Source organism: Seriola aureovittata, chromosome 13 (genome assembly GCF_021018895.1).
Source record: "Seriola aureovittata isolate HTS-2021-v1 ecotype China chromosome 13, ASM2101889v1, whole genome shotgun sequence".
Classification (NCBI taxonomy): domain Eukaryota; kingdom Metazoa; phylum Chordata; class Actinopteri; order Carangiformes; family Carangidae; genus Seriola; species Seriola aureovittata.
In genome coordinates, this window is record NC_079376.1 from 18,753,198 (window position 1) to 18,825,286 (window position 72,089).

Below are 72,089 nucleotides of genomic sequence, written 5' to 3' on the forward strand. Positions count from 1 at the left end.
CTTACTATACTATGTCGTTTTTTTAAACATTTTTGTGCCTTACTATACTGTGATATTTTCATGCCTTACTTTACTGTGATATTTTCATGCCTTACTTTACTATGTTGTTTTTTGACATTTTTATGCCATACTATACTATGTCGTTTTTTTAGCATTTTTATGCCTTACTATACTATGTTGTTTTTTGACATTTTTATGCCATACTATACTATGTAGTTTTTTGACATTTTCAAGCCTTACTGTACCGTGATATTTTTATGCCTTACTATACTATGTTGCTTTTTGACATCTTTCTGCCTTACTATACTGTGATATTTTCATGCCATACTATACTATGTTGCTTTTTGACATTTTTATGCCATACTATACTATGTTGCTTTTTGACATTTTTATGCCTTACTATACTATGGCAATTTTAGACATGTTATGCCTCACTATACTATGTCGTTTTTTGACATTTTCAAGCCTTACTACACTGTGATATTTTTATGCCATACTATACTATGTTGTTTTTTGACATTTTTATGCCTTATTATACTATGTCCTTTTTTGACATTTTCAAGCCTTACTATACCGTGATATTTATATGCCTTACTATAATATGTTGCTTTTTGACATTTTCATGCCTTACTATACTATGTCGTTTTTTTAAACATTTTCGTGCCTTACTATACTGTGATATTTTCATGCCTTACTTTACTGTGATATTTTCATGCCTTACTATACTATGTTGTTTTTTGACATTTTTATGCCATACTATACTATGTCGTTTTTTAGCATTTTTATGCCTTACTATACTATGTTGTTTTTTGACATTTTTTTGCCTACTATACTGTGATATTTTTATGCCTTACTATACTATGTTGCTTTTTGACATTTTCATGCCTTACTATACTGTGATATTTTCATGCCTTACTATACTATATTGTTTTTTGACATTTTCAAGCCTTACTATACCGTAATATTTTTATGCCATACTATACTATGTCGTTTTTTTAAACATTTTTATGCCTTACTATACTATGTCATCTTTTAGCATTTTTATGCCTTACTATACTATGTTGTTTTTTGACATTTTTATGCCATACTATACTATGTCGTTTTTTAGCATTTTTATGCCCTACTACACTATGTTGTTTTTTGACATTTTTATGCCATACTATACTATGTCGTTTTGTAGCATTTTTATGCCTGACTATACTATGTTGTTTTTTGACATTTTTATGCCTTATTATACTATGTCGTTTTTTGACATTTTCAAGCCTTACTATACCGTGATATTTATATGCCTTACTATAATATGTTGCTTTTTGACATTTTCATGCCTTACTATACTATGTCGTTTTTTTAAACATTTTTGTGCCTTACCTTACTGTGATATTTTCATGCCTTACTTTACTGTGATATTTTCATGCCTTACTATACTATATTGTTTTTTGACATTTTCAAGCCTTACTATACTGTGATATTTTTATGCCATACTATACTATGTTGGTTTTTGACATTTTTATGCCTTACTTTACTGTGATATTTTCATGCCTTACTATAATATGTTGTTTTTTGACATTTTCAAGCCTTACTATACTGTGATATTTTTATGCCTTACTATACTATGTTGTTTTTGATATTTTTTTGCCTACTATACTGTGATATTTTCAAGCCTTACTATACTATGTTGCTTTTTGACATTTTCATGCCTTACTATACTGTGATATTTTCATGCCTTACTATACTATATTGTTTTTTGACATTTTCAAGCCTTACTCTACCGTAATATTTTTATGCCATACTATACTATGTCGTTTTTTTAAACATTTTTATGCCTTACTATACTATGTCATCTTTTAGCATTTTTATGCCTTACTATACTATGTTGTTTTTTGACATTTTTATGCCATACTATACTATGTCGTTTTTTAGCATTTTTATGCCTTACTATACTATGTCGTTTTTTGACATTTTCAAGCCTTACTGTACAGTGATATTTTTATGCCTTACTATACTATGTTGCTTTTTGACATTTTTTTGCCTTACTATACTGTGATATTTTCATGCCATACTATACTATGTTGCTTTTTGACATTTTTATGCCATACTATACTATGTTGCTTTTTGACATTTTTATGCCTTACTATACTATGGCAATTTTAGACATGTTATGCCTCACTATACTATGTCGTTTTTTAACATTTTCAAGCCTTACTATACTGTGATATTTTTATGCCATGCTATACCATGTCGTTTTTTGACATTTTCAAGCCTTACTATACTGTGATATTTTTATGCCTTATTATACTATGTCGTTTTTTGACATTTTCAAGCCTTACTATACCGTGATATTTATATGCCTTACTACAATATGTTGCTTTTTGACATTTTCATGCCTTACTATACTATGTCGTTTTTTTAAACATTTTTGTGCCTTACTATACTGTGATATTTTCATGCCTTACTTTACTGTGATATTTTCATGCCTTACTTTACTGTGATATTTTCATGCCTTACTTTACTATGTTGTTTTTTGACATTTTTATGCCATACTATACTATGTTGTTTTTTGACATTTTTATGCCATACTATACTATGTCGTTTTTTGACATTTTCAAGCCTTACTGTACCGTGATATTTTTATGCCTTACTATACTATGTTGCTTTTTGACATTTTTTTGCCTTACTATACTATGTCGTTTTTTGACATTTTCAAGCCTTACTTTAAAGTAAGGCATTACACTTATGCCTTACTTTACTGTGATATTTTCATGCCTTACTATACTATGTTGTTTTTTAACATTTTCAAGCCTTACTATACTGTGATATTTTTATGCCTTACTATACTATGTTGTTTTTGATATTTTTTTGCCTTACTATACTGTGATATTTTCAAGCCATACTATACTATGTCGTTTTTTGACATTTTTATGCCAAACTATACTATGTCGTTTTTTTAAACATTTTTATGCCTTACTATACTATGTCATCTTTTAGCATTTTTATGCCTTACTATACTATGTCGTTTTTTGACATTTTCAAGCCTTACTACACCGTGATATTTATATGCCTTACTATAATATGTTGCTTTTTGACATTTTCATGCCTTACTATACTATGTCGTTTTTTTAAACATTTTTATGCTTTACTATTCTGTGATATTTTTATGCCTTATTATACTATGTCGTTTTTTGACATTTTCAAGCCTCACTATACCGTAATATTTTTATGCCTTACTATACTATGTTGCTTTTTGACATTTTCATGCCTTACTATACTGTGATATTTTCATGCCTTACTATACTATATTGTTTTTTGACATTTTTAAGCCTTACTATACCGTAATATTTTTATGCCATACTATACTATGTCGTTTTTTTAAACATTTTTATGCCTTACTATACTATGTCATCTTTTAGCATTTTTATGCCTTACTATACTATGTTGCTTTTTGACATTTTTTTGCCTTACTATACTGTGATATTTTCATGCCATACTATACTATGTTGCTTTTTGAAATTTTTATGCCTTACTTTACTGTGATATTTTCATGCCTTACTATACTATGTTGTTTTTTAAACATTTTTATGCCTTACTATACCGTGATATTTTTATTCCATGCTATACTATGTTGCTTTTTGACATTTTTTTGCCTTACTATACTGTGATATTTTTATGCCTTACTATACTATGGCAATTTTAGACATGTTATGCCTCACTATACTATGTTGCTTTTTGACATTTTTTTGCCTTACTATACTGTGATATTTTTATGCCTTACTATACTATGGCAATTTTAGACGTTATGCCTCACTATACTACGGTATGTTGTTTTTTGATATTTTTATGCCTTAATATACTGTGATATTTATATGCCATACTATACTATGTCGTTTTTTAACATTTTCAAGCCTTACTATACCGTGATATTTTTATGCCATACTATACTATGTTGCTTTTTGACATTTTTTTGCCTTACTATACTGCGATATTTTTATGCCATACTATACTATGTCGTTTTTTAACATTTTCAAGCCTTACTATACCGTGATATTTTTATGCCTTACTATAATATGTTGCTGTTTGACATTTTCATGCCTTACTATACTATGTTGCTTTTTGACATTTTTTTGCCTTACTATACTGTGATATTTTTATGCTTTACTATACTATGTTGCTTTTTGACATGTTAATGCCTTACTATACTGTGATATTTTCATGCCTTACTATACCGTAATATTTTTATGCCATACTATACTATGACGTTTTTTTAAACATTTTTATGCCATACTATACTATGTCGTTTTTTTAGCATTTTTATGCCTTACTATACTATGTTGTTTTTTGACATTTTTATGCCAAACTATACTATGTCGTTTTTTTAGCATTTTTATGCCTTACTATACTATGTCGTTTTTTGACCTTTTCAAGCCTTACTGTACCGTGATATTTTAATGCCTTACTATGCTATGTTGCTTTTTGACATTTTTTTGCCTTACTATACTGTGATATTTTTATGCCTTACTATACTATGTTGCTTTTTGAAATTTTTATGCCTTACTTTACTGTGATATTTTCATGCCTCACTATACTATGTTGTTTTTCTTTTACATTTTCATGCCATACTATACTATGTCGTTTTTTGACATTTTTATGCCTGATTATACTATATCTTTTCTTTAAAACATTTTCAAGCCTTACTATACTGTGATATTTTTATGCCATACTATACTATGTCGTTTTTTTTACATTTTTATGCCTTACTATTATATGTTGTTTTTTGACATTTTTATGCCATACTATACTATGTCGTTTTTTGACATTTTCAAGCCTTACTGTACCGTGATATTTTTATGCCTTACTATACTATGTTGCTTTTTGACAATTTTTTGCCTTACTATACTGTGATATTTTCATGCCATACTATACTATGTTGCTTTTTGACATTTTTTTGCCTTACTATACTGTGATATTTTCATGCCTTACTATACTATGTTGCTTTTTGAAATTTTTATGCCTTATTATACTATGTCGTTTTTTGACATTTTTATGCCTTACTATACTATGTTGTTTTTTGATATTTTTATGCCATACTATACTATGTTGTTTTTTGATATTTTTTGCCTTACTTTACTGTCATATTTTCATGCCTTACTATACTATGTTGCTTTTTGACATTTTTATGCCTTATTATACTATGTCACTTTTTTGATATTTTTATGCCTTACTATACTATGTAGTTTTTTGACATTTTTATGCCTTATTATACTATGTCGTTTTTTTGACATTTTTATGCCTTACTATACTATGTTACTTTTTTGATATTTTTATGCCTTACTATACTATGTAGTTTTTTGACATTTCTATGCCTTATTATACTATGTCGTTTTTTGACATTTTTATGCCTTACTATACTTTGTCGTCTTTTAAAATATTTTTATGCCTTACTATACTACATTGTTTTTTAAGATTTTCATGCCTTACTATACTATGTCGTTTTTTTACATTTTTATGCCTTACTATACTATGACCTGTTTTGAAATTTTTATGCCTCATTATACTATGATATTTTCATAATTTATTATACTATGTTGTTTTGTGATATTTTCATGCCTGACTATACTATGTTGTGTTTTTTTTTTTACATTTTTATGCCTCACTATACTATGTTGTTTTTTACATTTTTATGCCTTACTATACTATGTTGTTTTTTTGACATTTTCATGCCTCACTACACTGTGTTATTTCTTTGACATTTTCATGCCATAATGTATTATGTTGTTTTTTGACATTTTCATGCCTTACTATACTATGTTGTTTTTCATGCCATACTTTACTATGTTGTTTTGTGACAATATCATGCCTTAGTATAATATGGCATTTTGAGACATGTTATGCCTCACTATACTATGTTGTTTTTTGACATTTCTATGCCTTATTATACTATGTCATTTTTCATGCCTTACCATACTATGTTTTTTGTGACATTATCATGCCTTACTATACTCTGTTGCTTTTTTTTATTTTCAGGCCTCAGTATACTGTCGTTTTTTAAAAAATATTTTTATGCCATACTATACTATGCTGTTTTTTTTTCATTTTTATGCCTTACGATACTATGTTTTTTTTTAACATCTTTATGCCTTACTATACTATGTTGTTTTTTGACATTTTCATGCCTTATTATTCTATGTCTTCTTTTAGCATTTTTATGCCATACTATACTATATTCTTTTTTTATATTTTTTGCCTTACTATACTGTGATATTTTTATGCCTTACTATACTATGTTGTTTTTTGATATTTTTATGCCTCACTATACTATGTCATCTTTTAGCATTTTTATGCCTTACTATACTATGTTGTTTTTTGACATTTTAATGCCTTACTATACTATGTTGTTTTGTGACATTATCATGCCTTACTATACTATTTTGTTTTTTGACATTTTAATGCCTTACTATACTATGTTGTTTTGTGACATTATCATGCCTTACTATACTATGTTGTTTTTTTTTAACATTTTTATGCCTCACTATACTATGTTGTTTTTTGACATTTTTATGCCTTACTATACTATGTCATCTTTTAGCATTTTATGCGTTACTATACTGTGATAATTTTATGCCTTACTATACTATGCTGTTTTTTTAACATTTTTATGCCTTACTATATTATGTCATCTTTTAGCATTTTATACGTTACTATACTGTGATATTTTTATGCCATACTATACTATGTTTTTTTTTTTTACATTTTCATGCCATACTATACTATGTTGTTTTTTAACATTTTCATACCATACTATACTATGTTGTTTTTTAACATTTTCATGCCTCACTATACTATGTTGTTTTCATGCCTTACTATACTATGTTGTTTTTTGACATTTTTATGCCTTACTATACTATGTCATCTTTTAGCATTTTATGTGTTACTATACTGTCATATTTTTATTGCCTTACTATACTATGTTGTTTTTTTTTAACATTTTCATGCCATACTATACTATGTTGTTTTTTGACATTTTTATGCCTCACTAAACTATTTTTTTTTTTTTTACATTTTCATGCCATACTATACTATGTTGTTTTCATGCCATACTATACTATGTTGTTTTTTTACATTTTCATGCCTTACTATACCGTGATATTTTTCTGCCTTCCTATAGTATGTTGTTTTTTTTAACATTTTTATGCCATACTATACTATGTTGCTTTTTGACATTTTCATGCCTCACATACTGTCATATTTTTATGCCTCACTATACTAGGTTGTTTTTTTGACATTTTCATGCCTCACTATACTGTCATATTTTTATGCCTCACTATACTAGGTTGTTTTTTTGACATTTTCATGCCTCACTATACTATGTTGTTTTTTGACATTTCTATGCCTTACTATACTGTGTCATCTTTTAGCATTTTTATGCCTCACTATACTGTGATATTTTCATGCCTGACTATACTATGTTGGTTTTTTTTTACACTTTTATGCCTTACTATACTATGTCATCTTTTAGCATTTTTATGCCTTACTATACTGTGATATTTTTATGCCATACTATAGTATGTTGCTTTTTGACATTTCTATGCCTTACTATACTATGTCATTTTTCATGCCATACTATACTATGTTGTTTTGTGACATTATCATGCCTTACTATACTATGTTGTTTTTTTTAACATTTTTATGCCTTACTATACTGTGATATTTTCATGCCTTACTATACTATGTCATCTATTACCATTTTTATGCCTTACTATACTGTGATATTTTCATGCCTTATTATACTATGTTGTTTTGTGATATTTTTATGCCTGACTATACTATGTTTTTTTTTTTTACATTTTTATGCCTTATTATACTGTGTTGTTTTTTGACATTTTTATGCCTCATTATACTGTGTTGTTTTTTGACATTTTCATGCCTTAATATACTATGACCTGTTTTGACAATTTATGCCTCATAATACTATGATATTTTTTTAAACATTTTTATGCCTATGACGTTTTTATGATGTTTTTTGTGATTTCCTAAGGCAAAAAAATCATCAGAGGCATAAAAATGACATAGTATAGTCAGGCCCACATAAAATTTTCACCTGAGGGGACCATCAAAAGTTTTACATTTCATCCTAAGTTAATTAGTGTCTGTATCAAATTACTTTTAAATAAAGTACAAATGGGAATCACATGGTAGCAAAAGAGAAAAAGTCTTATTCTTTGGGAACCTTGAATGCCTGTCAAAAATTTACTGATAGATGTTTAGATATTTCAGTCTGGTGGACTGGAAGTGGTGGACCAACCAGTAAACTGACATTCCCATCCCTAGCATAGAGCCATTTCAGCGCCACAGCATGAAATCCTCCTTTAATCAATCTGAAACTGTTTGCATATTGCACAGTTGTTGCCCAGACAACACTGATGATTACATGCTCGTGGTCACAAATACAGCAGTGAGGAAATATAGATGAGCGTCCTTCCACAGTTTTCAGTTGTCATATTAAAGAACTGAACCGTCCTCAACACAATCTGCTTTTAATTTCTTTGCATATACTCTTTGTGTCTATCTTCACCCCTTATGTTACTCTCTTACTGAAGTGTCCTAACACATTGAAGGTGAAATGACTTTTGCTCATTTCAGAGTTACATAAACCTGTGGAAGTATGATAATCTTGTGTGTGAGTATTTTGAATTGAACGGTTTTGTAGGATCAAAATTATCAACCCACTGCCGCCTATGGGGAATCTGTTGTGCCAAATTTAGTTGCTGGGATTTACCAACACAAAGGGTTCTGACATCTGGGAAGTCCAGTCTGCACTTGCGTGGGTGGGAGAGGAGTCTTACTCACAGGAAACGCTTGTGCAATATAGTACTAAAAACATCTATTGACAAAGTTTAAGAATGGAGCCCTTGCCATCACAGGCACATGATATGTATCTTAACAAATATTTTACCTTAAGGTCAGAATTTCTATGTGTATAACAAGCCTGGACTCACAGACTCTCTATAATCTCCTCCTGCTTCCCAATTTATATCAAACCACAAAAGATATCACTCAATAAAATCTACATTTTAAAACTGAACTTAGAAGATTTATCAATTTCAGATGAGTTTTTAATATTTCATTATCAGACAGACACAAACAACTTCCTCACCCACCAAGTCATTTCAGTTTTACTTGTAGGGTTACTATAGGTCATGTGAGTCAGACATTGAGGCCTTGAGGGCACTGAACTTTACCATAAGCCGGAAAGACAGCCTTTGAGGCAAAAGTATATCTATTGTTCATACCAGCCATTATGAGTGGGGGTGAGAAGCAGAAAGAAAGGTTTCAGGATTTTTTATATACATGTGTTTGTCTGCACTACAGGGTGCATGTATTCAAAATTTCATTACGATATTTCAAAAAATAAAAGTTTCACAAGGTATGCAAACTGTTTCCACCACTCAGTCATTACGCGTCCATTTTGGCCACTTCCGGCACCTGTACCGTAAATGCGATGATGACTCATGTGACCACAGTTGTTTACACAGTTGTTTCAGAGCAGAGACACGAGACACAAGAAGGGGTTAGTTTTTTATAATGTGTGCTGATTGCCACTTACGATAGTGAAAAGGTTATGTCTTCAAGTCGTACCTTGAACACAGACCCCCACCTCATCTAACGTCTGAATGCCCTTCCTCCTTCAAGCACCTTCCTGCGCACGTGGCCTGGAGATGAAGCCGGAGATAACGGCAAGTAGTGTTTTCAGTTTGCTGTCTGCTGGAATTCCGGAACAGTACCAGCGGCTGATACCTTAAGACCTCAGCAAATAAAAGCTTTGCATGGATGCATATCACAATGGGTAAGTGGGAAATTTTCTTTTGGGATTAGTGTGAACTGACCCTGGTGTATGAAACTGCACTGCCATCTGCTGTCATAAGACGTGTGGTTACAAACATTCACTTTTAATGCGATACACCATTAACACACCTTAGAACCATTGTTAGACTTGATAAGAGGGAAAAACTCCACCTTTTATTCTATAGTTTGACTGATCCCTGTGCTTCATAAGGCAAGGTTTTTTTGTGGAACATGTTATGATTGTGGCTGCATTTTTATAACAAGTATTTTATTAACAAGTAGAAATGCCACAGTGTTGTGTTCATAACTTATGTTTATGCCTGCAGTTTGCCAAAGCCTACTTATAATATGCCTGTATACAATGTTTAGTTGATATTCTTCTTTAGACAAATTTTTATCATGCCTCATACATTTTACATCATTTATACATTTTGTCATGGATAAAAAAATCTCTTCTGCTCTTTCAGACCAAAGAGCGCCACGCTGACTTCACCCCACAAAAAGACACTTTAGGATACCCATGTAAAACCTCTGACCAACTTCTCATCTTTCCTAGTTTTCCTCTTCTTAGCAAACATCGTTGGAAACGATTGTGACAAACACGGGTGACATCAGTAAGGTTTCCCACCTTCTCCTTGCTGCCGAGTCCTCTCAGTGGTTCAGTCTTGTGTTTCTCTGATGCTTCTATGTGACCAGAGAAGGACGACATGAGCAGGACGCTCATAGTACATGACAATCAAAAACATTTATGCTTTGACAAGAATCATCAAAGAAGTGGGGGACATCTTAATGTGGGTATTTCACTGCTCTGATGTGTGTGTTTTTGTTTTTCCAAGAGATAATGGATGAAAAATCAGACACTGCACTGCACATTTTTTTAGGCTCTATCCAGTCAAATGTAAACACTTGAAACCACTTTCAGTATATTCAAAAGTGATTTTTGTGATTTGATTCACAATGATTTGTGAGCAAAATGTCAGTCTGGATCACCTGAGCAAACCTTTGAATCCGTTTATAGATTTTAAAATTGAGATAGAGTGCCACTGTGGATAAAAAAGGAAATTAGATCATTCCAGTCCCAATCATAGTTACGGGTCTCCATCAAAAAAGTCCTTTTAATCCAAAGGCCTAGACCTCAGGTGTTTCATGGACGACTGCAGCCCCCCTGGACAACTGGACTTGGCGTCCCCTTTCACCAGCTCTGAATCGTTAGATAAGACAGATGCTCTTAGAGGTGAAATAAAAGAAACAGAACTCTGAGCTACACTCTGAGCATGTGGATCATGAGTCCTCAACAGAGCCAGGGGGTAATAAGGCACCTGCTTTGGACTGTGACATGACAACGTCTTGTGCATCAATCCTGTAGTTGTAAGGGTAACTGTGTCTTTCCTTGCAAATATGCTAATGGCATTGTTTATCGAGGCAGTACTCTGATCCTGAAAAGATCTGTGGATCATCAGGACATTGTTGATGTAGACAGTTTATTTGTGGGTTTGTCTGGGTTTTCTCTCATTTGTGGGTGATCTCACCACAGAAAACAATGACTTGTATTTTACACCACATCATCAAATGGAAAACAAAATTCAATCTCTTCTAATCAACATTTAGGGAACTTGTCTCTTTTTAAACAAGAAGATCACTCAGAGAAATTCAGAAATGACAGAATATCTTTCTTATTTTGTCTCTCACCAGTGCACAGCCTCCGTGTTGGGATCCTCAACAGTTTTCAACTACTGTATTTCCTCATAATGTGGTCAGGGTCTTCATTTACCTCAACTGCTGTATATCACAGGCCTTTATTTGAAGCAGGCTTTTATTAGAGGCAGGTCTTAATTTCTAATTCTCTCTGTTTCATACGTATAACTGACCATATTGATGTTTTAGTACGAAGCATCATTTTCATTCACTCCTTTTTGCTGTGTTAAAGTTACTGGTTTATGTCCAGCTAAGACATGTACCTAGTCTTCTTTGAAAAAATTCTCTAAACCTCGGGACAAATGCGCTAAGTTGGCAACACTGCAGGCTGTAAACGCCCCTGCAATAGAACCTGTGTTGAAAGAGCAATGGCCAGTGAGGAAACTTTAACTCAGTTGCGTTCCATTTGGCTGACCAATGGTGGAATATAATTGATCAGTCAGTCGGGGACATTTGTGATTATAGGGCTAGCTTCGCTGTTGTAGTCCAGCCAAAAATATTGGGACCTTGGCAAAGTGCTTCAGAGTTGTGTACAATGACAATAATGTACCTGTGTGTTAGGTCAGAGGGATGTTGCCAATTTCTGAATGTAATGATCTTTAAGGGAGGGTAATAATGACATGCCCTTCATAACCAGAAATGAGACAACAAAATAAAGGAGCCTGTACAGCTTTTGGCTTGCCATTCATCAAAGGAGATGTTTGGCTTTTGTTTACTTTTGTTTATACTGGTGATCATAAAGTGACAGAGCCTGGTCTTTCTTAAAGTAAGGAGAATTAATGAATGATGTATGTGAAGCTCAGCAGTGGTCAATCAATTACACATTGCAATTGTGTCAAAGAACTGTAGTGGGCAGTGCTGACACATATTGGTTATTACAGATCAGACCACTGAAATTAAAGTAGAATTGTGTCTACAAAAGTACTTCTTCCTTGTCTGTAATATCAAATAAAATCATAGTTTAACACTTAATGTTCCAAGTGTTGCTGTTGTTGTGCTGTTACTGTTTGCCTTAATGAGCTGGGTATATGATCCCTTATCAAACTCATATTCATATTTCAAATGTTTTGATCTTTTAAGGTTATTTTTTCAGTAGTTCCTGATATTAATTAATGTAAAATTGACACTAGAACTGCTCATGATTTGTACATCAATATCAGGATCAAGCTAATTTCTTTTTCCTTTTTTGAACAAAATACATTAATATCCAGGTAAAGTAAGTAATATGCAATGAAATGCAGACGATGAACTTAATAATACAGTATAATACAGTGTGTATGTTTTGCTCACTAGGGGTAAATCATATACTCATTGCATCCATTGTATCCAAGAACCATATTATTTATAGTGACATTGTAAAATATGATGTAAAATGTTTTTTGAAAAAGTTTTTGTATAGCAGAAACTAATTCAGGTTGCTACAGTAAACCCCGTGTGATAATGATATACACAAACCATTTTTGTTTTATCGTATTGGTTTAGGTTTTGTCTTAATAACAGAATAGAGAAAATTAATTGTCAAACTTCTACAGTGAGACATTTTTTTCGGTGAGCTTTCAACGATCCCCTCTCTCTTGGTCACGTCAGATTTTTGAGATTTCATATTGCAGCTGATATTGTAAATGAAATGTTGACAACAATAGAAGGTAGAAATGGAACATCGGCCCCGCCCCACGTTACTTCCCTGTGCACAGTGTTGTGTCATGCACCTGTGCGCGTGGCTGACAGACCGGAGCTAGTGTGAGGACCAGCAGGTAACTTATTTTTTTTTACTGTGGTGACTAGCCTAAGGAGGTGAGTTTAATTCAGTGCCGTTACATTCTGGCAGAGCCTTGATATTAAATCTGATGGCTGACATGACCTTAGCTCAAGTTACAGCTTACAGGTGACTTAAATTTAAATTATCGGCAGCTTTAATGGAGTTAGCTAGCTAACATTAGCTAAAGCCTGCATTGCTAACGCGAGTGCCCGCCGAGTTTTTCTACCGCTGAAAATCACCTTGTTCCCTACGGTTGTTTAGCTGAATGTTGGTAATGTTTACGTTTAAACAGTAGCTAATGTATTGATAAGATAAGTTGACAAATTACCAACTCCTCCAAGTCTTTTTTTTTTTTTTTATTAATTTTTTAATCACCAAGCGTATTAAATGTTTGGGCGAAGGACCTAATTAAATACTAACCATAAGTAAACTGCTGACATGTTGGTTAATCTTAAACTTTTAGCTTCTTTCTAGAAAATTATGACGACACGTTTAAAATTTAGCGGGGAAAAGCCTAACTGTGTTGTGATATAACCTAGCTAATGTTTTGTTTTGTATGCACATGGGACATTTATAGGCTATGCTACCAATTACTTACGTTTTTAAACCCAAGACATTGTAGTTTTGAGTACTGCGCCTTTTAGTTGCCCCATTTAGTTTCATTTAAATCATCCCGACATTTTGTGTGTTCGGGGAAAATGACTTGCACTGTTTATCTTTGAATTGAATTTAAACCAGCAAGTGAGTGATGAGGTCATCTCTGACTTACTCGGTGTTAGGTTTACTTCTCTAAGGAATCAGTGCAGATTTGTGCAAACATAGCCAATAGGTGGGGTACAGAAATACCCCATTGCCAGCTTGTAAAGGCAGGGATAAATCACTTTATGGCTTTCGTAATATTTTAACGGGTCCTCAAGCCGTCCAGTACTGAGTTCTGTGAAGTAATCCTGCACCTCCACAGTGGTGTCTGCTGTGAGACTGTTGTCAAGATAACTCATTCTATGCACATAAACCTTATTTCTCCCAATAAGATAGGCCTAAGTGTTGCCACACTACAGACGTTTTTTCTTGGGTGGATCTATGAGAAATGTAGAGAAAGAATTTGTGGACATGGCCCATTCAGTCCAAAGGGAGTTGCAGCAAAAGTTATCTTTAAAACTTGGGTTCATTTATTAGTGTTGAAACTTTTTGTATCATATGGAGGATCTAATGAGCACAAATATTTTTTACTTTTCTTGATATACTTGAGTATTTTCTGTTGATAAAGTAAAAATATTTATGCATACAGAGTATTTATTTTACTTTAATTCAGTTAGATTACTTATTGATTTTTATTTTTGCTCAATTAAGATCTTACTGGGGGTATTTAACTGATCTGATTTGTGTGTTTTTGTTTTTCAACAGACATGGATGAAAAGGCACGCTCAAAGAGCACCATTTTCATAAGGCTCAATCCGTCTGAATGTGAACACTTGAAACCTCTTTCTGTGTATTCAAAGATGATCACAGGTGACCAAAAAGCCAGTCTGGATGAGCCAAGAAAGTTTTCAAATCCATTTATAAACTTTAAAATTGAAGTAGTGAACAACTGTGTGAAAAAAAGGAAATTAGAACATTCCAGTCCCGATGATGGTTATGAGTCTCCAGCCAAAAGGTCCTTTAGTCCAGAGGCTTTGTCCCCAGACCTTGGGTGCTTCGTGGATGACTACAGCCCCCCTGGAAGACCGGACTCAGGCATCTCTGCATCAATAGAGAAGACAGATGCTCTTAGGAGTGAAATAAAAGAAACTGTGAACTCTAAGCTATGCTCTGAACATGTGGGTTGTGGGACCTCAACAGAGCCAAAGGGTTATAAGGGGACCAAGCCACGCAGTTTTAAGCATGAGGAGGTGGTCTTAAATCTGGCACCTGCTTTTGACGGTGACGTTGACGACATGTTGTGTCTCAATCCTGTTGGCACTCATTCTGCTGGAGGATTTTCTAAAAATGTAAAGAGCTGCAAGAGTAGCAGCCTATTTCAAAATAACCCAGTCTTAATTTCCACTGTGGCACATGGACGAGAATTGGAAAGACGAGATGGGCAAGTGGACGAAGAACGAGCGGGGCTGAAGAAAGAGATGCATCTAAATGCAAAAGATGAGGAAGCAGACAAGGGTTATTTCTCCATGTCCTATATTAAGGACCCTAAAACAGGGAAGAGCCCCCGTCAGCTGTCCACAGCTGCCTTTAGCTCCCTGCACAGGATAGGTGAGGTTGAGGGGCCACAGGATGAATACCATCCTGAAAGTTCATCTGAACAAGCTATGCTGTGTGAACAGCACAATTCTTTCCCAGAGAGTGATTTGTCTCCAATTGTTAGTGGACCACTGGAGTCTGTGAACTCAGATTCCTTAGATGGTGATGTTGACGATATGTGGAAGATCGGACCCCCGATATTTGAATCATCGTTGTGCCACAGCGTCGCAGTGAAGTTAAATGCTGATAGTGAGAAAAGTAGACAGGTGACAGAGGAGGTGCGCGCAGATGTGATGGAGCCTATCGATGTGTGTCACACCACACACGGTGGGGAGGAAGCCACTTTAGACTCCAGTTATGAAACCACCTTACCTCTCCAAGTACGGGTAAGTTGTCTCAGCTGTACTGCCTCATCAGGTACTGATGATGTGGTCCTACCTACATGTAGTTATGTTTATTTACCAAGCTCATTTTCAACAGTATATAGTGTGTGTACTGTATGTTCACACCCATGCTCTCTGCTTTTTCAAGGTGAAATCAGTTGTGATGGTTCCCAACCAGCACACCACCAGTAAACCAGGGGCATTTGCTCTGCCAGATCAGAAGGCTAAACCTACCAGGCTAAAACCGTATGAGAGAGTTTCCCAGAGTGTTGAATGTGTCCGCAGGAGTCAAAGGTACTACAGTTGCTTCACCACTAAGGGGAGCAATATGACCACATCAAACACAATGTGGTACACTGTCTAAATTCGGATCCTTCCCTTAGAACACTTGCATGTAGCACACTATGTGCTGAATGGAAGTGTGTGAATTTAGGCAGGGTGGTGTTGTCTATAGACTGTATTTAGAGATGGACGTAGCCTCTGACGCCACCCATAGGTTTCCAAAAAGTAGGTTTGAAGCTCAGATTGAGCTGTACCTAACCTAACTCCTGGTCAATCCAAAAATTTGCAAAGAGGTGAAGTGTGTGTAGAACCGAGACTTTGGTGCATGCTGGTGTGGCAAGCATACACTCACCCACCTGTCACTCAAAGTGATATCCCTCAATAATGCCTATCTTTAAGTTTTAATAAAATTTACACAGCGACCGTTGAGGGTGAGAAGTGTCCAGTGTTCTACACAACATTTTTGTTTGTTTTGAGTACAACATCCTGGTACTTGCAGTGCACTGCATGTTGCCATAATTTTCGGTGTGAGCACACTTATGCACCCCAAATAGCAAGTGTAAGTACAGAAGAATGCCAAGACACAATGTGGGAGTTTTGGCATTGGTTTAGTGGTTGTAATGGCAACTGTGTCTATCCTTGATAATAGTCTCATATTTTTACCAGTCTGCCTTTTTGTGTCAAAGTGGCTATAGGGTTGATATCATATCATATTAATCGATCATGATTTTGCTTTCCTGTACTCATATCTTGCTGTCTAAAGCATGAAGCATGTCTTTGTATGGTTGACCTCAGTTAAGATATTGTCTTTTTTTTTTTTTTTTTCAGGCCGACGATGTTTGACACAAAGGTGGACTGGGAACATGGAAGAAGGAGTTATGTTCATGCTGTCACCAGACACATGACTGAGAAACCAGGAACAGCCAAAGGTATGAACCTGAGCTTTACCAGCAACCTTAGAGAATAACACTGAGAAAGCCTTTAATGGCATTGCTTGCAGTATGCTGTACTTTGATTCTCCACTAATTTGAGAATATGAGTGTAGGGCTGGATGATGTCGCCTAAAGTCTATCACTTTGAATGTGAATGGCATTTTGTTTGTTTTCTAACATTATTGTGATTTTTGAAGGGTATTTCACTTGTACCTCCATCCTTCACTACATTTTGTTGTCCATCAGAGTAAATAAAAATGTTTATCTTTTAAATCTGTTTTTTCAAAAGAACACATTTTATGTTTTCTCAAGATGTCATGTCTGAGCTGTTAAACCTGATGACCCATGTGGCGGACCAGAGCGCCAACCTCAGAGAGAGACAGTGGCAGCATCCATCGGACCTTACAAAAAGGTACATCATCATGTCATTTGGTTCTTTATAGTTATGAAGAAGTGTGGATTTAAAACAGTCTGAGGACATACCTGTTTCAAGCAATGTAAAACATGTGGCTCAGCATCTGTGCTTATTTTCAGGAATTATCAGAGACGATGGGGCAATATCACTCCGACAATCTCTCTGGATGAATGGCAGGCAAAGAACTGTACAGCCCATAAACGATTTGCACAGGTCCCAAAGATTTTTGAGAGGAGTCCATTTCCTTAAATTTGAACTTGCACTTAACCTTGAAAGAATTAAACTGATTGGCTGAGTCCTAATACTTATACATATGTATGTGTGTGTGTGTGTGTGTTTGTGTGTGTGTGTGTATATATATATATATATATATATATATATATATATATATATATATATATATATATATATATATATATATAAATATAAATAAGAGTTATAATGTTATAATAGGTACAAAAAATGGCACTGCTTTTCTTTGTTAATTTAATATGTGGTGTGTATTTTTGGGTTGTCATTTTGAGTGTTGTCTGTTTGTTTTTTTTCTCTCAATTATGCATGTCCTTTTGTGTGAAAATCTATGCATGTTTTTAAGTGTTTTGACTTTCTGAAAATTTTTCTACTGAACAAGCACTTAAGTGTTTGAAGCATATTACATTACTAGCCATTTTACTAGGTTTGAAACTATGCCTGTTTTAAAAGTGTATTTAAGTACAAAAATAAGCACCACAAACAGAATTCCTCTGTACCTTGTTTTTTGAGGTGTCAGCAGAAATCTCATTGGATATTTCAAAACATTGCCAATAACTCTAACACTACCGCTAGAGGTTAAATTCAAAAATGCTCTTAATGATTTGTGTTAACCCTTGAATTGTGGAGCAGCAGTGACCATTGTGCCCTTAGCTGATTGGAGGGTTCTCTGCACTGTGGTCTCATTAAACCTGTAACCTTGTAAGGAAAGTCTAAGTGTTGTAGGCGCTGAGTTGAGAACTCGGTCCCCAGAGTCAGAGCAGGGCTGTATTTGTGTGGGGGCGAGACAGTGCTGCTGATGAAGTACTCGTAATAAAGACCAACTTGTTCAGGGTACACTACAGTTGTGTTGGAGAATAATGCTGCATCTTTGTCAGCTTTATTCTACTACACAGCATCTGAGTGTTGCACACAGGTACAGGCTGACAGAGGGGACCCCAGGGAGCAAAAAAATGGAACATGGAATTTATCAGCATCGGTCCCATCCATTGAATTATTCAGGTTGTTAAAGTAATCCTGTCTGTACAGCTAGTGGGGCATCCTGTCCCTGGTCAGCCATCCAGATGGCAGCGGTGTGTAGGTGTCAGTGAAGGCCTTGTGACACACGCTGTGCAGATTGCAAGGCACGTGTGCAGCCGAGCAGCCACAGCAACTCTCTACACCTTCCAACTATGCTTTTCCCCAGCAGAGTCATGATCCATTTCAGTAGTAGGGAGAATTGAGTGTTTATCTGACATGCCTCACAGTTCCTCTGCAGCTGTGTAGGGTATTGTCTAAACAGACTGCAAACAAAAGACTCCTAGAGATGGAAGTCATGCGTGTCATTTACAAAATCCCCGAGCCTCATTTCACCTGCTCAGCTAAACAGTCTAACAGACTGCTCCTACATTGATGCATAGACAAATATAAACATAATCTAATATCTAAGCCGTTACCAGTTCAGTTGTTTTCTTACACAAGTTGCTGACACAACAGTAAATGCATTTTCCTGAAACCATGTTGGGTGAATTTTGCAGGATGATTGTCTTTCTTGGGCAAATGTCAATGTCTCCACAGTAAAACTGCAAAAATATTGCTTTTTTTTTTATGGAGAAAAGTCTGACAGGTAAAGCCTGGTGAAGTCTGTGGTTCATATGTATTATTCACCAAGGAAAAATCCTGTCTGCCTGGATTTTGTAAACCTGTTTCTTTTAAGAAAAAAAAAAAAAGAATTACTTTGACTTTTTGGTTTAAAATATCTCATATTCTGTTTTGAATGTCACCACTTAGTACTGTTGTTCCAAATTAAGATCAAACGCTTTTGTGGAAAATATGTAATATTTTATTTAAGCATACACAAGTAAGCATACACCATATTCTTCATAATAGAAGTTGTGTAACCTTGTGCATAATAGTTAAACCATGCTAGCCCTCATTAAGCAATCACTGCTGTACACTTCATACAATGAATATAAACATGATAGCACTAATAAAGCAGTTCATTTTTCTAAACCATGCTTCTTTGTCAATCTCATTCCTATATTTCAATATGTCCATAACGAAATAGTCCAACGTCTCTCTACCATTACAACACTGAGTTTCAGTTTCTGGGCATGTTGCTAGTCTAATACAAAATACACATTGTGTAAGTTGTTTTGAAAAATTGTCTCTTTACTGCCTGGGTGTCTCATCACAAAATAGTCCATTACAGCTACCAAGCGTATTTTTCAGGCATTGTATGGTACACACAGTAGCTTGAGAAAACACCTTGGGCGTCTGACACTGAAAGTAAGTCCTCTGTGTGTTAGAGTGGGTTGTCACCACAGGGCTCAAGTGGAATGTTGAGTTCTTACAGTCGTCACCATTAGTCGAGTGTGATTAAAGGAAAGAGTTTTCATCTGCGGATTGCAGGTGTACACGTAACCTGTTCTGAACAGAAGCATCCATTGTGGCTGGATGTCCTCACACCAATAAACAACTTGAATCCAAACGATCAATTTGTTTCTTTAGCAGTAGGAGCAGGCCATGTATGGCTGACTGAGCAAATGCCAGCAGTAATGGAATATGCACTCTAATTAGATACCCAGATATCTTCCATTGATCCACACAACATGTGAGACCCATTTCTGTTTATCCTTGGCAAACTCACTTCTGTGTTAAAACAAATGATGCTCCACAGCTGTTTACCATCATACTGAGGCTGCTGGATTCTCTACAGGAGAGCTCACTCAAACGCATTGATTGTATGGAGAAGCTGCAACCCTAAATGAGTAGTTCAGCATTTTGGGAAACGTGCTTATTTATTTCTTTTGTTAAGAATTTGATGAGAGGATCAATATGTCTCTCATATGAGCTGTGTTGCTCCAGCCAGCTGCTGGTTGTAGCTTCATATTTATGGTATGGATATGAAAGTGGTATTGATCGTCTCATCTAACTGCAAAAAAAAAAAAAGTGTAATTCCCAAAATGTCACAGTATTCTTTCAACAGTGAAGTTGAACAACAACCTGCCACACGAGTGAAAGTTCACAATAGCCCTACATTTAAATTAATAATAAGAAATAAATTATTTACAGTGTAAACATGGGAGTGTACTATAATCTGAAGATGATGATACACTAAACTATTCAGTCAAATCTGTGACAGCTTTGAAAGTAAACCTTATGTTTCTAGCTGAGGTTTTACTCATTTAAGTGACTGGGGTGGAGGAAAGTAAATAAAGACTGCCTACAGGGAATGCTGTTGAGAAATATATTGCTGGCAAACTTAAGGCATGGCCCTAGTTCAAAGAAATCATCCGGGGAGACAATCATCATTATCCGTTGCTGTGTGGATGGATGCGTATCGATTGGAGAGCCTGCTACCGGTGCAGTGCTCCTGGGGAAAAAATGGATTCAGCCTTCAGCCGCAGAAGTTGTGGGTGAAGTGCTGATCACTCTGGGTAATGCAGCAGAACACTGTTTGGAGGCTTCACCAAGTTTGTCCTGGCAACAGCTTAAACGTCTGGGTTAATCAGTCAGAAAGGCCCCTCTCCTTCTCCCTTTTTACCACTCTGTGACTTTCAGAAACATTTTAAACCCACTCTTGGCTCTGACATGAGTCTGTGCTTATTGGAGGAGCGCAATCTTGAGCTTTTCCTGTCTTATTAAGAGTGGAAGACGAGGGAGAGAGGGAGGTAGGGAGTGATAAAAGCCTGCCGTTGCATTAGTCATCATTCTACCCACTCCACTCAACTGTACCCTTCTCTGCTCACTCTTAACCACCTTTACTGGCTCTCTCCACTACACACTATGGGAGTTGTGACCTGTTACGTTTGTGTGCACACATGTATTTGTCTGTTTACAATAAGTGAATTGCCAGTGCACCGCAAAATGAGATGGAACAATAGTGTTTATCACTCTGCCTGTCAATAGAGATTTCCAGCTGAATGGCTGTTAAACATTACGTTTGGATGATTAAGATCCAGCACTTTTTTAAAAATCATTTCCCTCATCAAAGAGTCTTTTCTTATTGCACATAAACAGCACAATGACATGATGTAATAGAAATACATTAACAGTAGAGGAGTGCTACGAAAAAGCTCATAATAACAGGACTTTTACAGCTGTGTATTAACATAAAAATCACTTATATCTAACAAGCAGCAGTGCTTTCTTAAAGTATGAGTCTATACATTTTCCATATTAGTCATGTTTTAATAAAAGGCTCTCTAAAGTGACACCAGCAAACAAGAATGAAATATAAAATGTATGTACACATTAAAAGCCAACCATCTCAGCTCGGTCTAAACGTCAACAATCTGTAATGTTTCCTTTTACTTTGCACACACGTTTAAATATTATGTGAAAGGTAAAGCATATGATACAAATGTGAGATATGAGGCCTTCCATCTTATTAGCTAAATCATAACATATAATTATTTTTAAGGCAGTACTACTGAGTTTGAATCAGCCCTCAAATACACCATTTGCTAAGTTCCCCTACAGTATACAGAGCACAGTACCGTATGGCCACAGTTGATCCCTTATCATTATGTTCAGCTTCTTCATCATGGAGTTTGACACAAATATTGACTTTGAATTGAGAAAAAAAAGTCTTGAGAGAAGCCCTTCGGTCTTGGTGACATCTGTTCAGGATGTCATAAAGAAGTCTTAGGGTTGAAGATTGGGCCCATAAAAAGTTTTTTTTTTTTTTTTTCCATGCTCGCCATCACAAACCAAAGTTTTTACAACAGCGCTGAAATACTTTGCTCTGAAAGTTCAGGAGAGGGATCACTTGCAAACTCAAAGGCTCAGGGTTAATTCCCTCATATTTGTTGTTCAGTTTGTTCATCTGTCGGAACGTTGCATGCTGGGAGGTCGAGTTCTGGACGAAGAGGCTACAGAGTTTGAGTCCTTGCTTCCGTACTCCATTGAGAGCTGTTATTGCTGATATAAGGGATCTCTTTAGTCCACTTCTCTGTAGACATCCATAGAGTCCAGCCCCTTTAAAAGTTCATTAATTAGATGAATGCACTACATTATGGCAGTTCCTTTTCCTTTTCAGAAATGCTTTGAAATTCATCACCCTCAAAGAGAAAGACACAAGGAAATACTAAAGGGCTTATCCTGGACGTGGAATGTAACATTTCAGAAATCTATAATAAAAGCATGAAATAAGTAAGAGATCATCAAAAAGCAAGTGTGACCAAAATGTTTTGGACTTGACTGTGTATGTGCCTTCAGATGAGAGATGCCTTTCAATATGACTTAATGATTTTCGCCTTTTCTGACAATATTGGGTGATTGAGCTGTGGTGTTGAGCCGAGTGATCCATCTAAAGCTGCTCTGGCGTCATCGAAGCACATCTGAGAAATGGCTCCTAAATTGGCCAGGTGGAGTCTGGATTCCCTGAGGGGGGAAAACGAGCTCGACAGAATGAAAACATTTCCCACAGGGCGGCAAAGAGTTTCTGCCCGAAGGGTGGATCTGAATTAAGAAACAAAAAAAAAAAAAGAAAAAGCGATACCAGAACAACAGGACTGTTCTGGTGGCACCTTGTTAAAAAAATCAAACAAGTAAAACTACAGTGATACAGTTGAATCATCTACAGTATTTCTTAAAGTATAAAACAGGATGTTATGAAGAAAATAACATGTTGAAGATGAGATTAAGGTACAGAAAGTGGATGTATCTCAGTGCCACCCAGTAATGGGAAATGTCCAGGTTTGTGGTTGTTGATAACGCACTTGAAGACGGCGAGAAAAAAGAGGTGACAGAGGGAGAGAGAGTGAAAAGGTCTCTGGCTCTGTTTATCGGCTTTGGTCCCTGGGGTTGGTTTATCTGCAGTCCCTCCACCGCCGGAGCCATTTGGCCCTAATCTCTGCTGCCCTGTGGTACGGTGTTCATTGAGCACAGTGCAGCCACTCAACTCCCGCTACAGTCTCTCCGCTGCTGACTCTGCTCTCAGACCAGCACAGGCCAGGTCGCGCCTGACCCCCGGAGTCCCGCGGCTGCGCTTCAGCACCAGGCTCCGTGCCAAAGGAGAGTAGGTGCTGCCGAGGGGCCCAGAGTCCCAGCCTCATCCTGACAAGCAGATGGGCTTAAAAGGGGGCCCGCTTGTTTGTGAGAACACAAAGTCTTTTAGATAAAGAGAAGACGTCCTGGCAGTCACACCTCAATGATGTTGACAGATGGCATCCTATTGTTGTTGTTGTTCTTGGGGAACTGTGGGAGGAAAGAGGAAGATGACAGGTATGAGGTGTGGAGGACTCACAGGAATCATACAATAAGCTTCTTCATTGAGCATGAGGATGCCTCTGTACTCGGATGTTTTATTGATGTTGGGAGCGCGAGAGTGAAAGGAATAAAGATTTGTTTTTGACTTTTGTTTTCTGCCTATGGTTTGGCGATGATGGTATGGAGCTCTGTGCATTGATCAAGAGAGCCTATCAGGAGCGATGACTTGATTGTGTGTGCTGGTTGTTGCTGAATGCTGCATAGTCATGCACATAATGGTGGGCATGTTGAAGCAGTGTTCAGCGTTAGCCTGAAGCTGATGTTCAGATGACACTATGAGTGTGCATGAAGTGTCAGTGGAAAAAAGTCTAGAAGTGGCCGGGACCATTCACCTGCCCGGCGCCGCTGAGGGGGAGGCACCCGGGAGAGAGGAGGAGGAGGGGGGTGGGTTATACCTTACTGCGCAACAGCCCCCCCGTCGGGTGTTCAGGAGTGCTGCACTCTGAGGAGTTTTTGGCTTTGTCCTTGTTGTTGTTGGGCTCGTTGTCTTTGATTATATCATACTGGCGACAGAAGAGAGCGATTACACCTGGGTGGAGAGACAGAGAGGATTCACAAATAACTCCACCTGCCTCTGTACGCCACAGCAGGATTTTCTTTTATTTTGAGTAAGATTATAAACAGAAACAACGCATCAGAAGCTGTCTGATCCTGGCTTATCGAACAGATCTGTCCTCACCTGCCCACATGATAAGCACCACCACGATGATGATGAGCTCCCCTGCCCTCAGCTGGGTGGTCTGGCCCACTTCCTCCATCGTCACTTCGTCTGAGAGAGTCAAGAGGCAACATGTTTATAAATGTAGTACAGGAAGTGAATTAGGATTGACCAAAAAAGAGAAATGAACCATTATTATATAACATTTATAACTGAATAACACAGACAAAGCAACACTGCCTAACCATTAACCAACCACTGATCTTCATCTCAGTCTAAAATAACATGAACTTTTTCAAATAATGTTTCTCTAGATGATGCCAGCATGGCATTACTGTCCACTGTCTCAGATCTCATGACTTGAAGTTTGGAGAATTTCCCTTTAGTTTTTACATCGTTGTAGCCTGTTACATGCTTTGTCATCGAGGTGGTTGTAGTTTGTCCGTCTTAAGGCGAGTCAGCGTTTGGAAGACAAAGAGCTAATGGGCTTTGAAATGTTAATTATACAACATATCAGCAAAACGTGTTTCCATAAAATCAGGGTTTTCACTGAGTTCAGTGACCGACACTTCAAACACACTGAGCTTGGAGGCAAACAAGTCAGCATCAGTGTGATTTTGCAGTGCAGGTCCCTTGAAATAAGAATTACCAGGTTGCTCTATCACAGAATGAGCACATGGAGCCTGTGCATGCTATAACAACTTTACGTCAACCATTTCCACAGAGGAAAACCTTTCCCGCAATAAAACACACCACTTATGATTAAAGAGGCAATGCATCTAGAATTTGAGATGGTGCAATCTAATTTAAACCTAATTATAATACTCTAATAACTGTCATACAGTCCCTTAATTACCATTAAAAGAAGAAGTGGATACCAGAAGTTGTTTACCTTTTTGATATCTGCATGTTATACCTAGCTTTGCCACAAGTCATTCAAAATACAAACTTCCTGTTTTAACACAACAGCGGTGTTGCATTTTTTTCTGTCAAAAGGGAAGATCCAAAGAAAATACTAACTATGCATTTTTAAAAAGGTAAATGTAAGAATCAGCCGCCCTCCCCTCCCCAATCATTTCTTTGCAGCCCCTGAAGCAGTCTACAGTGCGGTCTGTGTACAGGTTATTAACAACTGGGACATTATCATCTCTGCAAACTTTAGTAATACTCTTTTAATTGCTGTTCACGGTTTTATCTACAAGCTTATAAACCACAACATGGTCATTTTTAATTAGATCATTCATTTTGTCCCTGCACCTGCTGCTCATGTCTCACGTGACCGCATGGCCTTGACATTTCTTTAACTCCGATTGTGCACTCAATATTTGCTCAGTCTCTCTCAGACTCCTCCATTTTTTTTCAGATAGTATTTATACTTTTCTTTATGCACACTGTTTTTTGTAGAGGGCAACAGGGAGCAGGCTGGAGTGGTCTCTCCAAGTCTCATCATCATGGAAGGCATCACAGCTGAGCTCCCCATTTCCACATAAACAACTTAGAGTGATACTTTTTTTTTTTCTTACATCAACCACCCGTTTCCCGCTGATCCTGAGAGGATAGGCTTCTTCTCTCCGTCTTTGGTTCCTAAGTTATCTGTGCACGTTATTGTAGAGCAGCAGCAGACCCGACTGAACTAAACCGCTCACACATTTGGGGCTTCATTGATGTACTTCCTGCTTTTATTTTAGACAGTTGCAGTTCAAGGTCCGTATTCGTACTCTTGAGATCGTGAGCTTCCTTGAACACTGTCTGCTGTCTTGCTTTTGGCTCTTGAATCTCACCAAGTGCTGGTGTTACTATTTCACACTTGTCTTAGTCTCTAAATGTAGTACGACTCGAGTGCTTTTACCCAGTCTGATCACAGTCAATCCTGCACATGCATAAGGGATACTGGCACTTGTCAGCTAGTCTTCTCCAGTTGCCATTACGCCTTAAATTACAGGCGTAGCACAGTAATGGCGGGGAGCGGTAGTGCAGGTGTGGTTGCAGTAGAAAGGAAGATGCTAATAAGAAGTGACGATTTTCAAAAGACTGACTAGCTGCTGGGATGTACTTCGCCTGATCACTAATGGACCAAATTGTGTGAGGGCCTGATGGAGTCAAAAGATCACAGAGAGGCAGGGCATAAAGAGAATAGTTAAGGCCATTGGGGAACCCTTCATATTAGAGTGTGATAGAGACATGAAGCGATGAACAAAGTTAATCACAGCAGTCAGGATCAATTCACACCGACCTCAATACAACTCCATCATCATCTCTGAAGTGGAATGACCATCAGGAGAGGTCTCAAAGAGAGGGCAGTGTGTTTTCCTTGTTACTTGCACGTACAGCGGTCTTTCTATTGAACAAAGCAACAACACGTAGTAACTTTCTCTCGCGCCGCTCGGTGTTGTGGAAGTCAGAGGCTCGAGCTAAAGTTCACTGCAGAGGAGAAAGCACCCCTTTCCTTTTATTAGATGCAGTGGGTGACATTTGGAGGGCCCGGTGTGGCAGGAAACCCCACGCTCCAGTAGCTTTTAGCAACAAGCAATCTGCTGATCGATTGGCCTCTGTTGCCCGGTATTAACTAATCAAAGCAGAGCAGCCCAAGGCGCCTGACATTGCTGCCAGTTGGCCTCACTGGCGCAAACAGGTCAGCTGTAACACCGCTGATGCTCAATGACCAAACTCTTGATGACGCTCCGTGTTGTATGGATTAATAGCTTTCAAGGTCCGTTTACTTTTCTAAGTTACCTTCAATTCAGCAAGACTCTCTGCTGTGAAAAACTTGACACCGATTTGTCGCTTTTATAATCTAAAATTAGATTTTCAAAAGCCATTTAAAGTGCAAACCTGAAGCTCTCACAAGGTTCAGGTCTTTCAACACAAGGAGTTAAAAGCCTGTTTTTGTTTTCCTGAGTATGGGGCTTGACCCACAGTATGTACTAACAGTTGCTTTGATTATAACCGTTCTTATCTCGTGTGAATCAATCAACTAAACGAAAGCCCAATGCTCGATCACTGGAGTGACACTTGAACCCAACTACCAACAGCTTGGAACAACGATTTCTGATTTTAGGATGAGTTATGTGCCGTAATTGACCATATTTGGCAACCTGCGCTGTAGCTAGAGTCGAGCAAAGAAGTACAAGGCAGCAGGGCAGTAGCCAGGATTTCAGAAATACTGAGGCTGTAAGCCCAAGAACCCCCGCAGATCATTTTTGAAAATTTTCTTTCAATTTTAATATTTTTCCAAGTTGAATTTTTGCCAGCTATTCTTTTATGTTTTTAGAAATTTGTTTTTATTCATTTAAACACTGTTTTATGTCCTAGAGCTTCTCTCAAATCATGGTTTAACAACTGTTCTCTAAAAGTTTTTTTTCTTCTCCACCAAGTTTTACATTATTATATAATTAATTTATGTTTTTATTACCTTTTCCAGACCTAAAAATGGTCAAATATGGTCTATTTTGTCAAAATAGTCTCCTGTCATTTGAAAAGCCATATGTGTATCTTTAAATTACGAAAATATTTGCTGCACTTAAGGTTCCCATATTCCCAGAGAAAAGTACTGAGGACATAACCTCATGTGTTACAGTGTGTTTACAGATCCAGACCGACTGTTTCCCCTGTTTCCAGTCTCTACACTAAGCAAAGCTGACCTCGTCCTGACTTAGCTCCTCAATTAATGTACAGACATGTGGCTGACATCGATTTTATCATGTCAAGAAAGCAATTAAGTGTATTTCCCAAATTGTTGACCTCTTCCTTTAAGGTGCCAAACCTATGTAGGATTTGTCCTTTGTCTTTCATCCAGCTACTTTTGTTTCAGTGGCCACACAGTGTGAAATAAAATCCAGGAGTGTTGTTCGTCCTTTGGGATGTAGCAGAGCTGTCTGGGGAAGCAGTGCTCCACTGCAGCCCTGTTTGACATACATATCAAACAACTATGTGACAGCAATAAAGAGAAACTAGTTTTTGAGAATTTTCCAGAAGGACCAGAGAGAGAAAGCTCTACCTTTAGTAGATCTGAGGAGGCCAATGCGTCTTGTTTGCAGTACTTTTTTTTTTATTTTCCATGTCTGTGTGCCTGGTTGCTCAGGGAGTGTACATGTCAATCTGTGTGAAACCACACAAACCACTGCTGTGTCTTTTGTCAGTAGAATTAAATTGTCAGGATTTCTTTTTCTCTCTGCATCCTCTGTGACCCCCCCCCTCTGTCAGCCCCCCCACCCCCACCCCCCCGTCAGTCATCCCCCCTTTTCTGTCTCTGATTCATTGTCTCTTCCTCCTATTTTGTGCACAGGTTGTGCTGCTTTTTTTTTCTTCTTCTTCATCGCTCTCGTTCGCTTCCTTTGATCTCCTGAAGCTTAAACCTATTGTGAGAGAGGAAATGAGAAGAAATGTTGAATAATCCAGCGTTCGTGCTCATCCTTTGCTCTCTCCACTGAGATCAGCGTGATACGGCAGAACAGAAGGGGCTGAGCAGATGAGCGAGGATGGTGAAAACCTCCCTTTTCTTCTTGGGACATTCGCCTGTCATATCGAGACAAAGGACTAACAGCTGTACTGAGGGACTCTCTCTCCCACACTCTCTACTCTGTGCAATTATCTGCACTAAAAGACAAACTCCATTTCTCTCTATTTTTCTCATTTTTTCCATCTATGTTCTATACTAACCACACACTCCCTTTCCCATTGTTTGAGTTTGTATGAACGGTATACATAGAAATAATAATAGTTCAACTTAACAAGATGAACACCTCAGTTAACACTATGTATGTTGTTTCTGCTGATCGGCAATTTGCAGGATGAGCATAGAATGTCTAAAATGGCGAAGAAATTAAATAGTAAGTTATTACCCATTATTTGTCTATAGCTAGGAACAAAATGTGCAAATCATACAAAATGAAGCATAACTGTAGCATCAACCCCCACATATCCTGATGGATTAAAACAAATCACTGAACCAACACTGTACCTGACACCTCCAATCGCAAGTATACAGATTTTACAGTGAATTACAAACTGACTGACTTGAAAAACATCTGTTCATCTGACATCAAATGGTTTCGTTGTTTCAACGTAGCTAAGCTAATTAAACAGACATCCTTGAGCAAGCAGCACAAATGAGACAGAGAAGGATGTGTGGTGTTGTGTTAAACTGAGAAGCTGTTGTTGTTGAGGACGTGTGCTGGAGCAGGGAAATATATTCTTTTTTTGCTTTGCAGCAAACAGGGACTTTGACTCAATATTTGTGACTATTTGTGTGTGTGTGTGTGTGTGTGTGTGTGTGTGTGTGCAGAGCCTGCCAATATGTGGAAAATCTTACATTTTTGGGGAATGGCTGAGTGAACTGAGGCTGAGTGCTGCTTCCTTTAACAGTTTTCCAAATAAACCGAGCAAACAAACATTCACAGAGGCGTCCACTGCACTCGACTCAACAACCGCACTCTTCATTTTAAGAGGAGTATTTCGTCAGTTTGGAAAATACACCTATTAGCAGAGCGTTAGATAAGAAGATCAGGATCACTCTCAGGTACACGACCTCATGAAGCTACAGACAACAATCAGCTAATTTAGCCGAGCCTTTGGGGAAACAAAGAGAAACAGCTGGCCTGTCTAAAAGTAACAAAATCTGCCTCCAGCACCTCTAAAGCCACTAGTTACATTCATTTAACCTGGAGTGTAAAAACAACAATTTCCTGGTTTAGGTACAGGACTATTTCTCGCCGCAGCCAAGAAAGTCTGGCACATCTGTATAATGGAAGATTATCATTTCTACACTTCAATTTTGCACAGATTAAATAAATAATTTACATTTTTTTTAAGTTGCTTTAAGGCTGTTTCCCTGTTTCCAGTGTTTATGCAATGCTAAGTTAGCCAGCTGCTAGCAGTAGCATCATGTTTGAGATATAGACATAGCAGTAGAGAGTTAGAGGGGTATCAAACTTCTTATAGAGCTCTCAGCAAGAAATCAACGCTAAACTTTTTCTGTATAATTTCCCTGTCGTCACTATTCCTCCTAAAAATTTAATTACTCCTCTCAGTGAAACTGTGTCAGTGTCTCTGTTTGCTTCAGTTTGTGTTTGGAGCTACGAGGCACTGATGTTTATTTCTCCATGAGCTGGAGCCGCTGTTTTGTCTTCATGGCTTTTGAAAACAGCAGGAGAGAGAATCATATCTGCAATGTGTGCGTGAAACTATTTTTTATATGAATCCTGTGCAGTTATTGATTTCTGAAAAATTTCTCCCCTCACAGAAACAACACACACACACACACACACACACACACACACACACACACACACACACACACACACACACACACACACACACACACACACACACACACACACACACACACACCTCTTCCTGTGCTAATTAGGCCTCAGTGGTGGAGATTATATTCAGTGCAATGATTGTATGTGTGCATGTCTCTGCCAGCCCACTCGCCACCATACCAAGAAGTTCACACTCCTTCTGGCTCCACACCCTCGGACGTATCGGAGTGTAGCACCAGCTCGCATGAGAGATGCGTGTAAATGAGAGAATAGATGGAGCAGGGCCTCAGCCAAAAGCGCATCGATTCACTGCCCCTCGCAGCTCTGACCATCTCCTCCCTGCGTGTGATAAATGCCTCTCCTCATTTTGGTTTACCGTGCGGCTGTGCTGGGTGCGTGCAGGGTGAGGCCTACAGAAGTTCGTCAATACACAATGAAGTATACACCCCCCTTGGCTGTTTTATTCCCGAGTTGTGGTCAGAGGCGGTCAGCTTCAGGAGCACTCTGTTGTGAAATTTCATTTCACGCTTTGTGTGTCTATTGATTTTTATTGGTCTTTAGACAAAATCAGTCAAGATATTGTCAAAAGGCCAAGTCCCCTCTGCACTCACTGTCTTGAAAAGGACAGAAACAGAGTGAGGAAATGTGCACTTTTTTCCCTATAAGTGTGGATCTGTTGGATGACTGAGCAAGCGTTCATGTTTCTGAACGTGTGCTTTGTCTTTGTGCCACTCTACCTTTACTCTTAGAGGCCTGAGTCTCGGCCTCCTTCGGTGTTCGGAAGCGCAGCGGTTCGCTCAGTGGGCTCGTCCCAGACATGCTGATGGACTGGACATGCACAATGTAGTCGGTCTCTTCCTCCAAGTCCCATAATGCACAGGAGCGTGTGGTGGTGTTGACTTCCTGGATGAATCGCAGCATGCGCACATCTTTCTTCTGTTGGGAGAGTTTGGTGAACATTATTTAAAGCAGGAGGACAGATGTTTTGTCCTCAGTCGTATTCTCTCTAACAGAGGTGTACACTGACTGACCTAGGTGGCAGTGGTGAAATTGTTGAAGGGCACCACCCACTGTGTAGAGGGTAATTGTTAGGGTTAAAAATCACGTCAGATTGGCTGTTGAGCTAACTGGAGGTAAGGTAAATAGGTAAAATGTTGTAGAAAAGTTTCACTTTCACAATTAAAGCACTAGTTCAGTATTTTGGGAAATATAATTATTTGCTTTCTTGTCTTTCTTGTTAAAGGAGAACATAGATATCACTCTCATGTCTGTACTCTAAATATGAAACTGGAGACAGAGGTCAATTAACGTAGCGTAACATGAAGACTGACAGCAGGGGGAAAGCTAAGCTAGCTGTCTCCAGGCTTTAGCTTCATATTTAGAGGACAGATACAAGTGCAGCATTAATCCTCTGTGACTCTTGGCACGAGAGCGAAGAAGCGCATCTCCTAAAAATGTCAAACAGTTCCTTTTAAAAATGTCAAAATACAGATAAAAAAAAAAGCAGTTAAGTAATGCAACAGGTAAGAGAAGTACAGAGAAGAGAACAATATTTACAGTGTAGGCAGATGCATATTTCTGCTTTTACTTAAGTTGCTTCTTTTGGAAACAAAACAATACTGAATGTGTTATTTAGAGCTTCTGACATCACACTCCTTCAGCATTTCAATTTCCTCTGCACACACATCACTACCGCTACGAGCAGGTGACACACGCTGACCCTGCAGCTGTCCTCCTGCATCATGCCACTCCCTGCTCCCGTGACTGAGTGTGTACAGTATGTGTCCCTAAAATCACTGGATGGAAGCTTGTCCCACGTAAACTAATGTGATTAAAGTGTGGGTGTGAACCAAGTAGGATATGTGAGTTTGTGTGTGTGTGTGTGTGTGTGTGTGTGTGTGTGTGTGTGAATAATATCACTTTTCCCCTTTCACATAGCTGTCATAGCCTGCTGTTGCCAGAGAGCAGACAAGCAGTTGGACAGGATCCAGGGTCCTGTGATAATACCCATAATGCATGCTGACTCAGAGAAAGGGAGCAACACAATAAAGAGAAGTGGACATGGCAGTAAACAACCAGTGATCAACCACAACTTAATTTAATTAGTGTGTGTGTTTGAGTAGATTACACACACACACACACCCCCACACACCCCCCCACACACACACACACACACACACACCCCCACACACACAATTTATCCTGGTGGTACATTTGCATATATATCCAGTGTGTATGTTGTGTCTGTACAGTCTGTGTGTTACTCACCTGCTGTGTGATGGCAAAGCCAATGACGGAGTCTCCCTCTGGGATGTCCCATGTCACCACAGCAGAGTTTGCTTTCAGCGCTTTGATGGTCACATTGACGGGAGGCGACAAGCTATCTGCAAACAGAGAGAGAGAGAGAGAGAAACAAAAGCTTTTTTTTTTTATCTTCTGCATATGAAGCAAATGAGAAGTTCAGCTCCATTATATTTCCACCAGTTGCCGAAACGACCAACAGTGTGGCAGGAAACCAAATTCAGTGGTGTGAATAAATGGCTCAGCGGAATCCATTATGTACGGTGGAATCGATGACAGAGAACAGAAACACAAATTCCTCAGTGTGTTACAGTGGTGCCGCCCAAGGCTCAGCAGACACTGTAGTGTGTAAGATGTGGAGGGATCGATGCAGCCAGCGAGACAAAAACAATCACACCACTCATGAAATTAAAACTGAGATTTCAACGGTTGAAATTAAGTTTTGAAAGTTAAAACTTTGGTTTATACTCTATTTAAAATTGTATGTGAATGTTTAAAAATTAGATTTAAGAATTGTGTGTATCCACGCTTGCAACAGATATGGCAATATTGATCTGTTGGTTGATCAGCTGCACGAGGAATATCTCAACAACTATTAGATGGATTGTTATGAAATTTGGTTGACACCTTCATGACGAACCATGATCCCTTAACTTTTATAATACTTGTAAAACTCATAACATTCCCATCAGTCTTTTGTGCTTAGTGATCTTTTTTTTCATTCTATTCATTTAGTTTTTTTGGGGGCATTTTTGCCTTTATTCTTAAAGTATAGTGAGAGACAGGAAAGTCAGGGAGAGAGAGAGGATGACATGCTGACTCGAACCCATGGGCGTTGCGGTTAGGACCAAGCATGTGTACCGCACATGCTCTACCAGGTGAGATACTGAGGTGTCCCGTGCTTAGTGATAATGAATTATATTAGCATGCTAACACGCTAAACTAAGCTAGTTAACACTCTAAGCATTGTAAGCTTTGTCATTGTGAGCATGTTAGTGTGCTGACGTTAGCATTTAGCTCAAAGCAGAGCTGTGCTTAGGTTCAGCGTTCAGCCAGCATGGCTGTAGACTCTTGTCAGTAACTGTTTCATTCTCATGATACTTGCCGTGAAATGTTTGCAATGTATGAAACAACGAAACTTAAAATAGAGAGTGCCTGAACATGGATTTTCCTTCTGTTTTTCTTATGATTTTAATAAATAATACAAATACAGGCTTATCTTTTTGACATTCAACACACTCCTCTCAGAAATTCAAAACCTGTTCAGTGTTGCATGCATGAATTTCTAACAACAAGGTTTTAATGATGAAAAGATAAAGACAGAACGCACCAAATCTCCCACATCAACCCGGTCGTGAACAAAATGAACTATTACTGTGCCAATGAAAAGCTATTAAATATTTCTGTACTGCACTCTGGATTTATCATTTCCTTTTTGTCATTCTATCCTTCTGTCTGTCTGTATGAACTTATCTAATGTCAACTGAGATTTAAAACTATTTTAACACCAAAAAACTTGTTGAATAATCTCTTTATTCTGCACTTGGTTAAGTTCCCCCAAAACCCAAGTGAACATAACATAACAAACAACAACGAAACAAAAAAGGATGATGCCAGAGTATGTTGAAACACTCTCAGGTCTCAGACTGGTGCAACACATTTAATCACAAAGCATACAAAGCTGTAACACTGTTCATATCATCGTCTGCTGTTCCCTCAACATGCAATGGTGCTGTGAACCGTCTCAGGTTTGACAGCTCTTCACATTATGTTATACTGTTCAAATATTAATCCTGTTTGGGCCACAAAAGTATTATATAGCAAAAACAGAATAATAGGAATGTGTGTGTGTTAGCACACACAACAAAAGCTTATATCAAGGCAGTGTGAGAAGCTCTAATAAAAGCAAATAAAACAGAAACAGAACAATATGGTCAACAGCAGCTCTAGAGCTAGAGCTCAAAGCTGGACAGTAAGATGGCTTCATCAGTCGCTCTCTCTCTCTCCTGCTCTTAGATTGAAACTGGTGAGGCTGATTCATAGCTGAGCACAATGAAAGTCTTAACACTGACCACAGTAGGATCTCATGACATACTACTGCTGACTCTCTCCTGGAGTTGAAAGATTTTGGGAAGTTAGCACAATGTTTTCCGCAAAATATCCCCACCTTTATATGTACAACAAATGTGTGCGTGCGTGTGTGTGTGTGTGTGTGTGTGTGTGTGTGTGTGGCTGTGGTCAGCTACTTGTCATGCTTCATGTTCCAAATACAGCTCCAGTTTAATTATGGTCACAAGCTACAAGATTTGAGAATAATGATTTAGTTTCATTATATAATGAAGTGAACTACTAGTGACTAGTACTTGTAGTTTAGTAGCTTCAGCTGTTTCAAAATAAGATTCTCTTTAATTACTGCATGCGGTGCACGCACGCACGCGCACAAACACACACACATACCTAATGGCTCCAGTCCTATGTGAATTGTGTGCAGATCAGGTGATCAAAGTGCCTGCAGCAAAGGAGAACCTATCAGTTTGCTTCAGATTAGTGGGAAATGGATTTTTCTCTCTCACTGTTTACACAATCACTTTCATTTCTCTTCTTATAAAAATCATTTGATGTGTAAACTGTGTCAACATAAATCGCATAATGGACAGAAACAATCAGACTGTTGACTCTCGATATATATTTTGATGCAAAAATATGACCGTACGCACAGAAATGAATCATAATCTCATGGAAATCTACTCCCAAAATGTGCTCTTTATTTTCATTTAGATGCACTTAATGCCTGAGGGGCTTATTCAATTTTATTAACTCTGCGAACTGTCACACGTCTGAAATGCTGCCTGAAAATATTGACATGCTGATTTTCTATAGGAAAGGCCAGAACATAATCAGTCAATCAAGAAAATCAGTTGATCTGAATATACTGTATTTATTTTAGACATTTGCTTTTTTATCTCCATGTCTGATTCATTTTTATGATTCATTTATATTATATTATATAATATTTTATATTTTAAGTACTTCTCATTTGTAAAGGATGCAAGAGGTTGGTTACGTTTTAAAATAGTGCCATTCAAATTTGTTACCTGGTGTGCTATTCACTTCCTGCTATTATATTTGAGTGTCTGAATTTCAGCTATGAAATAAGTGCTTTACTGTACAGAGCGCATTTCCCAAAATATCAAACTACTCTATTCCCTTAAGTGTTTATCATGTCAGGAAGAGAGACCGACTGAGGCAGTTTGCTTCCATTCATTATAGTTACAAATACTCCAGTGTTGACCCATAAAGCCAGTATCCCGTGTCACCCTGAACCATGAGAAGACGGGGGTGTTACACCTTTACATCGCAGCACACAGCAGTTCTTATGAATCACTGTGGCCTTCTGGGATTGATTGATATTTGTAATGTGAAGCAGACCTCAGGGAGATGAATAGGAATGCGAAGCGGTCACTCTCAGCGATGCTACTCAGCTGTCTTTTATGGGATATAAATCTAATTCAGCCAACTGACTCAGAGTCAGTGAGTTACTGAATAGGTTAACGCTCACGTTCCTTTCGACGGGGACAAATCACACGGTTGGTAATTACAGGATGATGGGCTGCTGTGGCTCTTGTACACACACACACACACACACTGACATACTGTACGCTCAGAGACAACACGGCGTATCCAAAGCGGGCCTCTCTGTTACATGCCCCCCTCCCCCTCCCCCTCCCCCTCCGCTGATGTTTCAATGACGGTAGATGGCAGGATGGACACCGGCTGCATCTGAGGCACTCTGATGTTTGAATTGGCTTTGCTTGTGTTTACCGTCTGCTGTATGTTTGCCTGAGGGATGGAACATGGGGGGTGGGGGTGTCACAAAGTCACACATCAAACTCATTATCTCTCAGTTAGTCCCCTCCCACTCCCTTTCTCTCTCTCTCTCTCTCTCTCATGCGCCAATGTCACTCTCAAAACACACAGTGAAAGCAAACATTTAGCTCATAATGCCCCTGAGGGAACACATTCATTTCTATGACTCTGACACAGACCATTGCTTTGTTCACTCGTGCTAAAAAAGTTCTTCAGAATTGCAAATGTCTATTTAGTTTTCCCTCCCTGTTTTCAGCTCTTCAACAAGAACTCGACCTCGAAGGAGAGAAGGAGAAGTCTGAGAGACAGAATAAAAATAATAAATGCAAAAAAATAGGTGCAGCAGAAGCCAAGACACCCTGACTGTTGGTCTGTTCATGTTCACACTGACTTTTTACAAACAAACCAAGAGATATAAACATAATATAAACTGCAAATCTAAAATCACCAAACTGCAAACAACAAACTGTAAAGGAAGAGAAGAAGAAACTCATGACTGAGAGAAATGAAAGCCGATTTTGACATTAATGTGAGTTTTGTTGTTTACATGAAGGGGAGAGAGATTTTTTATCTTCAAGATGTGTGTCTGTTGTCACTCTACTCTTCTTTCTGCTCAATAATTGCCTGACAACAGTCTGATCTATAAAGCTCTCTACTTGTGAAGCTCTGCACCTCACTTCTCATGTCTTTTAAATCCTATAATTTAGCACAGAGCTGGTTAGCTTTAAGTAAAGCCTATAGCCTATATTTCTGATCTTGGTGGGCACTACTTTCTCTTTACTCTTTAAAATGGAGCAGCTGCAATCCTCTTTGAAATGAGAAACTCCTGTCCTGCTGGATGATCTTAACATAACGATTTCTCACATTTTCATTGATGTCTGGAACTAATTTGAAGAGTGTAGAAATTCTTTTGGCTTCTCCTTCTTTTGTTGTATATAGTGCTGACGGCCTGTTGAACTGTGTAACTGAATTATTGTTTTTCAGTCTCTTCTGGAAAACAGACCTTGAACTGTCTGATAAAGTTCTTGTTATCACTCCTTAACTTTCAAAGTTAAATTGTCTCTATGAGTGTTCTCGTGTCCCACAGCCAGTCACTTTTTGTCTGTCCTTGCGCTTCTTGTCTCTCGTGTATGAGTGTGTTATGCTGAGAGACAATAAGAGCTGTCGCGGGCCGTGACCGCGAGCCTTAAATGTCCACATGACATGAGAGTCAGCTCTAATGAAACACCAGACAGATGTCTTCATAAACTGTCTCTCATCGCCCTGACACACAGTCCGCCTGACTTTGAGCCATTACGATCTCCCTGGTGTGTATATGTGTATGTGTGTGTGTGTGTGTGTGTGTGTGTGTGTGTGTATCTTTGTTAGTCCAGTGATGATCAGACTGACACTTAGGTGTCTCTCCCATGCTGAGTAGTTTGAAGGGTGACAGCTCCCTAATATGCCCGTTCATTAGAGAACCCACTGGGAGTGTGTGTGTGTTTGAAACTACACAGTCAAGGAGAGGACGCTAAATTACAGTTTCACAACACAGACATGCTGTGAATACACAGGCAGTGACCAGTGCTGGTCCGTAAAGCCTTCATCATTATTTTATGAACATCCTCCTCATCTCTCTGTCGACCTGAGAACGACAGGCTCCCTCCTCCTACACCTCCTCCAGGCCGACTGCCATCCCCCCACCCTTACTCCCCCTCTGCATCTCCTTTCAGTTTGTTGTGTGTGCACACACTTCCCAACACTGGGTAAAGTGCAGTTCACTGCTTTTAAGCTGGTGAATTTCTGGGTGGATTTATCAGAGATGTATTGAAGGTAACATGGGAATATGAAATGTGGAACACATGATGAGCTATAAAGAAGAAATTGTTTTCATATCATTTTACCAGATGTGACTATAACTCTGATTTTGTAGTGCTGATGCTGTATTCTCCCCAGTTGGTCTCTATGGAATCAGTTCTCTTACCAACAATCATTTTGTGTGGTGGATCTCATTTGCACCTGGTATTACCATATAATCTAGACTATTTCTGGATATTTTATATGGATGAGTAAAAATGCATGTTGACACAACATGTAAATACATGCAGAGCTCTTTCTTTTCCCTACTATCCCACCACAGTTTTGCTACGCATCTGCTAGTTTGTGGTGAACTGATTAAACAAACATGTATTTAGAAATATGCAGCATGATGTCAACTGAAATAATAATAATAATAATAGGTATTTTTTGATAAAGCGCCCTTTACAGCTCTTATATTCAGGCTATAATTGTACATATTATTTTTGGCAATTGCCACACAGTGATCCAGAGGCTTCTGGGGCCCCTGAGGGTCTCGGGCCCAAGGGCAGTTGCCCACTATGCCTGGTTGATAATCCAGCCGACTTGTGTGAGGGAAAACAGTAAAGCTTCAGCGCAGCAGGAGACGTGGTGTATATACTAAATATAACATCTATTCAGTTAGTGCAAGGAGATCAAGTAAAGAAGTGCATAGTAAGCGCTAGTTCGGCATGTGATGATGTTAGAGAAGGTCTTCTCAGAAGAGATGAGTCTTCAAGAGATTCTTGAAGATGGAGAGGGACACCACTGCTCTGATAGTGTTTGGTAGCTTGTTCCACCATCGGGGAACCACAAATGAGAACAGACTGGACTGCGACTGTCGAGTGTGCAGGGATGAAGTTCAAGTATATGAGTGCAGACCCAGAAGTCACTCTGAAGGCAAGTACTAGTGACTTGAATTTGATATGGGCGGCCATGTGTAGCCATGTAGGTTGATTGATATGTGACTTTTGAGGCTGATTAAGACCAGACGGGATGCCGCATTCTGGACCATCTGTAAGGATTTCACTGTGTGTGAAGGGAGGCCAGCTAGAAGAGCGTTGCAGCAGTCTAGGAGAGAATCAAGGCCTGGACCAAGAGCTGGTAGGTGTGGAGTCAGGTAAGACCTGATTTTTGATATATTTTTATATCATGTAAAGAGGCATCTTTGGGAGATGGGACATGGTCAGAGAGGGATAGTTGGTCATCAAACATGACACCCAGGTCTCCTGCAACCTTGGTCGGCTGGGATGACTAAGAGTTCAGTCTTAGAGAGGTTTAGTCGAAGGTGTCGTTCCCTCATCCATGGGATGTGTCAGAGACAAGCTGAGATCTGTGCAGAGACTGTGGGGTCGTCTGGCGGCAACAGCAGGTAGTTGGGTGTCGTCTGCATTGCAGATATGAGAAGCCATGCGAGCGGATAATTGGAGGTGGGAGGAGGGGTGTATATTTCAAAGATAAATGTACACACTGACGGAGCGCCCAGTAGGAGAGGATTTAGAGGATTGAGTTTTTAGTTTTTAGGTATTTTTTTCACCGAAGACATTTAATATGTCACATTAAGAAAACACCAGTTATAAAGTTATTGTGGTTGAATTACATTAACCTGCTTCAGGTCACTGGTACACTCGAATAGAACGGAGCCATCATTAATGTTATAGTTAGCACCTCAAGTCAAAAATGACCATTGTGATATTGGTGTTATTAGTAAAATCACCTCCACTGTGGATAGAAGAACATTTTTGAGTGTGCAGGTTACAAGTTTAACCCCGCTCAGCTGAAACATTGTGAGACCTGGGCTGACAGCAGGAGCTTTGAGACTGGGGAATCATAAAAGCTCGCAGGGTGATGTTCCCGCTGCCGTCCGCCCCCGTGGGGAGATATTACTGATTTGTACCACCTTATTAATGCTTAGAAATGCATTTCTCACAGTCAGGCCCCTGGGCTTGTTCTGCTCCCCGGGATGTTAATGAGTTAGTCTGTAGGCTTGTGAACTAACATGAAAACTGCCTGTTAGCTGCATCATGCTCCACTGTTATCTGGCATTTTAGAGGCGAGCACAGACCCTGGCTGTGTGTAACTTCCCGTCCTCTTCTTTGAATCACTTCATGGATCACTGTGCTGCTGCTAATTCATGTTTAGCAACTTAAACTACTTCAACTCATTTCACGGCTAATAGTAAGTAAGCAGTCACTTTGTATGGAAGGTGTAATAACCAGCGGGTGGAGGAGAATATCAAAGCCAGGGTCTATTTGAAGGAAGACTTTGGAAGGAGGAAGAAATGAAACTCGTGCAGCAGCCATAGTGGCTGGGAAGGCTGAACCCACAGGGGGAATTACTGGCTGTAAATTGTGAAATTACAATTTCTTGTTGCCCGTTTCCCCTGTTAACATGTTATTAGTCTCGGAGCTGCGTGTGCTGCAGGTTGCACTGTGCTCACGTGGGTTACCATACATACAGCTGGCAGGGACGCTAGCTCCCCCTCATTCATAGTTAATGTGCCATGATAGAGCCATCAGGATTTTGTGCTGATCTGGAGTTTGCCCTTGCATGTGTCAGAGGAGACCTTGGCACGTGGTCTCGTCCTTGTGGATATATAGCACACACACATATACACAAGTTAGGGGGATCACAGTTTGATACTCCCAGGCGAACATAAGGCGTTAATGTGTCTCATTTAGGAGCCGAAGCATCTGGTGAATAATTTAGAAGTTCTGTCTAACCCATGTGTACGTGTTGGAGTCACACTGTAACGCTGTGTCATGTTTTATAATTGATTGCCCATAATGCCTTTTTCATTAGAGGCTTCCTGCTGTTTCACAGCCGTGCATCACTTTTCCATACGGCAGCTTGAAATGTTACCACAAAAGGGAGCTCCCTTTCTTTTTCTTCTTTAGCCAGAGCTCTTGGATCCGTATCCACCACGTCCTTGTTTCCTGTATTTCTTCCTCTATTTACATTTGCTTTCAATGCCTATTTCCCTGGCTGCTACGGACACTTAGTGCTAAACCTCCCCCTCACACACACGCGCCCTCACCGTCTATCTGTTACTTGTCTCTCTCTTTCTTTTCATCTGTCTGTCTCTCCAAACGCCTCTTGCTGTGTTTCTGTTCAGCTACTACACCGGGGCTTTTTGGCAGCTCCTCCATAGCCTGGTGTGTAAAGCTCTCTGCCTGTAACTGACACTTCAGTGGGAATCTGGGCGAGAGAGGACATGGTGGGTGAAAAGGGGAGACAGTAGCCTAGCTGTGACTCACTCATGTACTATTCTACTACTGATTAGCCTCATGCTACTCAGTGGCTGCTGATCAGCTGCTTGAGAATGTAAATGTAGGCAGCTAATAAAGCAGGAGGTGTTTTTAGGCAGGAATATTGTTCCAGCATAGCTTTTTAATTTTGAATTCATTTAAGATGTCTGCCTTTAACAGCCACAGAGCGCCTGTTTGTGTGTGTGGGAGGCTGTGGGTGTGTGCTTTCTGCATGTGTGCACGTCCCACAGAGTCTGTGTGTTCTCTGTGGTCCATTCTGCCTCTGCACAGAGCGGCCCAGCACCGTCAAATAATCACACCTAAGGGTCTTTTTGTCCCTTTGTAGAGAAATGAGTTATTTACTCATAGGAAATGAATTTTCCAACCCTGCTGGCCATGGGAACGCTGAGGTGGGGAGGGTGGGGTTGCAAAGCATCTTTCTCCCTCTCTTTCCATCAGATGGACATGGACACACACACACACACACACACACACACACACACACACATACATACACACACATACACACACACACACACACACACGTACACACACACTTTTCTCTAATTAAATGTCAAAAGGCAGGGTATGAAAATCAATGCAGCATTGTGAGCGGAGAGAATGCAAGCCAGCTAATTCAGAAAGGCAAAGGAGCGCCGTGAGGCTGATTATTTGACAAGCCCACTGCTAATGAAATCTACTCTCAAAGAAGGAGCAACCAAGGCCCCCCCACCCCTACAGGCTGGTAATATGGGATGGGGCTGATAACATTAAAAGGAGCTCATAACTTGATATAAGGTTATGAATACGATATTAGTGCTTGATAACACACTTTCCTCTCTTTTCTTTCTTCTGTCTTTCACACGTACTGTAGCGTCTCCAGCTCTCTGCGGAGTCCGTGCCCCCCCCCGCGCTGAGGACTTGGCCAAAGCTGTAAAAGTAACGCAGCAGCAGCCTCGGAGGTCTGGTGTCACAGGCAGGTGGAGGGGGAAAACATGAATAATACTCTCTCTGATTCCTCCATGTTTCGCTCTCTCCTTTTTCCACTGGCTGTCTCTCTGTGGGTTTGTCTCTCTCTCTCCTGTGACTCTAACTCTAGCACCCTTTCCCTTTTGCATATATTCATCTGCTTTCTCTATATTCATCACTGCTTTCATCTCTTTGTGTCTCTCTACCAAGTATTCCCCTGAGACTAACACATGCTGTGTGACTGACTTCTGGCCCCTCACTGTGGATTGAGCCCCCCCACCCCCACCCCGCCCCATTGTGTCTACACAAATACATTTATATTTACACTACCATAAAAAAAAAAATCTGTACAGGAGATAAAACCTTTGTTAGAGTCAAACGAGCAAAAGTGTGTGTCGGTGAGGATGTGGTGGCGCCTATCTGTGCTCAAGGCTGCTCAAATGCAAAACGAAACATGCCCCCCCCCCCCCCAATTAAAAAGCAAATCAGAAGTGAATTCATAATCTGTGAGTTTCACTTAAGTGGTACTGTGTGTATTTGGTGTGCTGCAATTCTTTATTTAACCAGTTAAATCATTCTTGAACCTCTTCCCATACTGTATTTATTTATCTCTGGATCATTCACGGGTGAATGTTTCAAACGATAATAAAGCAATTTGGTTTGGCTGAATTCAATTATGTGCTACAGTGATTTATCAGCCATGAATCAATAAGAGAGCGAGAAGTGTCACGATTCAGCTTAACCAGCTTCTTTGTGGTGGGGAGACATTTACCCGTCGTTCTCATAACATCAGCTGTGGTGTAACCACATATGTCCCTAATAACTGATTTTATAACAATAAATGAACAGTGGAAACAGTGGAAATGTTGTGGAACACAATGTGAAACACAATAACATTCGTACCAACATATATACTGTAAAATGAGACCTTTTCTCTGTATGCCTGTTTAACCCAACTGCCTGTGATGCTTTTTGCCTTAATCTTTCTTGCTACTCTTGTCCACACAAACAGATGAATGTAGAACAGTTGAAATTTCTCATTGTTCAATGTGTAAACGTGAGTATTCTATATTTGATCAATAACACTTTTTCTTGTATGTTCCTAAACATTTAGAATTTGTTCTATGCGTGCTTTGGTAAATAAAGCTGTTGAACACACACTCATGTACACATACAAACAAGTCTGTTACGCAGAAAACCCCAGAAATACCTGCAGCTGAGACCCCGCTCCACCTGCACACATTCAGACGTGATACTGGACAGACGACAGACTGCGTCAGAGAGCAGCCGCTGCCACGTCAGTCTTTTGGCATTGCCATCTCTTTCTCCCACAGGCCCAGTGTCCAGATGATTGGACCAATCTGTCCTCTAATGCCTGTTCCATTTTTGGCAAAAAAAAAAAGAAAAAGAAAAAAAGAAAACCAACCTGACAACACTGAACGAATACGAAAAAAGCTTCCAAGTAACAAGCAAAAGATTAAAATCTCCATTTTCTCTGCTGCAGTTTCTGCTGTTTGGTCCAAATCCTAGTGTTGCCACCAGATCTGAAAGCCTTAACACATAAGAGTTCTTACTTTGAACCACAAGGCCATCGCTGTATTCATCAGTGTCTCGCTAAGCCATTGGCGAGCTCTCAAAAGAACTCAAAAGAGGCTTTTTGAAATAAAGAAGAGGGTGATGAGGTGCCAGAGGAAAGAGCAGCAGCAGTAGTATTGTTGACACAAACACTCAGCGGTACTGGCACTTGTGTAAGAGGACTTTGAAAGGACATTGTGAAAATGGATTTTCATCTCAGCTCCTTCAGTTCTGTTCGTCATGTGACAATTAAAATGTGTCAGGGTGTGAGAATGATTAAGGAAGATTATCTGGGCAACACTGACAGTAACAACAGCCAAGCTACAGGGTGGATGGACTTTTTCTCTTCTTCTTTTTTTTTGTGTATCAGCCCCAATTCTGTTTTCCAAAAATACACAGACTCTGTCAAGCTAAGCTAATGAATTAGCTCTGGCTTCATCTTTGTATTTACACGCAGATCACCACACACCTGCACACCAAAAATATCTTGTGTGCATGCAGCTGAAACAAAAGTCTACATAACAAAGTTTGAGGAAAAATATATGCATATTAAACAAAAGTATGGCCCTGAATCACACAGTATGTTACATCTCGCTCATCAGGAAGCTAAAGATCTTTAGCTCCACGGGAAACCAGAAAATATGAGCCTGTGATTTGTAAAACGTGGGAATGATTCTCATTGTCCTTTGTATTTTAGAGCCGATGATTTAACAAAGTCAGTAAATGGCTCAAATAAACCCTGAAATATTCTGATGTACGGATGAAAGATTTGAATGGTTTTTCACTTCTGATGTATTTAAGATGATTAACTTTGTCTAGAAAAGATGAGAAAAAGTTTTTTTTCTTGTTTCTACATTATTATTCAGTAGCCTAAATGTTTTGTCAGTGATTTATGACTCTTGTTGCTGTATAGTTCAACTTTAGCCTCCTCCTATAGTGTAAATGTTCACAGGGTTTTTAAAGCAGGTTGCACCACATAAAGTAATTCTTATGTGGAGATGAGTTGTCACTAAATATTTACACCCAATAACTTCCAGGTGTAACTGTTAAAGCTACTGAAGCATCTGAATATATGACTCTTTTAAAAGAAGTAAAATGGAATACAGATTATGTGTCTGACCTGAAACTTGAAAATGCTTTATAATGATGTAAATCTTTACTTCTTTACTAAATCTATACTTTAAATTACATTTTATTTCACAAAAATAACACATACCTCGAATAGCAAATGCTAATAATGTTTGACTATATGATTAAATAACATCAGGTTAGCGTAACTGGATATTTCCCTCTCGTTCTAGACTGTATGAATAACGACTTAGTCTGAAACACAATTCTCTGTGTTCGCATGAATAATAATGTGCGTGCAATGAATAAATAAATAAATACCAACATTTACAAAAGATATATCTGTTGCACCTCTTAAACTGTATTCTTTTTTTTTTTTATATATATGCTAGCTTGTAATGCTACAGTTACTTTTCTGTTTGCATGCAGCATTACAGATGTTTCTTTGCAAAAGACTTACATATTATTTAAGTCTTTATTTCTCACTGTAAAATAAACAAATGCTGTCAAAGACAGTCAATACCCAAATCTGATGCAAAATATTTGTAAGAAGTAAGTGCAGTGACTATGTAGTGAACTGTAATTAGCTCATGAAAAAAGTCCAGCAGTCTGCTTTTAAAAAACTTACAAACACCAAACAAGATTACCAACAGCTAATAATTACAAACAGCTAATTGTGCTCACACAATTCACTAGAGGAAAACTAATGAACTAATAATCACATGCACACACAGAATTCTGTATCCCCCGCGACACGCACGCACGCATGCACACAAACACACACACACACACACGCGTGCCCTGTTAAAGAGGGAACAGTGATGATTCAGCCCTCCAATCAGGAGGCTGCCCCCAGATACCCCACAGGTCTAAAGGACACCACATTTGAATAAAATCTAATTTCAATGAATAATGCAGCATGATGCATCCACCAGACAATCCAGGAAGCATAAAGAAGTATTTGCAATGTCTGTCTGTGTGTGTGTGTGTGTGTGTGTGTGTGACAAACAGCAGAAAATCTTATGAAACCTTGTGATTTAGTTTTTTTTTGCATTTCTCTGACTGATTGGATGTCTGCTCAGAAATGTTCACAGTGTACATCTGCTTCTGTTTGATGATAATTTGGAGGGAGAGAGAGAGAGAGAGAGAGAGAGAGAGAGAGAGAGAGAGAGAGAGAGAGAGAGAGAGAGAGAGAGAGAGAGAGAGGAGATGGATAGCTTTTATAAACTTTGGCTTTCACAGCTGAGGCCTATAACTCCTCTCTATGGATGCTAGATGGCTGAGCACCTGACACATAATTTACTGTACTCACATAGGATTTATCACCTGGCAGGTGGCTGCCAAAGCTTTCCGAGATGTTTTGGTTTACAGCTTAAAGAAATAACCTCTGCGCTCTTGAAAGACTTTGCTCTCTGAACTCATTACTGTAAACACACAAAGAGAACAGCCGTGAGCCTTTCCACCACTTGCATCACTGTTCAGTTTGTTGATTGATTCATCGATTTTTTTTTTCTTTCTTTCTTTCTCCAAACTCAGAACTGTTAAGGACTGGGGGAAAATTGCCTGTGAGGATTTATGGCCTCATTTAGATGAATGTGTTAGAGAGTCGATTTACATTTTAAATGGAAACATTACCTTTCCTTTCCCGGTATCAACCAACTGTTTATGAGTCACTATAAACACAGACACAGTAAAGACGTCACCCTACTATAAATTTTATGGTGCCGTGGCGTGCACCCACTCACTCCTGCCAGTCCACCTCTCCGTCTCAACATCGATTTGGCCTGGTTTCCCAGTGCAGGCGTCTGACTGAGTCTTAAAATAAACTGGGAGACAACAACTTGAATTGAGTTGAACTGTGAATCGTGAATTGTGAAAGTCTGCACATTTCTGTGGTCACATTTGGACTCACTGAGGTTCAAAATTTATTCTTGACCTTGAAAACAGATGATGACAAAACAATCTCACTTCAAGGTCCATTTAGTGGGTGTTCTGGAGCTTTTGATGATTTCACACGATCTTCATCAGCAGATTTAGTTTGCTCTGTTGCCATGGAACAGTAGATGTTTTAATTTGAGTTTTTTCTGTGTACTTTTCGGGCATTTTGTGCCTTAGATACAACGTTTATTTAATCAGGTAGTCTCACCAAAATCAAAATCTGTTATCAAAGAGAGACCTGAGTAAAGAAATAATAGATTGCCAGACATAATGAAAGCGCAGACAGCTTCACTGACCTAAATCACTAAACAGTTTCAGACTAGATTCAGTTTTAAAATCCTCTGTACTTCAGTCCATTCAAATTACTGGAAGACAGTCTTCTCAAGTTTAGCATTTACCTGAGGGGTAACTAGATTATAACAGTCCTGAGATCTGCCTTGGTGGCCAGGGTTTTTTAAATTACAGAAGACTGAGAAAATACTTCTGACAACTTTAAGCACTTTTTATCCATTGGAAGAAAATGGAGCAAACTAACTGATTTTCAAACTTTAATAGTGCAAATGGACTTGTTTGCTGAGAGAGTAACTCAACATGCAACAGACTGAAAAGCAGAGTTTTTACTGTCCTCTCTGCTTGAAAGCTTCAAGCCTGTTTTCCCTCTTACCACACCCAGTGTCACTGCTGGGTGTAGCTGGGCGTGGTCAGACGTGTGCTGCTGTTGCACCCACACGCAACAGTGGCACCACAGGGTCCTGGAGTACTGCATTGTTACGTCACTGCAGCGAGGTGAGAAGTCAAACCACCGGCGGTCAGCAGAAATGGGATTTTAAGGAGGTGTTAAGTTTCTCTTTAAAAGCTGAGGTTCAACTTCTTTGATGAATATCATGTGAGATGAGCTAAAGCTCCAGAACAGCTACTAAATAAACATTGACGGTGAGGTTGTTGTGTCCACATGTGAACTGATCACTAAAAACAGTGATCACATGATCTAACCTGTTTCTTTGTGTCACTGTTGACAATTTTCTGTTTTTGCTGAACATGAAACTACTGTTCTTCTAATATTCTACATAACAGTGGTTAAAAGATAACATTTATTATACCTACACTATTATCATTGATAGGCAGCATGTAATTAATGGTTTATAACACACTATAATGGAGCTGTAAGCAGATATAAGGATATTTTAAGTGTTTATTAATGTTCTATAAGTGGTTTATAAACAGTTAATAAATACTTTACAACACACTGTATAGATTATATAATTATGCATGATTACAACTGTTGTATTATCAAGCAGCCATCACAATCTAAGCTTTAATGTACCGTTTATAAATGTTAAATACAGAATTGAAATAAAGTGAAAAACTAAAAAGGTTTGAAACATGTTTGCAAACCTCAAAACATAAAAAAAAATGAAGACCACCATAAATCCGTCATAAAAATATTCTATGGCAATGAAAGTGCTGACATCCATTACAGACATCTCACTGCCTGTTTACCAGTAGAAATGTTGTGTGCCTCAAGCACCTGAACAGCACTTTGTAATATAGTCTTTTTACAGTACGTCTATAAAATTGTTTACTCTTGTAGGAGAAAGACAAAAGCACACAAGACAGAGAGTGTGCTTGTAAATTGTGTGTGTCAGTGAACTGCATAACAGTAAGTATGTGTGTGTGTGTGTGTGTGTGTGTGTGTGTGTGTGTTGTGTGTGTGTTTTAATGCAATGATTTATGGTCAGTGGAAAGGTTGAGAAGTGGGAGGATGTCGAGCGAACCAAGGCTGCATTTCGATGGCAGGAGTGTGTCAGGAGTGAAGTGTGGCACTCCATCGCAGTGAGCGGTCAAAGTGTGAGTGTGTGTGTGTGTTTGTGTACTTTGGGCTCTAAAAGGCATGTTTTATAGATGCACACTCAGACAGTAACCTACAGTATATGTTGGACACCAGCACTCACACTGACAGGCACAGCACGCATCACTGGTGTTTCCATGGATCTTTGTGAGAGGACCACTGTCGCTCCTCAGCAATACGATCCTGTGTTTCTAGTGGCCACTGCCAGTTCATTACAGGCAGATTTTGGACTCTATGGATAAAAATAACTGCTATTGATCAGTATTCAACAAATGCTCATACACTTCTAACACTGATGGACAGTGTTAATACACAGCTCAGGTTAACACTGAGCTTGTGAATGTGTGTATTTGTGCAGCAGTTTATATGAAATGAGATTGAAAGGTCAGCTTGGCTCACATCAAACACACACACACACACACACACACACACACACACACACACACACACACACACACACACACACTTTGTTATAGGTCAATTAACCTGCACTAATCTTCATCAGTGCTCATGACAAACGGTCTGGTTGTGACTCTGTGCAGGTTTCTCAGGTTTGCATCGTTCAAACCACGGATTGTGAAATCTTCATATTTGTTTCATCAGATGACAACACGGAAATACCTCCAGTAGCCTGCAAACACAGACAGCCTTTCCACAAACACAAACAGACTACGCAACGTCTCACAACAACACCGGTTAAAACCCAAAGCCTCCACAATACGGCTCCACGAAATCCAGCGGTATTTCACCCACATGCCGCTGCATTCCCTTCAGTACTTGGTCTAATGAGACAATAAAACACCACTCAGTGAGGGTCGGAGAGACAGGCGGAGAGCTGCTGCGCTAAAAATCATGGGAACATCCCTCTCATTGCACATAAACATAAACTTACCGGCTGTGACTCGAGAGACGCCGAGACAGCTGAGGACGAGTAGGAAAAATCTCTCCATCTTTCAAACGCTCGGACGACGTGCGGTCCCATTTACTCTGCCCGGGGGTGCTGTGTTGTGCTGCTCAGCATTCACGTCAGTTCATGCGTATAGTCTCGACTGGGAAAAGGGACAGCGACAGTCTGTCAGGGGCTTTTCAGCACCTCGGACAGCGCTTCAGCGACACCTCCGCTCATTCAACAGCCTCCACTGTCCCCGAGCAACCGGCAGCCAGCGACCAGCGACCGGCCACTGAGCATCAGTATTGACTGGTGTCGAGCCTGGCGCTGTTGATATGCGTCGTCGGTCCTCCAACTGTGCTCCAAAACCCTGCTTCTGCTGCTGCCGCCGCCGCTACTGCTACTGCTGTTGCTGCTGCTGCTCCTGATGCCGGAGGTGGTGCTCAGCACCGCTCGGCTGCTGCAGACAGGGTGAACGTGCTGGCTTTGTATATGAGCGCCTGGTCTGTCGCTGCCTGCCACACTGACTCCTGAAGGCGTGACACTGAGAGAGGGAGTCAACAAGACCCGGCCGAATAATTGGTAAAATATAAAAATCTATAAAATTAGATGTAAAATGAAACTTTCTGTATGCCACTGTTTTCTATACTTCAACAGTTATGGCCTACTTTTAGATAAGTAGCAGCCTTTGGCCAATTTTTCGATCCTACTCCCTTGCCATCCCACACATTAGGAAACACACTGCAAACACACAAAACAGCCATCAACAATACCAGCTGAGATCATCCAGGACTTCTCCCAGAAGCACAACAACGAGGGACAGATCATCTAATCAAGTGCAAGCTTGTCACCAAAAGCCCCCTTCTTCCCCTCTCTCATCCCCCTGCTTCACTTGCCCACTTGGTGAGCCAGTACGCTGAATTACTGCTGCCTACTCGTCGATTAAATATGCATACACTTGCCCACGCAAACAGTCGCCTGTGCAAAGACAAAGTCTCTGTGGTGCTGCTTTGAACTTGCTTTTTTTTTACCACTTCAAAAACAAACACGTGCCTCTTGACTTCACCACCGAGTTGACCCTCCTGCTCACAGTGTTTTCCAGCAGCACCGAGAGCGCACGAGGAAGCGAGTAGAGAAATGGATAAAGTCTGAATACAATACCTGATGGTTTCCCTGCAGCGCGCTGTGGACGTGGGGCTCTCAGGGATGTGGGTGTGTGTGGGAGTGTCAGTCCCAAGTCAGGAGACCAGCACAGTCCCCTAACTGTGTCCCCAAGAAATGTTTTCCTCACCCCGCTGTGCACCTCGATTCATAGTCCGCTGCCTCTGACGTGCTTCAGAGGAACACTGTTGGTGGTGGTGGAGGGGTTATTGTGCTGTTTATTTGCATGCTTCACTCTCCTGCAGGCTACTGCTCTCTCCCAACGTTGTTTGTGCGTAATTGTAAGTGTGAGAGTGGGAGAGTTTGTAGAGACACAGAAGGAGGCAAACACCTCTATCACCACCATACTGTATCCTTGAGCAGCAGTCATTTTACATGAGTTAAAGTAACAATACCACACTGTGAAATTACTCCTTTACAATTAAAAGTAGCAACATGTAGTTGAGTAGCCTACTTGATGCAGGAAGTGTCTCTTGTTAGTGTTTTACTGTTAATCATAATAAATGTTACTACAGTAAAAAGTACAATATTTTAGGTATGAAGTCGCACGGCACAGAAATAGGCTGTTCAAATAAAGTACACAAAAGAAAACAAAGTACCTCATGCTGTTTTTTTTTTTTTTTTTTAAGTACAGTACTTGATAAAATGCACTTATCGGCACTCATATTTTCATTTTTTGAACAAGTTTTGTGTGAGCAAGTGCAGCAAAATTTTGCTCTTGACTGAGGCTTGCACTGTTATAACCAGACTAAAATGTAGTTGCAGCGAGTTCTGGAAATAGATCAGTAGTAACATTTTCACAACATATTGTACACAGAGCACTTTGGCTCCTCTGGGCTGTGGTGTTCCCCAAGGCGCCACCCTCAGCCCCTTCTTGTTCTGTGTATACATGCTGCCACTGGGACATATCATCCATAAGCACAATATTCAGAGCCACTATAATGTAGATAACATGTTAATTTATGTCCCATTAAAAACTGGGAAAAAGGTGAAGAAGGCAACGTTCATCAGTTACCATCTTGTCTGTCAGAAGTAAATTGTTGGATATCTCAAAACCTTTTCCAGATAAATTAAAACAAATCTAAAATCATTCAATCATCAATGGTTTAACTCTATTCCATAAAAACATCTTGGTTTCTTGTTCTACAAATGTAAAACCTGTATATAATATCTGAAAAACAAGTACAAAAGTATCTTTTTTTTTTTTTTATATCAACAGAAAAGCGCCTCAAAAATCATGTCTTTTCTCTCTTGGCCTGATCACGAGAACATCACACATGCTTTTATATCATCTTGGTTAGATTACTGTAATTCAATGTATTCAAGGTTAAGATAAAAATACTATCTTACAACGTTAGTTAGTAAAAAATGCAGCTGCTCGGCTTTTAACAAATACTGGAAGATCATATCTCTCCTGTGTTAGCCTCTCTGGTCTGGTTCCCAGTCAGTTTTAGTGGTGTCTATAGGATTTTTACTGATTACCTTCACGGTTTAGCTCCCAGTTATAGTGCTAATTTCTGATGCTACTCTTTAAAACAAAACTGTTAAAATAGTATTTCATGTTTGTGATTCTGCAGAATCCTTGAAAAGTTTAAGGGGACCCTAAAGTAAAAACCTCTCCCAGGACCAGGTATTTTCTTCACTCGCTGTTGTGAGCTTGTGTGAACATGAAAATCAACAGGTGTTTAGGGCGTCAGTCATGAGTACTGAAGTGCGGAGAAGTTCCGGCTGATATTCAGACTGAGCAAAGACAAGGAATTAGAATAACACCTTTTTGTCTCTGTAGATGTTTTATGTTTGGGAAAATGGAACCAAAAATACAGGAACTGACTCACTTATGTCTTCTTTTGAGGAAATAGAAATGTGATATGTGCCTGAAACTCAAAGGTCATAAAAGTCATGTTTTTGACTTTTATGTAACTTGATAAATGGAGTTTGAAGTTCAAACTTTTTAACACTATGACAAATAAAGTTGGAGCATGTAATTAAAGATTAAGGCAATAGGAATTAACCTGTATTGAAGGTTTCATTGGCTTATAAGTAATGACCACATTCACAAACTGGTGCTAAAAAATCTGAGCCCCTATCGAAAAGAGGAACTATCAAGTACTGACGATATCTTTATTAAATGAACTAATCATGTTTATCACCCCCGTCTCATTAAACCCATAATTGAGAATCCAATCCAGCAGCCACCACATACTTACAAAACAGTGAAGGAGGTAAAATGGATCAGAAGAAGGTGAGGTATACAGCCATATGTTGGAATGCTACCCTGTGTGTGTAATGGCTTGCATTTCATAGGCCACGTGAAGGCTTGGTTGAAACCAACCCTCTGTAAAAAATAAAATAAATAAAATAAAAAATGTTTTAATGTTTCTTGTGAGAGAGAAGCATGTGAATTTAAGGCCACTAGACTAGCAGGAGGACCAAAGGGACACTGCATGTGCATTAGCCTAAGTTTGAGCAAATACATTTAATTAGCAGAATACAGTGACATTAACAGAAATGCTTTGCCACTCGTAATAATATCGCTTTGATTACTACATGTCTAAATATTTTTTTAATCAGTGACACATCTGCTGCCAAATAAGGTAAAACTTTTATTGGTATAATCATGTGCTCGTTTATCCCCAATTATCATGATCCCCAGAAGTTCCATAACACCGGGGAACACAGAGAACAGGAACCTAAACGTGCCTGTGTATTAAAGGTAACACTGAACAGCGTATTGCTGAAATCTGTACGAGAAAGTATCCAGTGACAAGATGTGGAGGGAATAGATGGTATCAGCCAAATGACAACTGATGCATGAAGATCACCGGCAACGTTTGAGCTTTGCAAATGCAGAAGTGAGACACACACGCACACACACACACACACACACACAAGAGTAGAGACACTAAACCTCATCCTTTTCAGACAGTCATGGTGAAATGTATATGTATATCATTTTTGTTCTTATTTCCGTTTATTTCAGCAAAACAGTCGATAGATGCAGATCTGGTGTCAGTACACAAGAATGGGGAAAAGGACAAAGTGCTGTGTTTGATGTTCAGGGAAAGTGTGTACAGGGTGGCATTTTGGATGTGGGGCAAGAGAGGTCGGGTGAGTACTGAAAGCCTATATTCAAACAGAAAGCATCTGAGTGAGTGGATTGAGAGTTGATGGACGGAGCAGTGGAAACAAATGAGTGAAAGAACAATGGTAATTGTTTCTTATACTCACTTGACTGGCTTTGTCTTTCTAGAGTGGATTTCAAAGGGGTGATAAAAGTGGACCCCAGACAGTCAGCAGATGGGGCAGAGGCCAGCAATACACCTGGTTATTCAGGGAGCACTGAGAGAGAGAGAGAGAGAGCTATAAGGAGGAGATTGTATAACTCTACAGGATGAAGAAAATAATTTGAATTACTTTTTTGTACATTAAAAAAGCTTGTTAGCTAAATAGCCAGCAAATTATAGCCTTAGGTTAGCCTTTGAGTAAGATGCCTAGATGCCTAGCTGTGCTAACTATGCTAACAGAAGTGTATGTTTTCCAGTTATTAAACTGGCAGCAAGTTTCAGCTCCAGAACGCTCCACAGAAATGAATATGAATCACACTTTTCCTGACTGATAACCAAATGTGCTGTACAGTAGAGGAGCACATACAACTGAGGTAAATTTACTTCATCCATTTTGAGCCCAAGTAGCAAAAAGACAACCCACTGAACTGTCAACAATTTCCACAGTGAGGGGGACTCTCAGAGATCTCTCAAAGGCCTGGGCCAACAGAATGTTAATAGTCTTTAAATTCAGCACTCAGCAAACACATAAAAGGAGTCAGCCCAAGCGAGTAATTTGCTTCTGGAAATTGGCGGCACTGATACCTTACAGTTTTCTACATTAAACATCGATCAAGCAGAAAATCAGCAATACATCTAATGTCTTTATTGCCATTCTAGTTCATCTCTATGTGTGTGTGTGTGTGTGTGTGTGTGTGTGTGTCAGTGTTTGTGTTTGCTCGGAGAAAAGGAATTGTATGGTCCCTGTAATGATTTTTCAGAAAGGGGATCATGGTGCCATGAAGTGGAACATTGGTCTAAAGTTGTAGAGGTTACGCTCAGCTTCTCCAGTGCTTTGAAGTGTCCCTTCTTCTAACACTGACTTTAGGAAGCTCAGATTGTGCAGCAGCTCACTGGTTATGTAATGAGGGAAAGCCTTGGGTCACACCTGATAGGTTAGTGATACATTGAAAGCAAGAGGTGATTTCACTGATTTGGTGAAGCACTCATGGTAATTAGATGTTTCGACCAAGCGGCACACAAACAAGACAATCTCAACAGTTGAAATTTACGTGCCTGTTTTTCTATTCAATATTGTTAACAGTGTCACACCTCAGTGGTACAAGCCTGTGACTTTTACAAGGATTTATCATGATTTTGTGCTGCCTGTCTTTCCTGTGCTGAAAGTCTCTCTCCTGCATCTTGCTGCACTCTGCCTGGACATCTTCACCTTTATGCTCTGCTTCCTTGCTGAAGAAGTTCAAAATGACAGTAAACTTATCAAATGTGCAATACAGAGGAACAATATAGAAAAACAACTTCTAATCTTCAAAATATTTACCATTAACTGACAATGACACACTCCAGTGACAAGGCAGAATCCTGTATTTCCCTGCCTCAATATGCTGCGTCAGACTTATCAATCTTACTGCGGATCTTGCACAGAGAACGCTACATCTTGTTTCCCAGAAAGGCAAACACACTAAGACGATAACTAAAGAGCAGAACAGAATTAAAAGGCTCAAGTATATTGTTACATGGTTAAGTCTAAATATATAAATTAAATAAATTTGAAACAGCAATACGGTGCAATAAAAGTCTAAAGAAAAAGTCTAGACATACAAGGTTGACTTACAATTGTGAGGGGGACCAGGGCAGTAACTGATTTGAGTTAATGAATCACTTTGCTGGTTTACTTGCTTCTGCTGCCTCTTGGTGCTTATGAAGAAAGACCACAGAAGTAATTTTCTCATGCACTAGTTTCCACACATCTGTGCATGCAATATCATAACTGATCCCAGAGCGGAGTCAAGCACAGCTTAACAAGAACACTTTGGCTATAGCTAGTCACCGGTCGAAGATTCCAGGATTATCCACAATGTGCAAACAATCCAAAAAAACAAAAAAACAAAAAACATGCTCTCCTCTCTGCTTGACAAGCCCAAGCCTCTGTCAACGGGACATGACCACACCCACGAAAAGGGCTGAAACAATAGATGCTGCGACTGGTAATCCACCTAGCTTCCCCAGACAATAGCCTGTTCCTGCCACAAGTGGGCAGTAAATAAAAAACAAGATGAATGCTAACAGGTAATTCTGAGATTTATTTCTGAGATATCACTTCCACTTTGGTATAATTTTAATTGAGGTCTATTTTTAGCTTTGAATGGTCAAGCTTTGCTTGCTTTGCTTGCCCTGATGGTGCACCACTGGTCCAACCATTGACAAATGCGTGAAACACCTCAGCTTTCATCGTTTTCTTTTCTTCTGATTCCTCTACAGCCAGGTCATGAGTCCATGTCCCACCAACATATCCCTTAAAGCCTAGTTACAGGGTTTAAAACCGTCAAAAAAAATTCATAGCAAAATAACAAATTAAATTGAAATGAAGTGATTAGTGGATTAGTTTCTGTGGCCAACTAAATCAAATGTGAAACTTGAACATCTCAGTAATGGAATATGCTGCCTATAAAATACTGAAGATACAGCATGTATATTTTAAAATCTGCGATGTAAATTCCCCCCATGTTGCTAAATCGATAGGATCTGAAATTGTATATTGTTAAGTATTCCCATTCAGCTTGGACATGTTTTCCGAATGCCCCAAGAGGAGCTGCAGGACATGGCTGGGAATAAAAACATCTTGGACATCTTGCTTAGTCGGCTGCCACCACAACAAATGTGGGTGGTGGTTGTGCAAAGGTCAGTAAAAAATCTCAGTCCTCAACCTCTGTTATGGTCCAAATATTCATTTTTAGTTGATATAAAACATAAAATCCTATGTATACTGCAGGTCAGGGGCATTAGCTCATGGTTGTTTGAGACAATTCAAACATTTTGTTATGCATTTAATTGGAAATTGCTGAGGCATTAAGCTCAACCATTATCATTTTTAGTCACAAAGTAAAAGCTCCATCTGACCAAGCACTATGGCCAGAGGATTATGAAAAAAAAAAAAGGCTCCAAAACAGTCCACAACCTGATTTAGCTTTTTTTTTTTTCCTTAAACACAGAATGAAATAGTAACTAGGACACCCTCGCATGAATATTTTACACGCACCAATATTTCCTGACGCGACATTGGAGCTTACCGGGACTTTTCTGCCTTTCAAAATGAGTTTGGATTATGAGCTCTGGCAGGTCGCTCAGAGGTGAGGACCAGGACCAAGGGGGGATTTTTTAGAGATTGTGGGGTGGAAGCAAGGATTGAGGGAGCAGGAGGACAGGGACAGTGGTCTTTGTTCCTGTTTCAGCCTGATAGGATTGGGACTCTGGCCCAGGGAGAGGAGAAACAACAAATACTGAGCTCTGGTGGCAGAGGAAGGTTTGACTAAACCTGGAAGAGAAAGAGAAGAATTATAATTCACACATGGAATAAGTTCAAAAAACTTTTCTACAGTCTCTCTCTCCCCTGGTATAGTTTGAAAATTTTGATTGGCACCCACTGTTGACAGGTTAGAAGCAATGAATGTGCTGTTCCTGCTTGCACGTGAGCAACTGTAGCTCTTGGATGATTGAGTTCCTGCTCATAATCCCATTACAGCGCTGCAGATTCAGGGTTCATTTGTATCTTTGTGCGAAGACACGCTCCTGTCTGAAAACAGGGTAAATCTGAACTGGCAGCAGCTCACTGATTCAAAGCTTCTTACGGGAGAACATGGAAGATGAAGCTTTTAAAGTGACCGAAAATTAAACTAAATGAATTTTAAAGTTAGCAGAGAGCACAGCCACCTCTGAGGGGAAAAAAGTAAATGCCTTTCTCTGTCAACACACTCTCTCTTGAGGCAAATTATACTTTGTTTGTTGGTTTAGTATTTCTGGATATTTGATGAAGGGCAATTTTATCAATGTCAACATGTTTTGTTGAGTCGTGGAAGAGCACGTCTGTTGGATTAGACAAAAGCGGAGGCTGGAGGTGTTAGATTACAGTTTGTCAGGTTTCTCTCGTTTTTTACTTTGTCTGGTTGTTTTGATGCCGCCTTATCAAGCTCTTATTGGTTGTGAGAACAGCAACCTGTGTGTTGTATGTCAATGTGTGTGTAGCCTACATGTACATGTGTGATGTGTATTCAGTTGACTGTTTGCTTAACCCCCTCCCCTGAACTGAAATTGTCCGATCACATTTTAGCAGCGGCAGGCCTGCGGCAGGATTAGATTAACCACTGTTTATTACCTCTAACTATAGGGAGCACATCATTAGTAAATTACATTATTATGTGGGGTTTCAGGTTATGTTAGAAAAAGCTCTGTTCAGGACCAACTATGAATAAATAATGAATAAAATATTGTAGTTTTATTGCAGGTTATTTTTGCAGAACTACCAACATATATACTGATGCCAGTATATTTTGACAGGGAATATTGTCCTCCTAATGCATGGACTGGGCTCTGTTTGTGCTTGCTGAAAGTGTACATGCTGCTTGAACAGGTTATATATAGTGTATGTGTGTAAGCGCGTGCTTGTGTCAGCTTTCCTGCAGCAGCCGTGCTGTGTGAGCGGCTGAACCAGGGTGAAGGCCAGAAGATTGTAAGGCAGCAGGCAGACCTGAGCCCTCTCCGAGGCAGAGAGACCATGTCCAGCTCTCTGGGAGAGATAAAAGAAGTCAGGGCTGGGATACAATTACAGTCATCTACCTCCTCCCTCCCTCCGTCTCCTGTCTCTGGCTCAGCCGCTACATCCTCTGTGTTTGACTTGAGTCTGAGGAATTAGGCTCATTAATGACATTCAGTCTCTCCCCTTGACCACAAGAACATCTTATCTCTCCGCCTTTTGTTTGGGTCTAGTCTTCCTTCAGTATTGTCTTCCCACCTTTACTTTTTCTTTCATCATCTTTAACTTTTGGCACCGTCTCATCTCTTCATTTCCAGTCTATCTCCCCTTTCTGTTTTGTAATCTTTTTTTAAATGGCTTTCTGATACCATCTTGCAGCCTTTAAGTGTTTGTCCGTATGAGACAGTGAGATTTAGAGCAGGTCTCTGGGTCAGAGCTGTTCAGCCTGTTCATGGAGGCAATCACACCGTCCGCCCAAATAATGACCGCCATGAATCAACCCATGAATGAGACAGCCATTGGATTCAGCACCGCGGTCAGCACTTCTGCCTTTAACTAACCCTAGAAGTGGATGATAAAACTATAGTGGAGGCCGTTTGTGTTGAAATGAGTGTCACAGGCGCTTGCTCTCAGGTTAGCCCGAGCTGAATGATTTGATTTGGTGCAATAGTTACAGTGGAGAGGGAGCATTTCTTCCCTTGGTGGAGAAGTCAATTTAATTGGCCACGTTTTGCATCACAGAGCACACTTGCAAAGCTTTTTTTTTTTTTTTTATGAGAAGCAGATGCAGACCTCAGTGGAATAATGCTTTCCGACTCTTACTGCGGCACCTATTCATCAGGACTGTAATCTTTACTTTAATGAGGAGGCATTAATGTTTACTCTGTGAAGTGGAGGAAACGACTCGCCTGTTGTGCATAAGACAGAGAGAAATAGTAAACCACTCCTCTTTCTGTGTTGCCTGTGGAAGGGAAGATGTGCTCTGAACTTTTCATTGATTTTAACTGCACCATAAGCCCAGATGAGTGAAAGTACTGCCTTAAAACGGAGAGATGGTTTTATTCACCTTTCATTTTTAAATTATATTTAGATCATTTACAGGAGTGGGACTTTGTAGTGCGCTCAAATTACAGTGAAAGAAGTTCCCTCAGAGGATCATTAGAGGAGCAGAAAAAACAGAGCAGCTTAGGTAATTTTCAGTGCGAGATCTGAACCTCTCTGATTCATGGTCCAATAAGTAAAACCTCTCACTTTCTGGGCAACTCAGTCAGCCAAATGATGTTCTGCTTACGCCCAGCGCTGCTGATGAACATCCAAACAGAAATTGGCATTTGCAAATTCTTACCGAGTGTTCATCAAAGCCGCATCGAAATCCAGCACTTCTGAAAGCTCAAAGTGTGCACAGATCATCTGAGATGAAACAGCAGAGATTGATTGAGAGAAATCCCCTAAGCTGCTTCTGCATCTGGTTTCTGCCACTCCGACTCTTGATCTGCAATGTCATTGAAGTTCCAGTGCTCCAAGAAAGCACTCAGGAAAACGACTGCGGTGGTGAAAAAAAAAAAAAAAAGAAAGAAAGAAAGAAAGGCTGACATCACCTTCTGCTGTTTGATGAATAAATAAATGAATGGAGCAGGAGCAGTGGTGACGGTGGTGGATATGACGGCATTGTTGGACATGGCATGAGGAATCGGTTTGGACAAGGCTGTCCTTTATGAAAAGCTGCTATTTTATGGATATGAGTGTTTGTGTGTGTGAGTCTGTGTGTATTTGTGTGTATGAGTGTGTGTGTGTGTGTGTGTGTGTGTGTGTGTGTGTGTGTGTGTGTGTGTGTGTGTGTGTGTGTGTGTGTGTGTGTGTGTGTGTGTGTAGACAAAAAAAACCCCAAAAAATAACAGTAAGAGATGATGAAAATGCACATTTGACAAGCGTCTCTGTGGTTTGTGACAGAAGAAAGGTCATCGTATCCTTTGTGAGACTCATCTACTGACGTTACTGACACACACACACACACACACACACACACACACACACACACACACACACACACACACACACACACACACACACACGTGCGCACACGCCCATCAGATTAGTCTTCATTTCTGTAAAACAAAACCTGCCACGCCTGCATATGTGTACATAAACATACATAATGTTAATAAATTTTCATACTACTTGGGTCTTATTTCCATAGTTTATTTGGGACAAACCTTTTCATAATTACGAAACTGTCCTCATCAACTTAATTCCTGAGATCTGGAAAAACATCCTACAGGGCAAGAGACATGGGAAATAATTAGAAAATGTGATATGAAATGAAATTCGAACAAGTGGAAACAATTCTAATGTTCTGTCTTTCATCGCCTGAATTCAAAATGAGCCGTGCTTCAGTGCAACACGCCGCGTCTCGCAGTCCTGCTCCATCTGACCCATTTCACGCCCTGTTGCCCTGTTAGTGAACTGAGCTGTTGTTGTTTTCTTTGCTAACACAAAAAATGGAGGAACAGCGAGCCATACTACACACTCAACACATAATCAGTACACCAACCTGCCTGAGAAATAATGTCTGGAAGCTTTTTGTATTCAGCATCACAGACGGAAAACTGGTGACTAAGGTGAAGCTGTGTACCGACTTTGTAAAATGCAAATGATTTACAGGAACACTGAAGAGTCAATACGAAGGAACACACTCTACAGTGTCGTTTATGATCAGGCGAGGTGCTTCAAATGAATTCAAATTAATTACATGTTAGTTCTGATTAGTTTCAACTTCATTTTTTGCTAAATTTCCTTCCTCTCACCTGGTGGCAAAAATAAGGCCCAAGTTGTAATAAACCACAATTTCCCTTTGAAGATGCCCCTAGCCTGATGAATACACACACACACACACACACACACACACACACACACACACACACACACACACACACACACACACACACACACACACTAGAAGCTGAGGATTAGCCCAGAAGACCGGGGTGCTCACACAGGAGGAATAAAAACAAATTATAGCAACAGGGGAATAGAAATGCAGTCTCCACGCTGCACTGTAAGCAGTCACACTGCGCTTGTGTGGGCGGACTCACTGGCTTGAGGAACACAATTACTGACACACCACAGCGCTCATTTGCCTGAAACAGGCTGCTGTATTCTGTGGTACCTCTCTCAAAATCATGCTTTGTCTTCTTTCTGCTGAGCTGATGTGCTTCCCAAAAAAAAAAAAAAAGCAAAAAAAAAGCAAAAAAAAAGCAAAACAACACCTTTTGTGTGTGTGTGTGTCTTGCTCTTTTTGCCCTATTGTTGTAAGACGCTGCGAGGACGCTGCTGCGGCTGTGTTCTGCTGGCCGCCCTTTTCACTTTGTCGGCCTTTTCACTTCATCTCATCTTCTCATCCATCTCAGACATTAATACACTGAGCGGTAACATTGTTCAGCCTCCACACATAGACAACAACAACACAAACACACTTTCGCTTGCACACAAAGACAGTATACAAACGCCTTGCAATGATGCTATCCAGCTTCCATTGTTGCCTCTGTTAGTGCATTGTCTGTTCCCCCCCCCCACACACACACACACACACACACACAATGTGGATGTAAAACACGGATCATTGATCAGGCTTAGAGCTGCCACGTGCTCCTGTAGGAGTTACTACATTTTAATATTCCTTTGCTGGCAACCTGCAATGTGTAATTTCCCATTTTTAGAGATTAAAGACACTGAAAAGCAACGCCCCTTTGCATGACACACATGCATGGTGCAAATGAAAATTCCTCCCACACACAAAAGAAGCAGGAGGAGCAGCCTCTAACTGTCTGCTTGCCATTTTTCTCTGTGTTGCGGCTGTGGCAGGTCAGTAAATTGAGTGCATCTATGCAGAGCAGGATCCCAACACATCCCACATCAGTCTGGCAGCAGCCTCCCCATCTTCCTTTTCACCTGTCACACAGTGCCTCTCTCAATTAAATGGACCACTAAGCACCAGCGTTCATCACCGAGGAGAGATTTCCTTCAAGCCGAGGCGACCGTGGATCTGCAGGGCCGAGCCACGGGGCGGAGACACACACACACGCACACACGTGTTTGTGTTCTGATCATGTTTTCTGTGTTTGTCTACAATTGTAGTCACACAGAAACAGCAAACCTGACTTACAAGCCTTCGTGACACTGATCTTTTCACGGCTGTCTAACCATGGGAAAATCCGATCGTGTGTGTGGCCCCCTCCCAGTTTAGAGAGACATGCAGACAAGAAAAATCTGATTTATGCCAATGACTTCAACATCAGGACTTTGAGCCTGTGTGAAATCAAGCAAAAAGCTGAGCAGAGGCATACCGCTCGAATCTGAAATCAAACTCATGTCTGATGACATGACTTGGATGGCTTCCTCAGCATGACTGAACATGATTCGTCTCTCGATATTGCTGCCTCTGTCTTTCATTTCCTCTCCTCGCTCTTCTCCGTCTTTCTATTGCTCCTTGCTCCCAGTTGCATATAGCAGCATGTACTTGTTTGTCTATGTGTGTATAGGAGAGAGAGAGAGAGAGAGAGAGAGAGAGAGAGAGAGAGAGAGAGAGAGAGAGAGAGAGAGAGAGAGAGAGAGAGAGAGAGAGAGAGAGAGAGAGAGAGAGAGAGAGAGAGAGAGAGAGAACATTTGGGTATTCAAGGAAGCCAGCCCACTGGGGAGCTGCAGCGGGCAAAGCACCAATGCTCACTTCAAAGTGTGAGTTGAACGCTGGGCTCTAATCGAAAGGCTCTCTCCCTCCAAACGCCCACTCAGTCCAGCCTCTGATGTAACAGGTCACTTTCACACACCTACACTCTTTTACACCCTGTTGTTCATCCTTCATTGAACTTGGGCTGGTCACAGTCGCAGAGTAGTACTAGTAGTAGTAGTCTGAGCGATTCATACGGAAGTGTTTTTGGCAACAGAAGTTGATTTTGAGGGAGAACGTTTAAAACAAAATATAGGATACTATTTTGAAATGATGGCCTGCAGCTGTGCTCAAAGCCTTTAGAAATATAGTGGAGAGATGAAAAAAATGTGTGGATCAAATGCAGTGGTGAACAAAATAACAGAAGCACCTGTTTATTATGGGGATTTCCCTTCTCTTTTTTTTGCTAAAGTCTACAACTCCTATATAAAAACCAAAACCAACAAAGGAACTGATCCGTCGAACAAGTATTGTCTGTTTATCCAAATCCTGATATCTTACACTCACCAAGCAGTTTAATAGGGACCCCATACTAATACTGGTTAAGGTCTCGCTTTGCTCTGAAACACAGCCTCAATTCTTCTAGTCATAGATTCCACAAGATGTTAGAAACACCTTCTTTGAGACTCTGCTCCATGGTGACATGATGCATCACATCATTTCATAATTTGTCAGCTGCACAATCATGCTGCCAATCTCCCGCTCTACCACATCCCAAAGGTGTTCTACTGGACTCAGATCTGGTGACTGAGGAGGTCACTGAAGTTCACTGAACTCATCGTCATGTTCATTGATACGACTTTTGCTTTGTGACATGGTCATTATCCTGCTGGAAGTAGACATTACAGTACATGGTCAGAAACAATACTCAGAGAGACTCAGAGAGACCATGATTGATTGGTATTAAGGGCCCAAAGTGCCAAGGAAACATTCCCTACACCATTACACCACCAGCCTGGACTTTGACACAAGGCAGGTAGGTGTCTGTTGACACCCAATTCTGATCCTTATGTACCTCAGCAGAAATCCAGATTCATCACACCAGACAGCATTTTCCAGCCTTCAACTCTCCAGTATTGGTGACTCTGTGCTCACTGCAGCCTGGTAAAAAGTGGTTATCTGAGTAACTGTAGCCTTTTTGTCAGCTGGCCATTCTCCTCTGACCTCTCTCATCAACAAGGAGTTGCCATCCACAGAGCTGCTGCTCACTGGATGAGTTTTGCGTGTTTTTGCACATTTATGACTAAACTCTATTGAAACTCTAGAAACTGTTGTGTGTGAAAATCCCAGCAGATCAGTAGTTTCAGAAATAATCAAACTAGTCTGTCTGGCACCAACAGTCATGTCAGGGTCAAAGTTACTAAACTCACTTTTTCCCCTCATTCTGGTGTTTAATGTGAACATTACCTGAAGCTCCAGACCTGTATCTGCAGGATTGTATGCATTGCACTGCTGCCACGTGATTGGCTGATTGGATAATTGCATTAATAAGCAGGTGCTCAGTGAGTGTATATCTCAGACTATGCCACAAAGCCCCATTGTTGTCCAAACATTATTTAAGAACTCATTACATGTAGTAAACCCCACACACACTGCCCTGCTGCTGCACTCACTAAAACACTAAATCAGCTCCTAAATAGAGTTCCCTTTAATTGGACTGTTATTGAGTAATGTTTGTTAAAAAACCACAGTGCACTATAGTAGGAAATTATTTAGTAATTCTTAGCAATTAAAAAATCAGACCATTCATTTGTGACCTGATTTTAAATATTTATGTCTTCAGAAGGAAGGAATCTGCATGGTGCTGAGATCTGCAACAGGGTGTAGGTCAGAAAGCAAGAAACAGACTGGGTGCTGTTTTTGTCTTTTCATGACACTTGTTGACAACAACAACGAGATTAAGAGTCAGTCTACAAGTGTGCAAACGCCTTTATTAAGCTGTTGCTTTGAGCTAATGCTAATGTCAGCATGCTAACATGCTCACAATGACAATGGTAACATGTTGGTGTTTTTTATCAGATGTAATGTTTACGATGATCACCATGTTAGTTTGTTCTAATATTCGCTTATTAGCACTAAAAAGAAAGTACTGCTGAGGCTGATGGGAATGTCATTCGTTTTACAGGTATCTGGTCACAAAGCAAAGTATTGTACAGTTTAACATTTTGACCTGATGATGGTGCTAGACCAAATACTTTCCAGATGTAAAGTCAGGGGGATTCATCCTCTGAGCACCATGAACATGTGTACAAAACTTAAGTAGGTGTATTCTTTAAGGACATATAGACCTAGTGTTGTTGTGATCTGTTGCACCTTTTTTTTTGTCTCTGCAGGTTTGTTTCTGATATCAGCTCTGAATTCATTTTTGCTGTAATGGGTTAAGTGTTACCACTGAACTGAGCCACTGCTCACATTAAATGCTTGCTGGGAAATGGTATGATCATTATTACAGTGAGACCACTAGCTGATGTCAGTGCTGATGATGATGTACAGCCAGGAAAAAAAAAAAATCTAAATATGAACTGCTTCCCTGCTAGTGGAAAATAGTCTGATAAAATGTTGAAGACTGTGAAAGAAAATCATCTGACCATAATCTCTGTCACAAACGTCTTTGGTCAGCATAAGGGTGAAGCCATTAATCATAATGATTATACATTACTTTTAATGTTAATTAACACTTCCACAGAATTAGTTGTCAGTGTGTCACATCCTTCATTATCTCTTCACTTTAACATCCTGTCCCACATATTCTCAAAGATTGCTTTTTTTTTTTTTTTTTTTTTTTTTTTTTTACATATTCCCAACATAATTTACTGAAAATAGACTGTTTTGATTCAGCGATAAAAACCTGCTTTAATGTACAAAACAAAGCCATGTAATTATGTTGTGCAAGTTCACTGTGAGGACAAATATGTAAACACTTTCTCTTGCCTCACTGTAAACCCAAATAATCCTCTCTTCGTATCTCGCTCTCTCTCTGTCCATCTCTTTCTGTCCTTTTCTTTCCCGCTCATTGTCTTTGTGTCTCCCAGGTTATTCCTATTAGACATTATTCAGCATGGGGCTGACAAAAGACCTGCCTGCTGCAAGCTGATACAGCAACAGAGCACTGCTCCAGCCTCTCCTCTCTGATGTTACGCCACGCACGCGCACACACATTCACTCACACATATTCACTCGCACACACACACAATAAATTCTCTTTATATTTAGAGCACTGTGATGTGTCTGTGTAGAAACCGAGGAAGGCGGAAAGAATTGAAGCATTAATGGCTAAATACTTTTCTTTGCTTGGCCGGAGAACAAAGGAGTTTCAGTGGACAATGGAGGAAACACACAGATTTTGATTCGCAAAAAACGAGGATAGCAGCGCTTTCAGAGACACGCCAAGGGCCGCAGACAGTGATGGATGCACACAGACGGTGGGCGACAGTGAAAAATGAGAGGATGGGAATTGTTCTTGAGGTGACACATACAGATGATGGCGGCCACAGAGTGTGGGATGAACAAAAAGAGGGATAGTGAAGGGCGTGTGAGATGAACCTGCACCACCAGGTCAGTGGAAGTGAGTTTTGCACTGTGCATTCGAGCCATGTGTGTGTGTGTGTGTGACATACGTATGTAAACACACAAAACCCTGCATACAGCTTACAGTGGAATGGCTACACAAATAGCAACAAGGCCGAGTAATCACATTCAGTTTGATCAAAGTGTTTAAAGAAGCATACAAGGTTTTTTAAGCTCAATTTCCTCAGGGAAGCGCGAGAGAAGAGATGCAACTTCAAGATGCAGCTATTTTCATTTCAGATGAAAAATGTTACAACATCTGCCAGATGTGCATTGCAGAGCACCTTGATGCTTGTGGTGGTGTTGTCAGTGTCAGAGGAAGAGAGACAGTTTCTCTTTTATCTGAATCTACAACTAAACTGTCTGCAGTTGAGTTGCATTGTGGATAATGTAAGCGCCAGGTTTGACCAGGAAGATGAACAGAACCATGAGTTCTGGTTCTGCTGTATGGAATTTGAAAGAAGCCATCATCAGTCTGACGATGTTACAAGAACACGATGCTAAATTACTGGAGTACTCTTTTGTTTATAAAATAAGAGTTTGCAGCCACATTAAGACGTCTGTGATGTTGCACTTCTGCACTTATTGCTGATGATTAGAACATATAATGTTTACATGTTAACATCTTAGTCTAGTGTGCCAGCATGCTAACATTTGCTAATTGGCGCTAAACACAAAGTACAACTTAGGCTGGTGGAACAGTCATTGTAAACCAAAGTACAGAACAAATTGAAATTTTCACTTGATGATTATTATAACACTTCACCTGAGGGAAACATGAAGGTCTGTACTGAACCTTTTCAGTCCATTTGGTTAATCCTGACATACTATTCTAAGTGTGACAAAGGAGAATAATCAGGAAACCATGAATTTTACAGTAATATAATGTCTAGACTCCCTTGTGTGTGTATAAATATTTCAGTATGTGTACAGTATGTACACATGCAGTCATGCATATGTTTACATAGATATATGCATGTGTATGTCAAAACGACAAGCATGGGTACCTATATTATAAATGTCTTTTCCATTTTCTCATATGTAAAACTGAAAACATAAAGCAGAACAGGAAAAAGGCTCAGAAAGTGAGAATCCAGCTCTAGCAACACCTCCAACCTGCAACACACATGATTATTCACGGGCCGAGCTGTGTGACGCAGGCTGTGATATTTGGGTCCAGCAGCAGCTGTTGTGTACCCGTCCGCTCCACAGAGAAACGTCACATGGTGCTCAACCTCTAGAGAGAAGGAAAGTTATCTGCAGACATTTACATATGACTTTAAACACTGCAAAATGTGTTTCACTGATTGGAGTTTCTGTTTGGCAGCGGTCCTTTAATTTGAACACCTACAGAACTAATACACTTAAACCCTGTTAGTGCCATAAACGTACTTCTCCGCATGCCCCCGCTCCATTAGGTGGAGAAATGCCCTTCAGAAATATGCAAATAATAAGAGAAGTGCTGAAGCAATTAAGAAAGTGAAGTATGTCAGTTTGATCAGCTTGATCGGAGCAAAGATGAAGTGCTTCTTATTTAATGTGTCCAAGCTCAATAAAGTAGTCATTAGCAAGTGATGGATAACAAGAACTGTTCTTAACCATCAGAAGTACATCTCCGTCTAATATGAGTCATAAACTACGTACAGTGCGGATATGACATCCATCAGGCAGGCGATCAATCTTTCCTTCATTTCAAGCCACCCAGGAGGACTAAGAGGCACATTGCTGAAATAGTGTGCCTGGCTGTCAGCCTGTCAACGTCAGTGGTCAAATATACTGTAGTGCGCTCTGACTGCTGTGTGACTGATGAGGAACACAATCGCAAAGTGGAATTTGGCAGTGGAGTGAGGTTAGCCCCGCGTCACCTCCCTTCAGCTGAAAGAGAGCGCCGCTGGCCAGTGACAGGGCCGCTGCTGCGGTTGATCATAAACAGAAATAATACATGCGTGGCATCAGACTATTGTCTTGCCATCTCAGATACACCATGTGTGTATTTCTTTGTTGTCTTTAAAGCATAGGAGAGCACCAGAAACTTCAATAGGACAGCGGCGTCGTGTGGCTGAGTGACTCACTGATTTTAATGAGGGTGTCTGTCAAAACAAAGGGCTTTTCTTTTGATGTCTGGTGGTCCTGTCTTCTCGCAGCTATATCAAAGCTGCATTACTTTGTGGTGACTTGAGGCTTGATCTGAAGTGACTCATCTTTGCCTGAAATCCATCCACCAGGATGACTTCAAAATCAGAAGTTCAACTGAGATCTTGAGTGAGAAACAAAAAGATTGCTCTTGATTCTGGCAAATAACAAAACAAGTGGCCTTTTCCTACCCTGCAAATCTGCTTTAACTAAGGGGAGCTTTGCTTGTGATTAGTCGCCTCCTAGCTCCCCAACCTGCCTGCCCATCACTCGGCCGCTCCGCCATCTGCTTCAGTCTTCCTAATGAAGCACATCCCTCTCTGAGGTCCTCGGAGTCGCCACCTCCACACAGACCTAATCATCCTCAGAAAGCTTCGGCCCCTGTGGCAGCATCGGGTTCGGGCCCGGCCACATCTCAGCCCAGATCGGTCATTTCACCAACACCCGGCGCCTAATGAACAAGAGGATGGAGGGCAGCGAGAGGAGCGAGAGGAGAGACAGGAGGGAAACATGGAAGAACCACCAGCGTGGATCCTTTGTACTAATAAAGAGACTCTTTCTCTAATGAAAGGGGCTCTTTTGTTCAGTAGTGGGCACATTCAGAGGACAGGACTCGGCGGTCGTGGCAATCTGACCACTTTAACATTCAGCTCTGTGATAAATGGTCAAGCAGTGAATTATTTCTCCCGTTTGGGAGGTCTTTCTTCTCATATGCCAGCACTGTATTAAGCTCTCATTTTAACTGATTGGTTCCTTTGTGCTTCAAGGCTCAGGCGCCACACTTCGTAGTCTCTCATTCATTCTGCGTATGCAAAATGTATATTCCTTTGCAGAGGCAGCTCTTTCTCTGCTGGGAAAGTCACATTCATTCAACATCAGAACAGATTGTGAACCCTGAAACACACAAGAGTTATGTGTGTGCAGTTTAGTTTTTATTCTATATAAAAGTGATTAAAAGTTTTCATTCAATAGATTGTAATTTCTGTAAATAATTTTGTAAGTAGATCTGATTATATATTGTTATGTGTGTGTATGTATATATATATATATATATATATATATATATATGCAGCATATAACATGTCAGGGTACACACAAATCACTGTCAATGATTGAAAGGCACTCCCACGAGAGATTAATTATCACACACCTGGGCACACAAGATAAATGGAACATTATCTATTAAAGATCATGGTTGTAAGATCTGTTTAAAATACTTATAAAGTTATTAATAAAGGTAAGGTAAGTAATAAATGAGTGAATTAATAAATTGTGATGCTGAGCAAAAGTAGTGCACGGGATATCCTTCTGCACCTGAGACATTTTGGATGTGTGAATATCTTCCGAGAAAAAAAATTCTACATAGAAACAAAATTAATACATTTAATGGAGGTGATGAGATGTATCTCCAATTAAACGAGGAGAAAAATCACAGAGAAGTGGCCTTGAAGAATATTACTTACAGCACAGTTTCAACATTATAATTGAGCTTATTAATCATTTATATAACCCCCATTCACCGCTCACCCTGCCCCACCTCATGCCAGATTGAGGCTCTAAATATAGTTCCTCCTCTCCCCTCTACACACACTGTACACACACACACACACACACACACACACACACACTGTACACACACACACTGTACACACACACACACACACACACACACACACAGGAATGTTCTCGGACTTGCAAGACTTTCCCTGTAGCCATGTGTTGTCTCCCTGATTGAACTCCCAGTGGATAATCCACTTTTGTATGGACAGATGCCAGAGGGAAGCCAGTCAGTTTAGAGCAGGAAATCTACCTGTCTCCTCACGTGTGTGTGTTTCTGATCATCTGTAGGCCGCAGAAGTCTACACCAGGTTATTTTTTAAAAACAAACTTGATTTATATGGTTATTCTCGTAAAGTAAGCCCCAGCGACGATGGTGGTGCATTTCCATTTAGAGGAGTTTTATTGAGGCTGGAGAAATGATAAAGCGAATGATTTATGAGCAGGAGCGACGTGCCAGGGTAAATCTAATCCAGCAGCAGCAGAGGGGAGAACCCACCAATTTTATTCTGAAGGAGGTAAGAGGGCAGTTTCACAAATTGCAGATAGTGCAAGGAGATGAGAAGAGTGTGTGATATAAAGAGATACAGGTTCTGCGTGCTGAATATTAACACTTTAAACACTGTGATCCATCGCAAATCAAAATCTACC

The 72,089-nt window shown here is 39.8% G+C and overlaps 2 protein-coding genes across 3 annotated transcripts; one reads left to right on the forward strand and one right to left on the reverse strand.

Annotated features, from left to right (window-relative positions):
• Window positions 1-13,091: 13,091 nt before the first annotated feature.
• On the forward strand, window positions 13,092-17,912 carry LOC130180585 (uncharacterized). Its single transcript, XM_056394207.1, has 6 exons — window positions 13,092-13,286; window positions 14,696-15,912; window positions 16,058-16,203; window positions 17,020-17,120; window positions 17,436-17,535; window positions 17,658-17,912. The coding sequence occupies exons 2-6, from the start codon at window positions 14,698-14,700 to the stop codon at window positions 17,785-17,787; spliced, it is 1,692 nt and encodes a 563-aa protein (XP_056250182.1). The 5' UTR covers window positions 13,092-13,286; window positions 14,696-14,697; the 3' UTR covers window positions 17,788-17,912.
• Window positions 17,913-17,926: 14 nt separating this feature from the next.
• Window positions 17,927-51,627, reverse strand: fndc5a (fibronectin type III domain containing 5a). 2 transcript variants are annotated; one of them, XR_008829425.1, is made up of 6 exons: window positions 50,486-51,626; window positions 33,232-33,347; window positions 31,701-31,899; window positions 24,722-24,811; window positions 24,375-24,571; window positions 17,927-23,970 (listed from the first exon to the last, which is right to left on the reverse strand). XR_008829425.1 is itself a non-coding variant. In XM_056394209.1 (6 exons), the coding sequence occupies exons 1-6, from the start codon at window positions 50,541-50,543 to the stop codon at window positions 23,914-23,916; spliced, it is 654 nt and encodes a 217-aa protein (XP_056250184.1). In that variant the 5' UTR covers window positions 50,544-51,627; the 3' UTR covers window positions 17,927-23,913. The 2 variants fall into 2 exon arrangements, 1 of the variants encoding a protein (XP_056250184.1); XM_056394209.1 differs by having other exon boundaries at window positions 24,438-24,571; window positions 50,486-51,627.
• Between the last annotated feature and the right edge of the window lie 20,462 nt (window positions 51,628-72,089).

Excerpts from the sequence above, each read along its gene's own strand:
- LOC130180585 (XM_056394207.1), top strand. The coding sequence starts at position 14,698 with ATGGATGAAAAGGCACGCTCAAAGAGCACCATTTTCATAAGGCTCAAT. Across the intron at positions 15,913-16,057 it reads CCTTACCTCTCCAAGTACGG|GTGAAATCAGTTGTGATGGT; the intron begins GTAAGTTGTCTC and ends TGCTTTTTCAAG. Across the intron at positions 17,536-17,657 it reads CCATCGGACCTTACAAAAAG|GAATTATCAGAGACGATGGG; the intron begins GTACATCATCAT and ends GCTTATTTTCAG.
- fndc5a (XM_056394209.1), bottom strand. The coding sequence starts at position 50,543 with ATGGAGAGATTTTTCCTACTCGTCCTCAGCTGTCTCGGCGTCTCTCGA. Across the intron at positions 33,348-50,485 it reads CGTCTCTCGAGTCACAGCCG|ATAGCTTGTCGCCTCCCGTC; the intron begins GTAAGTTTATGT and ends CTCTGTTTGCAG. Across the intron at positions 24,572-24,721 it reads GGTGCTTATCATGTGGGCAG|GTGTAATCGCTCTCTTCTGT; the intron begins GTGAGGACAGAT and ends CTCTCCACCCAG.